The following is a 72,089-nucleotide window of genomic DNA, read 5'->3' as shown; positions in this document are numbered from 1 at the left end:
TCGTACATGAGCAGTCAACTTTTACTTGTTTCTTGTGCGTATTAAACCATGTTTTCCCTTTCCAATAAATGTTTTTCTTTTTCCAAGTATGGGGAGACGAGGTAGAATAAATTCTACCTGTCAACATTAAATTTCTTTGCGTCTCCTGGCATTCTCTTGCCTATAAAAGCAACCACTTCACATCAGCCTTCCCATCAACTCTTTTATCACAAACTCACCTTCATAATCCTTATATCAAAAACACCATGGTCAATTACAACATGTTTTTGAACTACGAAACATTCAACATGGAGCTGAGTTGTGCCGATTGGCAGCAGGAATGGCACGTTACTGCCATTCCTGATGAGATATGGGACTCCGTTCCCCAGGAGGTACTCACCCACCTCCTGTTCTTCTATATGGACTACCATCGCCATCTGGAGCGATTGGAGGAGGAAAGGCTGGAACCTCTCGGCCAGCAAGAGCGAATCATACGACTCGCTATTCTGTTTGTCGAGAGTAGGAAGAAGAAAAGATTTATTTTCTTCTTCCTATTTTTCTTCATCATCAGCCTTGCCCTGCTTCTTGAGCTAGGACAAAGGCTGTTGACGTTAGGTTTAGCAGCTTAGGGAAATCTTGTACAAGTTCTGATGTAATTTTAATTTCATGAATGTACTCTCTTGATATATTAATGAAATTTATTTTTATTTCAAGATCTTGTCTCTGAGATATTTTGTAATGAATTGATAAATCCTGATACATATTCATATTCTGATGACCATATAAATTATGTTTTAACTTAAGTTCTGATTTTATTTTATCAGTACTTGCTCGCCTGATTTATTATGGTCATTTTCACTCAAATTTTTTTTCAGAATATTGATGTTGCAGTGAAAAATAATTAAATAAGTGGGAACAATTTCAATTTTGAATTAAAACTGTTTCACCTTGATTAATGGAATTACTTGGTAAGTGGAACGGTTTTTCCTTGAAAAATTGCAAGTGGGTAAGTAATGATTACTGTTTTCTCGTGCCCATTAACTATTCGTTTTTACTGCATGTCTGACAGGTGTCCAACGGTTACATTTTTTTAAAAAAGTATAAGTAAGATAGAGAGAGGATTTTTTAATCTTTTATTTCCTTTCACACTTTTTCTCTCTATTTGCTTTTACTCTCTTTCTTCTTCTAACGTTGGTTTTTCATATAGACATTCTATCAAACACCTAACAGGCACTTATACATCTCGATTAATTTCATGGCACCTAAGGATTTAATTATTGATGGAGCTAAATTTGTTCCAAACAACTATGCTGCAATTCTTGATAATGCTGAAGCTCCGTCTGAATTGCATTTTGTGCAAGATCTTCTTGCACACAGTGAAATCGGGTATGCATTGACCCAACCTTCAGTATTCTCAAGCCAACAAGTTCTGACCCTTTGGAGGACTGGAAACTTTGATAATGGTGGTCAAAATGGTACTCCTAGTATTGTTTTCGAAGTGGGTGATTCTCCATATGCAGTCACTCCTGGTACAATACGCAAGGCTCTACATCTTCCAGAATGATGTACTTTTTCAATTCCAAAGGAATCGGCTCTTCAGGAGTTAATGGCCAGTTTGGGGTATGAACAGAGTTTGGCAAAGCTTGGGCAATTGAAACGAGCTCATATCAGAAGGGAATGGAGTTTCTTCTTCGACTGCATCACTAAAGCTTTTGGGAACAAGTGTTCGAATTTTGATGACATCCCCATAATGAGTCAGCACATCGGGTATGCCATTATAAACCAAACTCATTTTGATTTTGCAACGGCTATAATAGGTTTTATTGGGGATAGGATGACAGAGGATAGGAATGTTCTCTACTTTGCTAGATTCTGTCAACTTATATATACTTTTTGTACTGATGAACCTCGACTAACCAGTACCTTAACTCCACCTTTCAACGTTGCAAAACGTTACTTTAATGACCTGGTAAATGCTGACACTAAAAAACCAGTGGTTAGACCTTTACAGATTCCTCAGTCTATAAAACAGATCTTAGTAAATGCTGATCCTGATTCCTATAGATTTGTTTATCCTGATGTCCAACCAACCACCACCTCCCAAACACCACAACAACCATCAGAACATACCACTCATACTACTCAACCAACCCTCAGGCAATATATCAAATCCTATCTCTCTACTCCACAGACAGTTCAACTCTCATCCTCAGCACCTATTGTGAAACCTTCATCTTCCAAGCCTAAGAGGACAAAGACTGTTCCTCAAACACCTCAAAAGAGAAGGAGGATTGCTTTGAGAGATGAGTCTGACAGTGAGGAATAGGTTTCTACATCAGAACATGTTGTCAAAGAAGCTGAGAAAGTGACTTCTCAGAAGGATTCTGGAATTGGGGGCTCTAGGCTTCTCAAAAGGCTTAGAAGAATGACTGTTCCTGAAAGTCCCAAGGAATCCATATCTACAAAGAGATACAAGAAACAGAGGGCAAAAAGGCCAGTTTCAGATGATGAAGAAGCAGCAACTAAGGAAGGAGATCAGGAATCTCTGATCTCACAAGAAAAGGAATCTGCTAAAGTCACTACTTCTCCATCAACTTCATCTCAGGAAGCTGTTCCTGAAAAGGCCAACACACCATCTGTGTCTCCTGTTCGAAAATCTGTATCTCCTGTTAATACAGGCACAAGTGCTGATATTGATATTCAGACCTTGGTTGTGCCTGAAGTAATTCTCTTAGAGGCTCCAACAGCAACTAATCCATCAACAACACCTGTCACTGATGCTGCTCAAACTCCAGAATTATCTACTACACCTTCTCTGCATCTTGATGCTGATGATCAGAATATAGGTGAGCATCAGGATATGGCTGTTGATCAGAACTTAGAACCAGATCAGCAATTAGAGGATGTTGAAGCCTCCATTGATACTCACACTATTGTTTTACCAGAAGATATTGATTCTGTAAGTTCTGATGTTGCAAATACTGGAGATACTGGTGATGCTGCTCCAAATGTAGATGTTGATGAAGCAGGTCCTTCAGGATATGCCCCTCAACAAACTGTTCTTAAATCTGAACTTGTTAAGAAGTTTGTTATAAGAGAAGCACCAGTGCCTTGGAGTGAAACTCCTGCAGGACAGGAGTGGACTAAGAAATGGAACTCAGTTACCTGTGTTCCAAATGCAAAGCATCTTGATGAGCACTTGACAAAAGCTGATGAAATGTTACCTCAGTGGAATTGCTTGTCTCTCTTCTACTACCTGCTGATGCCAAAAAGGGGGAGAAAGTAATTAAGTCCAAATGCAAGACTAACAAGACACTGAAAGGGAAGGATAATGAAAAGGATGATCAAGGAAACTCTGGAATGGGTAGAGGTCATAGTCAAGGTAGAGGTTTCTCATCAAGAAAAGCTGAAATCACAAGTCACAGGACAAGTTCTGATACTGGGAAAAGAATTAGTTCTGCTACTGGTAAAAGGATAAGTTCTGATGAACTTTTAGATCTTGATGAAGAAATGTCAAGACATTTATTTCTTCAGGAAAATCCAGGAATGGACTTGGGGAGTTTAATGGAAGAAGAAGCCAGACTTAAATCAGAGAAAGTCACATCTAAATCTGAACCTTCTGGTAAAAAGACACTTCCAAAACTCAAAGGCATTGTGATAAAAGAAAGGACAAATACTGAAGCAACATTGGCTAAATCACAACCGCAGATAGATCCAAGATCCAAGGGTAAAGAAAAGGTTGGTGAACCTATCAAGGTTTATGTGCCTCCTGAGAATGAAGAAATCACTGATGAAAAGGATGATCTTGCTCTGACTTCAAGAAAAGTTCTTAAAACAACCTCTGACATGGCTCAAGTTGTTCAGAGTCAAGAGACAGTAAGTTCTGATATTCCAAAGAAGCAAGTAACCTCTAACATAGCTCAAGTTAACTTGATATCAGAAGATAGATCAAAGACACTCCTACCAGGATTCACTAAAGAAAAACAGACTCAACCTTTGAAGACTGCTGCAAGTGGTTTTGAAGCAAGAGTAGTTACTGGAAAGGAAGCAAGAGATAAAACTGGATTGGGAAGTGCTGATGAAAGAAGAATATAGAACACTACCAATGATCCAACTTCCTTGGGTGAACCAGGTATTGGAGCAACTCTTGAGAGATTGAATCAACTGGAATTTGTACAAATGGTTTACCATACCTACTTGAAAGAACACATCTTATTGTACTTCATGACAGATGGTAAGGTTTATCATATAAGGCAAAGTGCCATTCCATTGAAGTATTTTGAAGAATTGGAGCATGTACTATTCTTACTTCAAGTGGATGACAGATTGACAGGAAGTGCTGCAAACTATTTGAAGGATTGGATTCAGAGATAGAAAAGGCTTTATTCTATTAAGTCTGACAGCACATATGTTCCAAAGTACATAGATCGCAAGGGTGATATAGTTGAAATGAAGCCCAACACTGCTCAAATTATAACTACCTTTCTGGGTTACAGGGCTGTGGAAATCAATCTTGAGTCTGATAAAGCATATTTGATCAGACTGGATCAGGATATAAGAAAAGAAAAGATTAATGATCTCAGGGCTGCAATCTTTCAAATTGGTGAAGATAATGCAGAGCTTAAAGATGCTAAAAGGAGAATGATTGATGAACTTAGATATGCTGAGAGATGTTTGTTGAAGAACTATCTCAGAACAACTCCTGACATCAGAGAGATCAGAAGATGAAGCCAAGTCAAGATCTACAACTGCTTAAATTCTGATATTTGTACAGACTGAAGCTGTTATCAGAAGTTTAATATTGGTAAAGCTTTAAGGACTGTAAGTTGTAGTTATCTAGTCTAATTCTCATGCATTTGTACTTAATGTTTTTGACATCATCAAATATCTATTAAACTTGTATATTATGCTAATTTACAAGTTGGGGGAGATTGTTAGATATATTTGATAATGTCATGGCTAATATGATTTATGTTTAGTTTTCAGATCTTACTTAAACAGGATAAATCAGTACTTACTGGAAGTCAGGACTTAAGGATATCAGTACTTATATTATCAGGAGATAATCATCAGAAGATAGATATCAGAACATAAGTGTTGAAGGATGTTCAGATAAGGACAATAGCTGATTAAAGGAAAGAAGATCGAGATAAATATAAGAAGAGATATGCATGAAGAAGGAGTTCTATGAAGAATAGAATACTTGGAAGAAAAGATATCTGATTGATATATTTTAGGAAGCAGAATTATATTCTATATCAATTAGCGATTATCTTGTAACTGTGTAGTATATAAACACAGACATAGGGTTTATACTATAAGTGTTATCATATTCGAAAAGATTATTCATTGTAACCCTAGCAGCTCTCGTGATAATTATTCATCACTGAGAGGTAACAGTTCCATATTATAACAGAGTTTATTGTTTCAATAAAGTTTGTTTTCTGTTACTTGAGATATTAAAGTTCGACTTGATTGTACTTTACACTGTATTCACCCCCTCTACAGTGTGTGTGACCTAACACCAAACATTCACAAAAAGCAAAAACTAGTCAGATGGCATCTCCCCGGAGAACATCCCTACGAAACCTAGTTCGGACTCCCTCAGCAGCAACATAGGGGAGGTAATGCAAATCCAAACCCCTCAACATAATCAGCTCCCCATTCCAGTGCTTCAATGAGGACTGTTGAATGACAGGCCTGTAAGAGCCACCATAGCCGCACTCCGCAGCCCGAAATCGAATCTCGTGTAATGGCATCTGGCTAGATCGAACTAAGCTGAAGATATGATGGCACAACTTAAAAGTGGGTTGAACCTTAAACTGATTGCAGGATGCAATGAACCAGGTCATCCATTTAATCTCATTCGGAGTTATTTGCATAGGAGACAACTGGTACTCATACTTGCACAGATGCTTTAAGAAAAGATGCTAGTGTGGATTCCATCCGGACCGCAGATGCTCCAGCCACACCAGAATGAACCCATCAGCCGGTCTGTGATATATCCTCTCTCCCAGCTCAGGCCACCTTCATTCAATTCGGGGATCGAGCTGGAAAGCAGCCCGGATTAAAGGATCATGTGCCGCATGGTCCAAGGCGGCATACTCCTCTTTCAACTCATAAGGATCTTTGGCCACAATACTATCTGCAAACTTTCTGTCAAATTCAGCCTTATCGTAGGGCCCCGGACCGGCATTAGGCTACCTTGCATGCCCGAACCTTATACTCCTATAATAGAAGCTATTCTCTATCTAATCACTCTTGGTGATGAAATAGCCCGGAGTGTCAACCCACAAACCCTCCGGAGTGCAAGGCACCTTCCTAGAAGATATCCTAGCAACGGTCAGTTTAGTGATAGCGTTGGAATCTGATGTGGACGCCTTTTTCCCCATCTCAATGCGCTCGAAGTCACTAGTTGAGTCTAAATCAGAGTCCGACGGCCCCGGATAGCAGGAGATGTAAGCGTTTGCACGAGCTTTAGTCTGGACCATAAATGTAATATCTGGGATATACCGTGTAATTATTTTGCTAATAATTAATTATTATGTATGTTTAGTATTTATTCTATGAATTATTTGTTAAGTGTTAAATGTGTTTGGATGTTTAAATAATAATATTAATTGAGTATTTTAATTTTTATATGTCCAAAATAAAATATAAATAATTGTCATATCTTCCTATTTATTTTTATGTTGATTTATGATTTTATAGGAAATATATGGATTTTATAAAATCTTTTTCCGAGTATTTAAAAACTATTTTATACAATCGGGAACCAACCGTCGTCATCCGTTTTTACGTTTTTATAACCCGAAACTCTTCTGAGAACTCCTTTCTAACCTAATTGCAATATTCCGAGCATTTTCCATGTTTCGACTTTTTCGATCCGGAGTACGGTTTGTCCTGTGCGGGTCCCGACGCAACATTTTCGATACATTATTCGTTTCGGTAAATCAATAAAACTCGTATTTTTGATAAACGGGATCTTTTTATTAAACTATCACAAGTATCACCTCGTAATACGTGTAACCAGGTGCTGAGACCAAGACCGCAGTACAAATTGTACAGATTTGGATAATTATCCCGAAAACCGGTACCGTTTGGATGAATTTTTATAAATAAACGTACCATTTTATATCCGGAATGATCCAACGGGATACTAATTTTCCGTAATTATAAATAGCCTTTACCGTATTTTATTTCGTACCGAAAATCATGTGCAAACAGTAATTATATAGTTTTTACAGAGAAAATTCATATATTCATAAACCTCTCTAAAAATCAAACCAACAAATCGAGGTGTTAGTGATCTCTGTTTGGAAAGCTCGAGTAACCAAATCGAAGGTCTTGAGGAGTAATTTCAGAATCTGTGATCCATACACCTGCAAAAATCTAGGTTATTTTTCTATAATTTTTATTATTTTTGAATTATTTTAATTAAAAATATGAATTTTCGTTCAGATGATTGTTTGAATGATTTGATGATTGCATGTTCTAGAGCTTGTTTTCCTGATGATTTTGATATATTATATGACTGATTTTGAGTTCAATAACATGTTCAAAATTGAGTTTGATTTTCGAATTTTGAAATTGGGGTTTATAACCCGTATGAATGTTCTTAATTGAAATTTAGGGCTTTTTGATCTAGGGGTTATTAGCTGTTAATATATAGTGAGTTGTGTTCCTTATGAAATTTGCAATCGATTGGTATATAGCTCGTTAACAGAGGATTCGTGAATCGAAGGGAGTTGTGATTTTAAGTTCACGTCGAGTTCGCCGGAAACCAACAAACTTCTCGGCCAAATTCCGGCCAACTCAGGGATGGGTTGTGTGATTTGATGGCATGGTTAGATTCCTGGTGTGGTGTAGATCATATCTGGAGGTGGTGGTGGCCTGAGCATCCCTGAATCGTCTTCTCCGGCGAGACAGGGCATTTTCCGGCGACCCCCCTATAAAAATTACAGTCTGATACCTAAATTATTGGGGACGACGCAGTTTGGTCCCTAAAGTTTCCAGAGTTTGCACAAATAGGATTCTTGTTTTAAAATATTTAAAAATCATATTTTCTATTTATTTTAATTTTAAAAATTTGTTTTTAATTTCTGAAAATTCCAAAAAAATTTATTTTAATTCCAAAATTTATTTTTAATTCAAAAATAAATCTGAATTAATTAGTTAATTAATTTTAGTTAATAATTAATTGATTAATTGGTCAATTAATTCGAAAATTAATTGATTAATTGATTTAATTAATTATTAATTGATTTTAATTAATTATTTAATTAGATTTAATTATTTAAAAATGATTTAAAAATTTCGAAAAATATTTTCGAGTTTCAAAATATTATTTTAAATTGTTTTCAAGGCTCGATAATTATTATGAAATTGTTTTGGAGCCAGATTTGGCCAACCGAACCTTGTTTATTGCTTTAAAATTTATCCAACGACCCGTTTTAATTCCGAAAAATATTTTAAAAATCATTTTAAATACCCGAAAGCCTGTTTACAACCCGAGACTCCTTTATAATGTTTGACGTGTTACGTATTATATGTGACTTGTTGATTATCGCTCTATATGTTCGGTGTTTACTTGTTTATTCCGTAACTTTGAATCCGTTAATCGGATTTGGGTAAAATGAAGGGTAGATAGAAGTGTGTATCGAATAGAATTATATGAGTTGAATATTGATAGATGCTTATGATATGTGAGCAGAAGAGGCAAGGTGTAGGAAAGGGAAACAGATAGTCGAGGAATAGACGGTTTTAATTGGAAGTTAGTGCAGTATAGCAAGCTAGTACCAGGCAAGTGTTCTGAACTTTCTCGAGATATATTATAGTTGATTGATAGTCCTGTTTTATATTACAAGTGCTTTGAAGCACTGAACCCTAAACCCTGATTCCAGTTATTGATCTTGAGCCGTAAACCTTATTCTTTCTAAACCATTGATTGTTGTATACCCAAATATGAACCATAAATATACGATACTACTCCACAAATACATACAAACTAAATACCAAACACTGAACCGGATTACTTACATATTCAAACCATTGTACCTTATGCTTTGAGAGACCAAATTCTTGAAACCTTGAAACGTTGATTCCTTTGTTATCCAATTCTTTCATTACTTAACAGCCAAGCTTTAAAATTGCCACATTAATCTTTTGTGAAGATTGAAACCATTTTATTATCAAACATCCATTGCTATTTATGATTCTGTTTATTGCTTTACATTGTTTATTTTGTTATCATGTTAGAATTGGATTGTTTTTACAAAATTTTTGATCAGATTCGTGGTCAGACCATATTAATGGTCAAGTTAGGCCAATGTGTGCCTTGGATCCAGTAGTTAGAGCAGTGATGTGTGCTTTGCTCGGGGTTAGTGCGTGACTGATCATCAGCCTAACCTTGGTTTCTTAAAATAAAAATATAATATCCAATTCTAAATCATAATTCATTGTTCACTTGATATCATAACCCTTTCCACTTGATGATCATTATTCTCAGTCTTGTTATTGAGACTTACTGAGCTAGTTAGCTCATTTGTACGATATTGTTTATGTTCTTTTCCAGTTAAGAAGGAACCAGTTGGTAGCGAGGATCCCCAATCTAGTGCGAGAGCTAGGGGTCCAGGTTGATCGAGTTAAGCTAGCAGGCATCTTTTGAGATAATTTAAGTTTGTAAAAGTTTGTAATAATGTTTAATACTCAGTTCTGAGTTTGAATAGTTGGGATTTGGACATTTATAATATAAAGTGTGTGTGTGGCTTGTGTATTTACTTTAACCTGTTGCGGTTCATGGTAGTTGGTAAGTAGGGTCACTGCATATTATTATCTTTATTATTGTTATAAGCAGGTTATAAATAAGGTGTGTGTGTGTGGACCCCAAACTTCTGACCCGGGTTTGGAGGGCGCCACAGGTTTGGTATTAGAGCTACAGGTTATAAGTCACTGACATAAGCCTAGGTTGACGGGAATGGGTAGAGGGTTAGGATTAGAAGTAAGGAATAGAAAAATAGAACGTCGAGAGGTTGAGTGCTATGGCATAATAGGTATTAGTATGATTCACGTCGTGGTTCGAGATTCTTATATTGCGATATGATTTCAGATAGCAGCGATGACCGACTCTTTCATCCTCATATCAGCTGATCACTCAGAGCCCTCAGTTGGAGTACCATCTTCAGATCCATGTCCTGTTGTTCCACCAGCATTGGCTATTTTACCTCCACCTGTGTTGCAGCCCGTACCATTGCAGGCTATTCCACCCCCAGGTATGAGGCCACCTATCAGAAGACCCGCACCTGTTGATTCAGGCTTTACTGGTCATTCAGTTACAGGTGTACCTTTACAGTTCTCTTCCTATCATGTCCCATATCATCAGTTCGAGGCTTGCCTTATGGTGCAGCGATTTTTACAGGGCCAGATTCAGGAGTTGTTACATATCATGCGTATGAGAGAGGTTGGGAGTGGTGAGAGGCGACTCAGAGAGAAGCTCCATGTGTTTTATAGAGCAGCTGCTATGAGGATTACTGAGGCTACTCATGAGGACATCACCCCTGATTTTCTAGTAGAGTGGGCTAAGTGGGTTCTAGAGGAGCTTGAGGAGATTGGAGGTCCAGACGTGCCATGAGTCAGAGATCCAGAGATAGAGATGCTGATCAGAGTTATATGGTGGTGTAGTATGTACAGTAGTGTGTAGTATGTATCAGTAGACTTTTGAGTTGTATTTATAGACTAGATATACTGACTAGTGAGTAGGTATGTTGTACCCTTTTTTGCTTTTACTTCTGAAGCGTCTTTACGCTTGTACTACCTAAAACTTTTGATCTATATATATCAATACCTTTTCCTTTCCAACATTGTCATTTACTTTACTACACCTGTTTTACTTTACCTTATTTATTTATTGCACCAGTTATTCCCCTGTGATACCATGTACCATGTTCCCTTAACTGTTTATATTCTGTAAACAAGCATGCAATTTATTTAGTTCAATTGTTATAATTGTTTTCAAAAAAAAGAGATATTTCTATTTTATGAAACTTTTCTTTTATGCAAAGGATTTGATTTAAAAGCTAAATAAGTTGTTTGATTCTTTACAGAAAAATGCCTCCCAGAAGAAATACTCGCACCAACACCCAGAATGAAGAAACCAACAATAACAACAATAACAACCAAGATGACACAAACCAGAATGTAAACCCAGGACCCATAGACCCAACAATTGCCCAGATTCTTCAAATCTTGGCCCAACAAACAGTTCACCTGGCACAACAACAACAGAGACAGACCAATCCCCAGGTAATTTTCAAAACTTTTCAGGCAGTAAACTCACCAGAATTCAAGGGTTCCTTAGATCCGATTGAAGCAAATGTTTGGTTAAAGGAAATAGAGAAGTTGTTTGCTTTAGTGAAAGTGAAGGAAGAACAGAAGGTTGAATTTGCGAGTTATTATTTGAAGAATGAGGCCACCTATTGGTGGGAGACTGTGAAGACATTGGAAGGTACAGATGTTATTACTTGGGAGAGGTTCAAGGAATTATTTTTAGAAAAATATTTTCCCCAGTTTGTTCAGGACCAGATGGAGCTGAAATTTTTAGAGTTAAAGCAAGGAAATATGTCGGCGGTGGATTATGGGAGTAAGTTTGAAGAGTTGTCAAGGTATGTGCCGTCATATGTGGATACTGACAGGAAGAAGGCTAAAAGATTCCAGCAAGGTCTGAAGCCATGGATCAGAGGGAAGGTAGCCATTTTTGAATTGGATACTTATGCAAAAGTTGTATAGAAGGCTATGATTGCAGAGACAGAGAGTGAGATGTCACAGAAGGAAAAAGAAAGTAAGAAAAGGAAATTTGAAGGGAATGAAGGTCAGTCACAACCAGGGAAGTTTCCAAATTTTAAGAAGGGCAAGCTTCAGCCAAGGAGAAATTTTAATTTCAGGAGGTAAAATGCAGGCGACGGAGCCCAGGGCAACCGTCCAGTCAATATGAATCAGCCGAATCAGTTAAGGTTAACTTTTCCAGATTGTCAGGTATGTGGGATAAAACATGGGGGAGTTTGTAACAAGTTGAATGTAGTTTGTTTCAAGTGTAATCAGATAGGGCACTATTCGAGGGAGTGCCGAAATCAGCCAGCGAGAGAGCCAGCAAATAAGGATCAGCCTATCCGGAATCCAGCAGTTAAAGTTCCAGCTATTGGATTTACATGCTTTAAATGTGAAAAGCCAGGACATATAGCCAGGGATTGGAAGACACCAGCCCCAGTCAGTAATGCGTTAAGAATTATGGGATCTACCCCAGTAGTAAATGAGACTCCAAGGGCTAGAGTTTTCGATATGTCTATGAAGGACGCTATCCAGGATACTGATGTCATGGCAGGTACGCTTAATGTGAATTCTTTATGTGCCAAAGTGTTGATAGATTTGGGAGCAACTCGATCGTTTGTCTCACAAGATTTTGTTAGTAAGTTAAATTGTCCAGTTGAGTATTTAAATGAAATAATGACTGTAGAATTGGCAAATCAAGAACGCGTATCTGTTAATCAAGTTTATGGAAATTATGAGATTGAGATTTCTGGTAGTAAGTTTTGTGTAAATTTGATACCATTTAAGTTAGGGGAATTTGACGTTATCTTAGGAATGGATTGGTTATCTAAGCACGATGCCCAGATAGATTTTCGAAATAAGAAGGTAATGGTGAAGATGCCAGACGAGAGGATAGTAACGTTCAAGGGCCAGAAGCAAGCAAAGAAGTTCTTAACGATGATTCAAGCCAAGAAGTTACTATGACAAGGATGCGAGCATTTCGTTGCATATGTGATTGATAGTGAAAGGAATATGTCCTAAGTCCAATCATGTATTAGGATTTAGGAATAACTTTTATGTAATCTGTTTTGATTTCATTGATATTAATAAAAGACTTGTTTTGTTTTTATTACGGGCTCTATCTATTTAAGTGTTTAAATAAGATATACCATAGTTTAGAGTAAAGCTTTTTATGGATTATGATGAGATCATAATAGTGAGACCTAAAAAGATGAAAACTCTAAACTTAAATAGTTCCTGGTCATAGGATTACTAACTGGTAATTAATAATCCGCAAAGATCGGTACATACTATGCTTGCTTCATTATGAAGGATGTCTGTTCTCATAGACATTTGTGTGGTGACACTATAGCTAGTATGTAGGTGCTTATTTTAGAATAAGTTCACTGAACATGACTCGCACAGCTGAACAACTGATGGAGTTCACTCATGTGTCAGCAGTTGTTCACATAGTGATAGTTGTACAAGTATCCTTAGACTTGAGGTCATCATAGTCATCTTGTGTACACTGAACTATGCTTTGGTTTAGTTCTTAGTCTCCAGGGACAATTATTAGGGCTCTTCTGGGTATAGGAATTTGTACACGAAGATAGTGTATGATCAATAAAGGATCTACCCCTTCCAGTGAAGGAAGCGAATGTTCAAGGCTGATCCACTTATGCTAGTTCAGGAATCTCTGGCCAGAGTGAATGAAATTAGAAAGGAGTTTCTAATTTGCATAGAACTACGCATAGTAAATGGTAAGTAAAGTGATTGAATTAGATAGGCTTGACACGAGATCCATGCCTTGTATTTAATCGAGACATTGTAGGGTATAAGGAGTTTATTGTACGGTAACTATTCACTGACAGGTTCTTGGTATTCTAAGCAGTGAATTCATATTATTCGGATAGTCGCGATATGTTGAGAAGCATCACTCACGATGTAGAATAAATGTGATTAATTAATTAATCATATTTAATAAATTAGAGAATTTATATAAATAATGATAAAATAGTTTTATTATTATTTATTTCTACTACCGGCTTAATATTGAACCTACAGGGTCACACCATAAAAAGAGAATGATTTATTGGTGGAGGAATTAATTAATAATGGTTAATAATTATTTATTTGTGAAATAAATAATTATTTGGAAAATTTAATAATTAATTAAATGAGATTTAATTGATTATAAATTAATTAAGAAAAGTTCTTAATATTATTAATTAAGGATTTAATTTTTGGAAATTAAATCAAGAGAGAGAATTATTTCTAAAGTGTTTAGAAAAAGGATTAATGATTAAAAGGTGTTTTAATTATTAATGAGAATAATAAATGGGATAATAATAATAATATTTATGGGAAAATTTCAGCTGAAAATTTTGCCTATAAATACACTATTATAGACCCTAATTTTATTCCAACCTCGAAACCCGAAAACCCAAAAAGTTTGGAAAACCCAATTCTCTCCACCTCCTTCCTCCTCCTTAACATCGTTTTCTTGGTGGATACCGGTGGAGTGCTTCACACTTGAGGAGCAACTGCTAAGGATCTCTGATCGTTGTCTCCAAATTATTTTTAAAGGTGAGATTCGATCCCTCGAATTTTTATTCACGATTTATATGCTTTTATTTGGATTTTGTATGTGTAAAAGTGTTTTGCCATGACCCCGCTGCATTATAAATCCATCAATGGCATCAGAGCATAGGTTGTATGCATATAGATCTGTGGTAAAAAATTCAGAATTTTATGTGCTTGTATGAATTAATTATGATTTTTACAAGTTATATCATGGATTAATTTTTTCTGATGAGAAATCGTTTCTCAGAATAATTTTGAATGTTGATCTGGGTTCTACAAGTGTTGTAGATCGTCTGGATATTTTTTTCATAATTTTATGATGTATAGATTTTTTATTATGAATTTTTGAAGTTCTTATAATTAAATTCGTAATTAAATAATTCATATATTCATATATATATAAATTGTAAGTATATATATGTTTGAATTGCTTGTCTGCATATATCTGTACTGCATCTGCTGTCTGTAATGCTGCTGCATCGAAGAAGACAGAGTCTGACACGCACGTTTTTCGAGAAGAGAGAAGACGGCTGCTGCAAAAAAAAATAGGGGTGTAACGCATTCTGGGAATGCGTTACACACTTGTGACGCATTCTCGGAATGCGTTACACCTTTTAAATGGCTTAAAAGGCTGTAACGCATCACCGGAATGCGTTACAGGGCTTGTAACGCGTTCCTGTAATGCGTTACAGCCCTTCTGTTGATTTTAAAATTGATTTTCTGAGAGTTTCGTAACTCCGTTTTAGGCGTGCAATATACCGTTGGATTCGTTTTTTCGAGACGGATCTAATGGAGTGATCAATTTTAGTTTATATAAAAGTTTTGAACTGTTTATATTACCATGAAGTGTTTTAAAGCTATTTTTTAACTGTTTTAGTTGCTTTTAAATGCTTTACGTGATACATAGAGATGTATAATGCTTAGACCAATATGCTAGATGATGTAAAATGCCTACCTTGATGTTTATTCATGTTTATATATGTGATATATGCTTAGTTTATCATGCGATGATAGATTTAGGTGAACTTAAATGAACATAAGGCGTTTGTTAGACAACCTAGTATAGTGAAATTGCTTCATAACCTTAAGAACAATATTATGAATACAATCATGAGATTCTTGTGTTTGTGAAACACGTAATTGAATATGAATTTTCGATATGAGAGAAAGGATGATTCTGTCAACAACAGATTTCTATCTGTAAGAAAGGGTTATTAAGTGACGCCTCTTGACAATGCTCCACCCGATCTGGGAATCATCTGATTATTGATTATTGATTTGAAATATTAAATTTAAAAGGAAGAATCTCTTTATAATATGATTATGATTGTAACGTAATATAATCCCTCTAAAATTAAATAATATCAAGTAGTAATTGGCCAATAACACAACGGGCTTGTGTCGGTCATAGCCTTCCAACATGATAGAAAAGTAGTTCTTATTTTTGAATCATTGTCGGTTCGTGCTACAGCCGAGGGCTTTGATTTCGAAATAAGAAATACTTGTCTATTACATAGAGATGTGTACATTGAATAAGAATCTAAAGGTCGGTACGTGCTATAGCCGTGGGCCTTTGGGGACTGATTCAACTGTACGGAATGTTGGGTTAGACTTGACTTAGAATATTGAGTTTGTCGTGCTACAGCCGAGACTCAATTATTCAAGAGGCTAAAGTTTGATTAGGGAATAACATGAGATGTAATTGACAAGAGTTGTCTGCCTATTGAACATTACATGGCGGTTCGTGCTACAGCCGGGGTCGTGTAATGGAATGTAGGATCCCTATTCCCACTAGCATTATGAATGCTTAATTTTTCACGTAGGGGGTTGAATAAATTAGGAAAACTAGTGGGAGCCACTTATGAATAAAGACCCGATTCATATAGTGTTTTAAAATGAAATCGAATATTTGCTAAGTGTTGTTATGTGTTTATCATTTACAGATTTACTTTGTACATTATGTCTTCTGCACTATCACTCAGGAGCATACTAGATGCTCACAAATTGACTGGTCCTAATTATGCTGACTGGCTTCGAAACTTGAGAATTGTTCTCAGGATTGAAAAGCTGGAATACGTGATTGACTCACCTAAGCCTACTAAACCTGCTAGTGATATACATAATGATGAATATGTTGTGTATCGTAAGTGGATAAATGATGCAAATGTTGCTCAATGCATCATGCTAGCTTCCATGAACATTGAGCTACAGAAGCAACATGAGCATATGGATGCTCACACTATCCTCATGCATCTACAAGAGTTGTATGATGTGGCGAGGAGGACAGCTCGATATGAGATGTCGAAGGAGTTGTTCGGTTGTAGGATGTCTGAGGGATCATCTGTGAATGACCATGTACTTAAGATGATCAATTTGATTGAACGTCTTGGACAACTTGGTTTTGCCATGGATGGGGAGCTAAGCCAAGACTTGGTCTTGCAATCGCTTCCGAGTTCGTTCTCGCAGTTTGTTGTGAACTTTCACATGAATAAGTTGGATGTCAGCCTGCCTGAACTCCACAACATGTTGAAGACTGCGGAATCGAATTTTTCCCCTAAGAAGAGTTCTGTTCTTCTAATTGGTGAAGGTTCCAATCCTAAGAAAAGGAAGAGGAACTCTTCCAAGAAGAAGAAAGTAGGTGAGAAAACGCCGGTTCCACCAAAAGTAGAAGACCCCGAGAGCAAAATTGTTTGCTTTCACTGTAACAAGGTGGGGCACTGGAAGAGTAACTGCAAGGTTTACCTTGCAGAATTGAAGAAGAAGAAGGGTAGTGAGACTACCGCTTCTGATTCAGGTATGTTCATGATAGAAGTGAATATGTCATTAAATCAAATTTCTACTTGGGTATTCGATACCGCCTGTGGTTCTCATATCTGCAATTGTTGCAGGGACCAAGGAGAAGTAGGACTCTTGAGGAAGAGGAGGTGGTTCTACTGATGGGAAATGGAGCAAGAGTTGTTGTTGTAGATGTAGAATCATTTCATTTACATAGGCTTACGGGCAAGACTATTGTTTGAAATAATTGTTATTTTGTTCCCTCGATTGTGAGGAATATTATTCCCATGTTAGACTTGGCTGGATTTTCATTTATTATTGAGAATAATGAATGTTCTATTCTTAGAGATAATATTCTTTATGGACGTGGTGCTTTAAATAATGGTCTGTATAAATGTGACATAATTTACTTCAGATTGAACAAACTAATAAAAGAAAAGGGATGATGAAAATCTCACTTTATAGTGGCACTGCAGTCTCCAGTATTCCTATGGGGTTATGCATTGGAAACCTCAGCATATTTACTAAATAAGATGCCTTCCAAATCTGTTCCTCAAACTTCGTATGAGATATGGAAAGTAAGGAAACCGAGTCTTAAACACGTTAAGATTTGGGGATGTCCAGCTTATGTCAAGTAAGTTGACCCAGATAAGCTAGAATATCGATCCGTAAAATGTAGTTTTGTGGGATATCCTAAAGAGACTTTAGGGTATTACTTTTACACCGATCATCGGGTGTTTGTCTCCAGACATGCTACCTTCTTGGAAAAGGAGTTTATCCTTGAAGGAAATAGTGGGAGCAAAATTGAACTTGATGAAGTTCAAGAAGCACAAACTACTACAGATCGAGTGGAAACACCTGTTCTGACTGAACAACCTTTTGTGGAACAGCCCATTCATAGGTCAGGGAGAGTGTCTCGCCAACCTGAGAGGTATTATGGCCTTGTCATTGAGAATGACAATGAGTTGTTGATCATTGATGATGATGACCCTGTGACCTATAATGAGGCTATGAGTAGTGTTGACTCAGAGAAATGGCATAGTGCCATGAAATCCAGAATGGAATCTATGTATACGGTATACAAAAGATAGATTATAGCAGATGGCCAGGTGGAGACCTTTAAGGCCAAGCTTGTGGCAAAAGGATTCAAACAAAGGCAATGGATTGACTTTGATGAAACCTTTTACCTGTAGCCCTGTTAAAATCAGTTCGGATTTTGCTTACGATTGCTGCTTACTACGACTATGAGATCTGGCAATTAGCCAGATGGTTTTCTTTCCAAGAGAAATAAAAACCTAGTGTGTAAGCTACTGCAAACCATATGTGGTTTAAAGCAAGCTTCTCGAAAGATGGAACATTCGTTTTGATGAGACAATCAAAGAGTTTGATTTTATCAAAAACGCAGATGAACCATACGTCTACAAAAGGGTTAGTGGGAGCGCGGTAACATTTCTTGTATTGTATTGAATTAGAGTTGACACACATAACAACATAGCAGACCCACTCACAAAGCTACTTTATGAAAGTCACTTTGATCGTCATGAAGACAAGATGAGTATTATATACCAGAGTGATTGGCTTTAGTACAAGTGGGAGATTGAAAGGAATATGTCCTAAGTCCAATCATGTATTAGGATTTAGGAATAACTTTTATGTAATCTGTTTTGATTTCATTGATATTAATAAAAGACTTGTTTTGTTTTTATTACGGGCTCTATCTATTTAAGTGTTTAAATAAGATATACCATAGTTTAGAGTAAAGCTTTTTATGGATTATGATGAGATCATAATAGTGAGACCTAAAAAGATGAAAACTCTAAACTTAAATAGTTCCTGGTCATAGGATTACTAACTGGTAATTAATAATCCGCAAAGATCGGTACATACTATGCTTGCTTCATTATGAAGGATGTCTGTTCTCATAGACATTTGTGTGGTGACACTATAGCTAGTATGTAGGTGCTTATTATAGAATAAGTTCACTGAACATGACTCGCACAGCTGAACAACTGATGGAGTTCACTCACGTGTCAGTAGTTGTTCACATAGTGATAGTTGTACAAGTATCCTTAGACTTGAGGTCATCATAGTCATCTTGTGTACACTGAACTATGCTTTGGTTTAGTTCTTAGTCTCCAGGGACAATTATTAGGGCTCTTCTGGGTATAGGAATTTGTACACGAAGATAGTGTATGATCAATAAAGGATCTACCCCTTCCAGTGAAGGAAGCGAATGTTCAAGGCTGATCCACTTATGCTAGTTCAGGAATCTCTGGCCAGAGTGAATGAAATTAGAAAGGAGTTTCTAATTTGCATAGAACTACGCATAGTAAATGGTAAGTAAAGTGATTGAATTAGATAGGCTTGACACGAGATCAATGCCTTGTATTTAATCGGGACATTGTAGAGTAGAAGGAGTTTATTGTACAGTAACTATTCACTGACAGGTTCTTGGTATTCTAAGCAGTGAATTCATATTATCCGGATAGTCGCGATATGTTGAGAAGCATCACTCACGATGTAGAATAAATGTGATTAATTAATTAATCATATTTAATAAATTAGAGAATTTATATAAATAATGATAAAATAGTTTTATTATTATTTATTTCTACTACCAGCTTAATATTGAACCTACAGGGTCACACCATAAAAAGAGAATGATTTATTGGTGGAGGAATTAATTAATAATGGCTAATAATTATTTATTTATGAAATAAATAATTATTTGGAAAATTTAATAATTGATTAAATGAGATTTAATTGATTATAAATTAATTAAGAAAAGTTCTTAATATTATTAATTAAGGATTTAATTTTTGGAAATTAAATCAAGAGAGAGAATTATTTCTAAAGTGTTTAGAAAAAGGATTAATGATTAAAAGGTGTTTTAATTATTAATGAGAATAATAAATGGGATAATAATAATAATATTTATGGGAAAATTTCAGCTGAAAATTTTGCCTATAAATACACTATTATAGACCCTAATTTTATTCCAACCTCGAAACCCGAAAACCCAAAAAGTTTGGAAAACCCAATTCTCTCCACCTCCTTCCTCCTCCTTAACATCGTTTTCTTGGTGGATACCGGTGGAGTGCTTCACACTTGAGGAGCAACTGCTAAGGATCTCTGATCGTTGTCTCCAAATTATTTTTAAAGGTGAGATTCGATCCCTCGAATTTTTATTCACGATTTATATGCTTTTATTTGGATTTTGTATGTGTAAAAGTGTTTTGCCATGACCCCGCTGCGTTAAAAATCCATCAGATAGAAGTCAGGAGCCAGCAAAACTTGAAGATATTCCAGTAGTTAATGAATTTCCAGATGTGTTTCCCGATGAGTTACTAGGACTTCCTCCAGATAGAGAAATTGAATTTGCAATCGACTTAGCACCTGGAACGGAACCAGTATCCAAGGCCCCGTACAGAATGGCGCCCGTTGAGATGAAGGAACTAGCAAAGCAATTGCAAAAGTTGCTAGAGAAAGGAGTAATCAGACCCAGTATATCCCCGTGGGGTGCACCGGTATTATTTTTCAAGAAGAAGGATGGAAGCATGAGACTGTGCATCGACTATAGGGAGCTCAACAAGCTTACAATCAAGAACAAGTATCCGTTACCTAGAATTGATGATTTGTTTGACCAATTGAAAGGAGCCAAGTACTTCTCCAAGATTGATTTGAGATCAGGATATCATCAACTAAAGATTAAGTCAGAAGATATACCAAAGACAACTTTCAGAACAAGGTATGGACATTATGAATTTTTAGTGATGTCTTTTGGATTGACCAATGCCCCGACAGTGTTTATGGACCTGATGAACAGAATTTTCAAGGAATACTTGGACAAGTTTGTTATTGTATTTAGAGATGATATTTTGATATATTCAAAGAGGGAAGAGGATCATGCAGAACATTTAAGAACAGCTTTGGAGATTTTAAGGAAAAAGAAATTATATGCTCTAATATCATTTCTGTGGCGCCCCAAAATCCGGGGTCAGGAATCTCGGAGGCCACGCCATCCAAACTACTACAAACCACATACCTCACACTACAATATATAAATACTCACACTTTACGACCCCACACTTATCACACACACACACACTTATAGGTTATTGTCTTGGAAACGAACCATTCATAGCTAGAGTAATTCAACCATAAATTGATAATTATTACAACCCAAAAGTAATTAAGTCTTACCGAGGAGTAACCTTTAAGTAAGGCTAGTCCGTCGGTCAAATATACGTTTCTTATTTATTACCTTACATAAGTCATACTTATAAATAAGCCGAACTAAAAACAACTGAAAACCAATCCAGCTTATTCGCACTACCTGTGGTACAACACCAAACAATCTACGGAACAGCTGACCATTTCCTACCCGTTTCCTGGATGTGGTTATCATGGTAGGCATCTTGATTCACTGTTGTGTTATATCAATTTAAGAAAACAAGTGTGAGCTATAATGCCCAACATAATAATGTACAGTATGAAAATGACTGTATGATAACTTACGTAAAACATCATATATGATAATTATGTTTTATTTGAATTTAGTTTTCCCTTGGTACCACACACCTTCTTATATAAAAATAATTCTTTAGTGGATTTTATTATCCTGCGAATACCTTAATAGTAAAACCAGCACCTAGGCTTGGGTTACGGTATTGCATCACAATTCTAATTGGAAGAATAGGACATTAGTTGGAGCCACCGCAAATGATGATCAGTCGTACTGCGATAAAAGTAACCTTTTCTACATGTAGATAAACGATTCCCTTTTATTATTGGTTATCACCCTGGCCGCATTCGGGCTTTTTCTGTGTTCGTCCCTCTCAGGTACAAACTTCGCGTATGTAATAACCCCAAAATTTTTCAACTTTTTGTAACCCTTGTGAATAGTGTTTTAGCTGAATGAGAAAACTTTTCACGCCACACTATGTAGGGGTTCTGTTATGGATATTCTGGGATTTTATTAGTACTCTATGAAGTATATAAGTGTATGTAAATATCGTCAGAACCCAATTCCGAACACTTTGGTTTTTCCCGGAAATCCATAAGATACGGAGAGAATTGAGTATAAGGTAACAGGATAAAAAGGATTTAAATTAAAGGATTATAATAGAGGATCATAAAAAGGAATATAATGTATTGAGAAAGGTTAAGGGAACCTAAGTAATAAGATCCCGGGTATGATCCTTCAAACGATAAACGAGAACGAAAGTTAAGCGAACCGTATAACAGATCAGCGGTCATTAGGCAAACGATTAGGAAGTTAATCAAAGGGATTAATGGGAGTGATGTCATCCAACCAATAGAAAGAAGACAAGGAAGGAAGGATGACATCATGAGGATGAGGTAAGCATGACATGGGAAGAAGGGAGGTGTGGTTGATTAAGGACCACACAAATTCAAGGGCAAGGTAGTAATTTGCTAAATCAAAAACAAAACCAAGCCAACCAAGCTAGCAAATCATTTCATCAAAAATCAAAAAAAATCAACCAAGGCATTTGTTCATCACCTAGCTCTCGGCTTTTTACACTTTTTCAAGGCTAAAATTTTCAAAATCAAGATCCAAGCATCCTTAATTGGTAAGAAAATTCCCTAACCATCTTTATGCTTAGTTATGGCTATATCATGAGTTTGAGCCATTAATTCTTTCTCTAGCTTCTTCATTTAATCAATGAAGAAGACAATGAATAGTGTTTTCAAGTTTTTAACTTGAACTTTTTCTTGTTTTTCTTGAAGATCCAAGCTTTCCTAAGGCTTCTCCAAGCTTCTTAAGGCTTCCTAGCTCCACCCACCAATCCAAGGAAGGTATACCATTTTCAAACCCTAGGTTCATATATATTATAAGGTGATTTTGATGAGTAGGATGTTATTGTAGTTGTTGTTATGATTAGAGTCTGAGATTTGGAATGGTAGTGAAATGAAATGGTAATTTTGTGGTTTTGATTTAAAGAAACTTAAGTATGATTAAAGTTAGGTTTAAGCATATGTATGAATGATTAAAATTGAATTGGTTGGGATTGTTATGATGTGATAAGGATGGGTGTTTGTTGTGTGTTGGATTTGAGGATGGTTTGTGTTGATTGTGGATAGTTTAAAAAATGGGAAATCGCGTAAACATAGCCGTCGTAACGTCCGATTTTCTTTGGACTGTTTTTGTGCATAGCATTAGGACCCGAGAACCCCCTGCTAAATTGTGACCACTGCCATGTTTAGATAGCTCATGTTACGAGCTTCGTTTTGATATGTAGTTCGTTCGATTCCGATTTACGGTTTAGGAGAAACGACCGTTTCAAGTAACGGCGTTTCGCGAACGAAACTTTTTCCCTCGCCTTACTTTGAAACATAGGTTAAAGACCAAAAAGGGTTAATTAATGTGTGAAACATTTATGGTAAGTGTGTTAGGCAGTTGGTAAGTCATTCGCGAAGGAATCGCTTTAAAACTCGTAAAGATTAAATTATTAAAAATGATGGAGCCGAGGGTACCCGAGTGACTTAAGCAAATCGGTGAGCGCAAAACAAGCGTTAGAGTCTAAGTTAGTTAAAGTATAGATTTACAAGTGATTTTGGTTTAATTCCAACTTACTTGTTGTTTATAGGTTACCAGACTCGTCCCGAGCCTTTCTCACCCCCAAGTCGCTCAGGCAAGTATTCTATCCGATACACTGTTGTTGTGATGTAAATGTATGTATATGCATTATCTTGTGATATTGCATGATTGTTATTTAGCAAATGTTGCGATATATTGTAGCATGTGATATGGTATATATGCATGCCTGTTTTATATTCTTGAGAAATATATCTGTTGGTTTATTTGATAATACCTATGCTAGAGGATAGTTGTATCTTGCATATACCCTTAGTATAGGGACTCAAAGGTGAAAATGTTTTCAAAAACCGGGAGTCGAGGATCCCGAGTAGATTTTATATATATGGCTATGGATATTTATTTATATATATATTTATATATATATGGTTATAGTTTTCCAAACTATTAATCGAATAAGATTTATTCGATAACTTTAAACTCCATTTTATATTTGAATATTATTTCGAATATTCATTCGAGGACTTATGATTCCTTTATATTATATTGAATATTATTTGAATATTCATTTGAGGATCTATGACTCCGATTATTTGCTGAAATATATTCTTTATTTTATTAAAGAATAAGATGTCAATAATCAAACTTATTTTCGATTATTCAAATAAAGATAATACTTTCATATAAGTATAGCTTTGGTTAATTAATACTCGTTTCAAGTATAAATTTTAATACTTCTACTTCAATTATTTTTATAAAGACTATTCTTTATGGGAATATTATTTAATTAATAATATTCAGTCATTTTCTAAATATTCTGGGGACTGATTTACTTCATTAAATCAGCCTTACTCCAAACACTCTTTAAAGTGTTTTCGAGTCTTCAAATTGATTTTTAAAAGTCAGAGCGGATCCCAAAACTCATTTTTATATTTAAGATCTTCCTTTTTAAGGGGATTTAAATACTCGCTCAAAACCTGGGGAATCCGGCTCTGTGGTGTATTTTATATTCGCAACGAGGTTGCAGATTTGGTAAATGAATTGATTACTTGCCCAACGTTCGGGAAGTAAGCCCATCTCATTGAGTCGGCATAAGCGACAGGCCGGGGTACGGTCTATTATTGTGTAAGTGGCTGGGTGGCAGTCCATCAACGCGTGAGGGGCCGGGGTACGGTCTAGCGCGAGGTCCTAATGCGGCCAGGGTGATGACCGGTGAGGAATTCATCCATCTACCAGTAGAAAAGGTTACTTATTGGTATCTTTGCCTGATCAGCGAGATATCGGGTTTATGCCAAAATTCTTTTCCTTTCCAAAATTCATTGGATGTTTCGAACTCTGTTCATACTTCACATAACAGAGGTTCCAGGAAATGTTTTCGGGATATATATATATGTGGATATATATATATATATATATATATATATATCGGGACTAAATAAAGTATCTCATAACTTTTTCATTCAATAATATTTCAAAGATTGAATCTATTCAAGTCTTAACTTGTGGTCTCATCTATGGGATGTTTTTCTTAAAACTTATAATACTTTGAACGGTGGCAGTTCAAGTAACTTTATATGATATAAGTGTGGTGAAGTATTGGTAACTTCATTCCTTGTTTTTACTTATATCTAGCAAGTAATTATCTTGCATATGATAGAGATGCTATTAAGTATCCATTTAGATACTTATATTATTGTTATCACTATATATATTATCTTGCGAGCTGTAAGGCTCACTCTTGCTTTATTTCTTCATCACACAACAACAGTTAGGAGAGATGGCCAGACTCCAGCAGACCCAGCGCAAGCGCGTGGGAAGCGTCCCGCGTCTTCCCGCTGATGTTGTAGCTGCTATAGCTGCAGAGGTAGATCCATTGTAGTTTAGACCATCTACTTTTGAGAATCAAATTATGTATAATTATAACTTGTGGCAGATAATGGCAATTAACTGTAAATTATCAAGTAATCATTTTGGGTTGTAATAATTTTAAATTGTGGATTCAAAGACTTGTACTTATTTCAATTTCATCTCTGAGACTATAACGGGTTGTGGTGTGTGTTAGTGTGGGGTCACAGTATGAGGTTATTTATTATTAATTAAGTGAAGTGATATTGTGGAAAGAAAGACCGTGACAACCCGGATCCCCGACCCCTGATCTGGGGGTGTTACAGAAATGGTATCAGAGCTAAGCGTTATAAACCTCAGAGATGATGCGACGATAAAATAATAAACTCACAAAGATAATAAGAACTCTTGCCAAGTTCATGGTCGGACTACTTAAAGTAGTACTGACAGCTAAAACCCTTACGGGAACCCTTATAAGTATCATGATAGTAACTTAGCTCGTTTAATGTGTAGGCGCCTGAGATGGAGGACCCTGAGATGTACGAGCGTGAGCATGATGAGGCACTGCTAGATGTTGAGGATCAGGAGGAGCCTGAGATGGAGGAGGATGAGGAGGACCCCTCAGAGGAGTCAGAGACAGAGGTTATTGCTATTCCAGATGAGGAGGACCCGGATGAGGTCCCAGTAGCTGAGGAGCGTGTTGGACCTATGGTAGTGTATGCTGGTATCCCTTTACCCACACTTCCGGTGGTCAGAGCCCCTACCCCTCCACCACTATCTTGGATTCCTGATGATGACAGCTCAGAGACCCATACTTCCGAGCCTAGGCAGACCGAGGAGGCACCCTCAGCGGCTCCGGATTCACCACCTCTTGACCCTGCCCAGAGGCAGTCTTCGTTAGCTCATGGATATGTTCAGGATGTTTTGAGGACCCGAGTGGCTGTTGCCGAGGCCCGACTGGATGAGGCCAGGAGGGAGTTGGATGCAGAGAGGGCGGGTAGGCGTACCCGAGCTTATGAGACCAGGGCTTCTATACCCCGATCCTTGAGGAGGGAGCTTACGGGGATAGAGCTCACGTCCCGAGCGAGACTCAGATCTCTCCAGGGGGACAGGCATGGTAGGATCTCCAGGCGGCAGGCCGACTATATCTTCCGTCGTGCGATGGAAAGGGTTTGGGAGCTGACCCGTTCCGGTGTGTGATTCAGGATTGATGATGGAATAGTCTAGTTGTCTAGTTAGCCGAGGCCTTAGTAAGAGCCAATTTTCCGGGATAGTTGACTTGTATATAGCATCTCTTTTTCTGACTAGACAGATAGACTCTTGTGTATCACTTTTGGGACAGATGAATGTAGCACTGTTGTACTTTTGACCAGATCAAACTATGTATTCTCGCATTATGTATATATTTGTTTCCTTTCAGTTCAGTTCCATAGTGACGGGATCACTGTTTTATTATTATTATTACTGCACTTCGTATTAGAACTTTCTTAAAATAATAGAATTACGATATACGTTCTCCCCATTATAAGAGCTGTGCAAGGCACAATGTTGTATATGATTGTGACCTAACGTTGAATTTTTCCCAATAATTGTTTTTATTATTATCAGAATCATGCCGCCAAGAAAGATTAGAACTAGGGCGAACCCTGGGTCTGAGGACCAGGGAAGCCATAATCAGGACAATAGAAACCAAGAACACAGTGAAGAGGAAGATGAGGATTATGTGGAACAGGATGACTCCCTGTATGAAGAGGAAGAGGAAACATATGATGTTGAGGGATTTGAGATAGAGGCTGAAGAAGGAGAAACCGAGGTTGAGCAACCAGTACCAAACCCAGGCATGGATCCCATGAGCCAGTTCATGCAACTCCTAAGACAGAATTTGGAACGTCAACCCAACCCACCCCCTCAAGGAAGTAACAATGCAGTGGCAAACTCTTTCAGGGCTTTTAAGTCCCTTAAGCCCCCTGAGTTCCACGGATCAGCCGACCCAGTTGAGGCAAGGGCATGGTTAAAGGAAATGGAGAAATCTTTTGAGATTTTGAGTATCGATGAGGCACAGAAAACTGTATTTGCTACCTACCTTCTGAAAGGAGAAGCTAACTACTGGTGGGAGGCCAAGAAAAACATGGAGACAGATGCTATTATAACCTGGGAGAGATTTAGTCAGTTGTTTCTGGGAAAGTATTTCCCGAGGTTTATGGAAAACCAGATGGAGCTCAAGTTCTTGGAGCTAAAGCAGAATGATTTGTCTGTAGCAGAGTACGAAGCGAAATTTACTGAATTATCAAGGTTTGTGCCGGAGTTTGTGAGCACTGAGGAAAAGAAAGCTAGGAGGTTTCAGCAGGGACTGAAACCATGGATTCAGAATAGGGTGGCAATCCTTGAGCTTACGGACTATGCCACTCTGATGCAAAAAGCAACGATCGTAGAAGTTGGAAGTGAGCAGATGCAGAAGGAAAGAGAGAAGAAAGGAATAAAGAGGAAAAGTATGAGCATGGGTGGAGGTTCCGCAGGAAGGAGCTTCCCAACTAGGTTTAATCGAGGAGCAGTGTCCCTGCCAGGAAGGAACACTGGGTTTAAGCGACCAATGAGTGTGAGTGTGAGCCAGGGCGGCCAGAAGTCAAGAATGTCCTATTCCAACCAGTCTCGACCCCCATTGCCAGCCTGTAACATATGTGGAAGAAATCACACTGGGGAGTGTAAAGGAAGGCCAGTAACCTGTTTTAAGTGCGGTCGGGAGGGCCACTATTCAAATAAGTGCCCATCATTAACCCCTGCTGTCGTTCCAACCACCAATTGTCATCAGTGTGGACGCTCGGGTCATTGGAAGAAGGAATGCCCAATGAACAAACCAGCAGCTTCGGGAGCAAGCAGGGCTGCTTCCAATAAGCCACCTACTGCGAGGACTTTCAACATGACAGTCCAGGATGCTATGAAAGATTCAGATGTGATAGCAGGTACCCTTTCTCTAAATTCAGTCAGTGCAAATGTTTTATTTGATTCGGGAGCAACTAAATCTTTTATATCAAAGGACTTTGCGCGTAGGTTAAGACTTAAGGCTAAACCTTTGATAGAACCCTTACAAGTAGAAATAGCCAATCATGAAATTATTCCTGTTAACCAGATTCACCCCGCCTGCGAGATAGGCATAGGGGAGCAATCTTTCAGTGTTGATCTGATTCCTTTTAAATTAGGGGAGTTTGATGTGATTTTGGGGATGGACTGGCTATCTAGCAACGATGCTCAGATAGACTGTAAAGGGAAGAAAGTTAAGTTAAATATCCCCGGGAAGAAAGAAGTTATATTTAGAGGAAAAAGGCAGACGCAGAAATTTTTGACTATGGCCCAGGCCAAAAGGATGCTACGAAAAGGAAGTAAGGCCTACCTAGCCTATGTGGTGGACACACAGAAGGAGGTGCCCAACTTACAAGATATTCCAGTAGTCAACGAATTTGAAGATGTATTCCCCCAAGACCTTCCGGGATTACCACCCGATAGAGTGATTGAATTTGCTATTGAGTTGGCCCCAGGGACGGCGCCAGTTTCAAAAGCACCTTACCGGTTAGCCCCGTTAGAAATGAAGGAATTAGCTATCCAATTGCAGGAACTCTTGGATAAGGGTATGATAAGACCCAGTGTGTCTCCGTGGGGAGCACCAGTTTTATTTGTTAAGAAGAAAGATGGGAGCATGAGGTTGTGCATAGACTATCGAGAGTTGAACAAGCTAACCATAAAGAACAGGTACCCATTACCTAGAATAGACGATCTGTTCGACCAGCTAAAGGATGCTGTTTATTTTTCCAAGATTGACCTGAGAACTGGATATCACCAACTAAAGATTAAACCCGAAGATATTTCCAAGACAGCGTTCCGTACCAGGTATGGGCATTATGAGTTCTTGGTAATGTCCTTTGGATTAACCAACGCCCCAGCAGCTTTCATGGATTTAATGAATAGAGTATTTAAGAAGTACTTGGACAAGTGTGTGATAGTTTTTATCGATGATATTTTGATCTACTCAAGGACTGAGGCAGAACATGCAGAGCATTTGAGGATAGCTCTAGGAATACTCAGAGGGGAGCAGTTATATGCCAAATTCTCGAAGTGTGAATTCTGGCGGAATGAAGTACAGTTTTTAGGACATGTGATCAATAAAGAAGGAGTATTGGTCGACCCCTCCAAGATAGAGGCGGTCTCAAATTGGGAAAGGCCAACCACACCCACAGAGGTAAGGAGTTTCATAGGATTGGCCGGCTACTATCGTAGATTTGTGCAGGACTTTGCGAAGATCGCAGCCCCTATGACACGACTTACTCGTAAGACAGAGAAGTTTGAATGGACGGAGAAATGCGAGAACAGTTTTCAGGAATTAAAGAAAAGGTTGATAACGGCTCCGGTATTGGCATTGCCGGATGGAAAAGGAGATTTTGTGATATATAGTGACGCATCGCACAAAGGATTAGGATGTGTGCTTATGCAGCACGGTAAAGTCATTGCGTATGCGTCGAGACAACTGAAGGAATACGAGGTTAGATATCCTACTCATGACCTTGAGCTCGCGGCAATAGTATTTGCTTTAAAAATTTGGAGGCACTACTTGTATGGAGAGAAGTGCGAGATTTTCACAGACCATAAGAGCCTCAAGTACATATTTACGCAGAAAGAGCTCAACATGCGCCAGAGGAGATGGTTAGAACTAATCAAGGACTATGATTGTGAGATTCTCTATCATCCAGGGAAAGCCAATGTGGTGGCTGATGCCCTTAGTAGAAAGGAAAGACTCAGAATGATAACGACCTCGGAAGAGTTGATAAGGGATTTTGAGAAAATGGAAATAGAGGTAAAGGTAACCGGAACCGGAACTGAAAAGCTTTTTGAGATCTCAATGCAGCCAGAATTATTGGAAAAGATCAGATTGTGCCAAGAGAAAATAATGAATGAAGACAGAAAGTCAATGACTGGAGAGGAGATCCATACTGAGAAAGATGATAAAGGGATAATGAGGTATTCCTACCGAATTTGGGTTCCGAATGTTCAAGAACTTAAAGATGAGATTTTGGATGAAAGCCATAGTTCAAGGTATTCCATTCACCCGGGAAGTACCAAGATGTATAGGGATTTGAAGGAATATTACTGGTGGCCCAACATGAAGAGGGACGTAGCAGAATGGGTGAACAAGTGTTTGACTTGCCAAAGAGTAAAGGCAGAGCACCAGAGACCCAGTGGACTTTTGCGACCCCTGGAGATTCCCGAATGGAATGGGAACAGATAGCGATGGATTTTGTTGTAGGCTTGCCAAGGACGAAAGCCAATCACGACGCCATTTGGGTAATTATAGACCGACTGACAAAGTCAGCTCATTTCATTCCTATCAACGAGAGATACACAGTCAATAGACTGGTGGACATTTACCTTAAGGAAATAGTGACGCGACATGGAGTCCCAGCGTCCATTGTCTCAGACCGAGACCCAAGGTTCAACTCCAGATTTTGGAGGAGCTTTCAGGAATGTGCGGGGACCAAGTTAAATATGAGTACCGCGTACCATCCCCAGACGGATGGACAGAGTGAAAGGACCATCCAGACACTAGAGGATATGTTGAGAGTCTGTGCAATAGACCTTAAAGGAAGTTGGGATGATCACCTGCCGTTGATCGAGTTTTCTTATAACAATAGCTTTCATGCTAGCATCGGAATGCCGCCTTATGAGGCCTTGTACGGAAGAAGGTGTCGATCTCCCTTATACTGGGATGAAGTAGGAGAGCGGAAGATGCTCGGACCCGAAGTGGTCCAAAGGACCAAAGATATAGTGGATCTTATCAGAGGGCGACTTGTAGCAGCCCAAGACAGACAGAAGAAATATGCAGACCTAGCCCGAAAGGACAAGGAATATGAAGTAGGGGACTTAGTACTGTTGAAAGTATCCCCTTGGAAGGGATTAATGAGGTTCGGAAAGAAAGGAAAACTAAGCCCAAGATACATTGGACCTTTTGAGATATTAAGACGGATTGGAAAGTTAGCTTACGAGCTAGCCCTACCCCCTAATTTGCAACAAGTTCATAATGTGTTCCATGTGTCAATGCTAAGGAGGTATCATCGGGATGCCAGGCACATAGTGGAGTACGAGCAGGTGGATATGCAGCCAGATCTAACTTACGTGGAGAAGCCAGTAAGGATTATGGATACGAAGGAGCAGGTGCTTCGGAACAAAGTGATCAAGCTAGTCAGAGTACTATGGCAGAATCATAATGTGGAAGAATCGACTTGGGAACTAGAGAGCGCAATGCTAGAAAAGTACCCCCAATTGTTTTCTGTTTGATTCCGGGACGGAATCCTTTTAAGGAGGGGAGACTGTAATAACCCCAAAATTTTTCAACTTTTTGTAACCCTTGTGAATAGTGTTTTAGCTGAATGAGAAAACTTTTCACGCCACACTATGTAGGGGTTCTGTTATGGATATTCTGGGATTTTATTAGTACTCTATGAAGTATATAAGTGTATGTAAATATCGTCAGAACCCAATTCCGAACACTTTGGTTTTTCCCGGAAATCCATAAGATACGGAGAGAATTGAGTATAAGGTAACAGGATAAAAAGGATTTAAATTAAAGGATTATAATAGAGGATCATAAAAAGGAATATAATGTATTGAGAAAGGTTAAGGGAACCTAAGTAATAAGATCCCGGGTATGATCCTTCAAACGATAAACGAGAACGAAAGTTAAGCGAACCGTATAACAGATCAGCGGTCATTAGGCAAACGATTAGGAAGTTAATCAAAGGGATTAATGGGAGTGATGTCATCCAACCAATAGAAAGAAGACAAGGAAGGAAGGATGACATCATGAGGATGAGGTAAGCATGACATGGGAAGAAGGGAGGTGTGGTTGATTAAGGACCACACAAATTCAAGGGCAAGGTAGTAATTTGCTAAATCAAAAACAAAACCAAGCCAACCAAGCTAGCAAATCATTTCATCAAAAATCAAAAAAAATCAACCAAGGCATTTGTTCATCACCTAGCTCTCGGCTTTTTACACTTTTTCAAGGCTAAAATTTTCAAAATCAAGATCCAAGCATCCTTAATTGGTAAGAAAATTCCCTAACCATCTTTATGCTTAGTTATGGCTATATCATGAGTTTGAGCCATTAATTCTTTCTCTAGCTTCTTCATTTAATCAATGAAGAAGACAATGAATAGTGTTTTCAAGTTTTTAACTTGAACTTTTTCTTGTTTTTCTTGAAGATCCAAGCTTTCCTAAGGCTTCTCCAAGCTTCTTAAGGCTTCCTAGCTCCACCCACCAATCCAAGGAAGGTATACCATTTTCAAACCCTAGGTTCATATATATTATAAGGTGATTTTGATGAGTAGGATGTTATTGTAGTTGTTGTTATGATTAGAGTCTGAGATTTGGAATGGTAGTGAAATGAAATGGTAATTTTGTGGTTTTGATTTAAAGAAACTTAAGTATGATTAAAGTTAGGTTTAAGCATATGTATGAATGATTAAAATTGAATTGGTTGGGATTGTTATGATGTGATAAGGATGGGTGTTTGTTGTGTGTTGGATTTGAGGATGGTTTGTGTTGATTGTGGATAGTTTAAAAAATGGGAAATCGCGTAAACATAGCCGTCGTAACGTCCGATTTTCTTTGGACTGTTTTTGTGCATAGCATTAGGACCCGAGAACCCCCTGCTAAATTGTGACCACTGCCATGTTTAGATAGCTCATGTTACGAGCTTCGTTTTGATATGTAGTTCGTTCGATTCCGATTTACGGTTTAGGAGAAACGACCGTTTCAAGTAACGGCGTTTCGCGAACGAAACTTTTTCCCTCGCCTTACTTTGAAACATAGGTTAAAGACCAAAAAGGGTTAATTAATGTGTGAAACATTTATGGTAAGTGTGTTAGGCAGTTGGTAAGTCATTCGCGAAGGAATCGCTTTAAAACTCATAAAGATTAAATTATTAAAAATGATGGAGCCGAGGGTACCCGAGTGACTTAAGCAAATCGGTGAGCGCAAAACAAGCGTTAGAGTCTAAGTTAGTTAAAGTATAGATTTATAAGTGATTTTGGTTTAATTCCAACTTACTTGTTGTTTATAGGTTACCAGACTCGTCCCGAGCCTTTCTCACCCCCAAGTCGCTCAGGCAAGTATTCTATCCGATACACTGTTGTTGTGATGTAAATGTATGTATATGCATTATCTTGTGATATTGCATGATTGTTATTTAGCAAATGTTGCGATATATTGTAGCATGTGATATGGTATATATGCATGCCTGTTTTATATTCTTGAGATATATATCTGTTGGTTTATTTGATAATACCTATGCTAGAGGATAGTTGTATCTTGCATATACCCTTAGTATAGGGACTCAAAGGTGAAAATGTTTTCAAAAACCGGGAGTCGAGGATCCCGAGTAGATTTTATATATATGGCTATGGATATTTATTTATATATATATTTATATATATATGGTTATAGTTTTCCAAACTATTAATCGAATAAGATTTATTCGATAACTTTAAACTCCATTTTATATTTGAATATTATTTCGAATATTCATTCGAGGACTTATGATTCCTTTATATTATATTGAATATTATTTGAATATTCATTTGAGGATCTATGACTCCGATTATTTGCTGAAATATATTCTTTATTTTATTAAAGAATAAGATGTCAATAATCAAACTTATTTTCGATTATTCAAATAAAGATAATACTTTCATATAAGTATAGCTTTGGTTAATTAATACTCGTTTCAAGTATAAATTTTAATACTTCTACTTCAATTATTTTTATAAAGACTATTCTTTATGGGAATATTATTTAATTAATAATATTCAGTCATTTTCTAAATATTCTGGGGACTGATTTACTTCATTAAATCAGCCTTACTCCAAACACTCTTTAAAGTGTTTTCGAGTCTTCAAAATGATTTTTAAAAGTCAGAGCGGATCCCAAAACTCATTTTTATATTTAAGATCTTCCTTTTTAAGGGGATTTAAATACTCGCTCAAAACCTGGGGAATCCGGCTCTGTGGTGTATTTTATATTCGCAACGAGGTTGCAGATTTGGTAAATGAATTGATTACTTGCCCAACGTTCGGGAAGTAAGCCCATCTCATTGAGTCGGCATAAGCGACAGGCCGGGGTACGGTCTATTATTGTGTAAGTGGCTGGGTGGCAGTCCATCAACGCGTGAGGGGCCGGGGTACGGTCTAGCGCGAGGTCCTAATGCGGCCAGGGTGATGACCGGTGAGGAATTCATCCATCTACCAGTAGAAAAGGTTACTTATTGGTATCTTTGCCTGATCAGCGAGATATCGGGTTTATGCCAAAATTCTTTTCCTTTCCAAAATTCATTGGATGTTTCGAACTCTGTTCATACTTCACATAACAGAGGTTCCAGGAAATGTTTTCGGGATATATATATATGTGGATATATATATATATATATATATATATATATATCGGGACTAAATAAAGTATCTCATAACTTTTTCATTCAATAATATTTCAAAGATTGAATCTATTCAAGTCTTAACTTGTGGTCTCATCTATGGGATGTTTTTCTTAAAACTTATAATACTTTGAACGGTGGCAGTTCAAGTAACTTTATATGATATAAGTGTGGTGAAGTATTGGTAACTTCATTCCTTGTTTTTACTTATATCTAGCAAGTAATTATCTTGCATATGATAGAGATGCTATTAAGTATCCATTTAGATACTTATATTATTGTTATCACTATATATATTATCTTGCGAGCTGTAAGGCTCACTCTTGCTTTATTTCTTCATCACACAACAACAGTTAGGAGAGATGGCCAGACTCCAGCAGACCCAGCGCAAGCGCGTGGGAAGCGTCCCGCGTCTTCCCGCTGATGTTGTAGCTGCTATAGCTGCAGAGGTAGATCCATTGTAGTTTAGACCATCTACTTTTGAGAATCAAATTATGTATAATTATAACTTGTGGCAGATAATGGCAATTAACTGTAAATTATCAAGTAATCATTTTGGGTTGTAATAATTTTAAATTGTGGATTCAAAGACTTGTACTTATTTCAATTTCATCTCTGAGACTATAACGGGTTGTGGTGTGTGTTAGTGTGGGGTCACAGTATGAGGTTATTTATTATTAATTAAGTGAAGTGATATTGTGGAAAGAAAGACCGTGACAACCCGGATCCCCGACCCCGGATCTGGGGGTGTTACAGCGTATATCCCTCTCAAGACACGGTTTTGCGCCCATCCCTCTCAGGTACGCATACTCCACATGTTCATCAGTATATAAAATGCTTTCTCATTGGTAGCAAATTGGTAGTCTCCCCAGTCCACGAAGTACTGGAGTCTACCCCTCCTTGTCCTTGTAAGAATCCCATCATATTTATGAAACTTATATTATTTCCCAAGCATATTGCTTGTTGATAGATACACTTGGATATTTACGTATATATATGTACTTTCGAGAATTTTTAGAGGAAGTACTAAGGATGTGAGTTGACCGTTGTCAACATATTTGTTATATAAGGGGGAGTTTCTTTTGAAACTATATACAAAATATTTAATATAAGTCGAGATAATATTCTCCGACGATCTGAAATTATTCAAATGATTTTTCCGAAAATCAGAAAGTATTTTAAATCAGGATCTATGATTTTTAAATCATAAATAAACCCTTTAATAAATAACAAAATGATAATCGATAAATAATTTACCTCGAATGAGTTTATTCTTTAAAAGAATATTTAATAAACTATTCATCAACTAGTTTATGTCTACGCAATCAATAATCTTTAATGTTTAATCGGGTTTTGAAATAAATAATCGTTGGAGTATACTTCTCCTATAATAAAGGAATAGGTATACAATATTTATTGTTCGAATAATAATATATAGTTGAGGGAATATGATCGTTGGGAAATCTTTTTAATAAAAGTTCGAGGTATTTTAATGTTTCGTAAGTGGACGTTGAGTCCCTTTAAAACGTACTATTATGGACTTGTAATCGTCCTAATATCACCGGAATGATTCCCGGATAAAATCCCGACCCACTCTCGATCTTATAATTATACATCACGCTTAAAGCGGAAATAAATATTTTACGATACATATACTTATCGTACAACATCGTTATATTATGCAAAAGTTCAATAGCTATGTAGCATGGCAAATATGATATGTATGCAATGATAATAAAACAATCATTTCACAACACAACGGTAAGTGGATTTAGGTTCGTAAACTTTCCTGGGTATCTCGACATGGAGGATACTCTAGGTTCCGCTCGGAAATCTATAATCATAACATAATTCACTTCGTTAGGTCCCGTTCTAATTTACGGCTACCCGCACTCATGCGCTAATTATTATGCACCCTCTCAACTTATTTTATCCTTATTATTCCATTAAGTCCTTATTCACATCATGGTCGCTTCATTTTTCAAAGAATCTTAAGTTCATTTTCATTTTCGCCGTCGGCTCCGCTTATGGATTCTACGGTTTCTAATCGCGTGGTCTCGGCTCCGATATTTTTTATAAAACTGAAAAATCATTATTTTCACTTGAAATTTTTATGGAAGTTAGGAAACTCAATATTCTACTCTCTGTAAAAATTTCATGATTTATGAACACTTTTATGTCGATCCTTTATATTTTCAAAGTTCGTGATTCGTAGCAGTTTTTGTCGCGTAAATCACTTTTAGTAAAATGGTCATAACTTTTGATCCGTAAATCGGAATCAAGCAATTTAAGCGCATAAATGATCCTTATAATATTTTATATCATAATCAAGGGTTATTTTTCAAGAAACTACAGTTTACATCTTTGGGAATTTCTGCAGAAACTTAAAGTTATGTTTTGTTCGTTTTAACGAAATTACGTTTATGTTCGGAGTTTCGTTTACGCCTTAAATCTTTATACTACCACCAACAATCACCATATCATCAGAAACACACTAACTCCTCTCAATAACATCATGTTCTTGAGGCAACAACAATCAACCTTAAATCTACTTAACTAAACATCAAGATCTTAACAATATTACCACTAAAACTAGGTCTATAACTACATACTAAAAGGATCTTGGATTTGAATCTTAAATAAAGTTGGGTCAAAGATTTTTACCTTTCTTGAAAGTTTGAGATGTGTTCTTGAGGATGGTGGAGTCTTGGGAGTGCTTGGTATGGTTTTTGGAACCTAAAACCACCATTGAAATCAAGAAACCAAAGAAGGGTTACTATTCATACTATTCACTAGCAACTTTCTTGATTTTATTTCACCCATAAAACCTTGATAAAAAGAGATCAAAGAATTATATTACCTTAGTTTGGTTGTTAGGAAGCTTGAGAATTAATGGGAGGATTTATCCATGGCTAGAACTTGGACATTTGATTTTGAATTCCTTGGTTTTTTGGAAATAGCCGAATGGCTTGATGAAGAAGTGGGGAGAGAGTTTTATGCTTGCTTCCTTGGTTGCTTCTTGGAAAGTATGTTGGTGATATCTTATATTGATTTGATATTCTCTAGTTTAGGATCCTAGGTTTATTTTTGTTGCCAAATCCATGGACAAATCTACTAGCTTGTGGTAGATTACAAGCTAAGCCACTTGCTTAGCTTCCTTAGCTTACTATTCCATTAGCCTTGGTTGATCATCCTATATCTAGCGCACTAATTGGTAAAGTAACGTTGGTTACTTTCTTACTATGGTTAGTTAGTGCGTTACGTTTATTTAATAGTTTACGCATTCGCTCGGTCGCTTAAACGTTTTCGTAATACTTACTCGTAAATGGTTCGCGATGTAATTCCTTTCGCATTTATTCCTTATGTTTTGAATTATCATACTTGGATATAAATCCATAGGGTTTTAATCTTGTAATTATATTGGGATTCCCGTAATCCTCGATCAGTCGTAAATATATTCGTTTTTCAAAGTTCGTTTTCTTTGAAAACTAATAGCGTTTATATACACTCATTTGGTACGTATAATCATAATATCAACTCCGAAACTCATTTTCTCATGTACTACATAGTGTGGGCTCAAAAGTTTTTCCCGTCCGTCAGGGTTACTATTTATTAAACGTTTTACAAGGTCTCAAAAATTCGAGTTATTACATTATACCCCGAATAGCCATCCAGAAGACAATAGTACTCATGCCCAGCCAACCTGTCAAGCATCTGATCAATGAATGGAAGAGGAAAGTGATACTTCCTCGTGGCTTTGTTCAGCTTCCTGTAATCCATGCAAAATCTCCACCCTGTGACTGTTCGAGTAGGAATGAGCTCATTCTTCTCATTAGCAACATCTGTGATGCCTCCTTTCTTCGGCACACACTGAACTGGACTCACCCAAGAACTGTCAGAAATGGGATAAATGATTACTTCATCTAGCCACTTTAAAATTTTCTTCTTCACAACTTCTTTCATTATCAGATTAAGCCTTCTCCGTTGCTCAACCGTTGGCTTGCTATCTTCTTTCAAGCATAATTTTATGCATATAATAAGAAGGGCTGATTCCCTTGATATCTGTTATAGTCCAACCAATTGCCGATTTGAACTCTATCAGAATTCTCAAAAGCTTTTCCTCATCACTACCTGAAAGGTCAGATGCAATAATAACATGAAAAGTAGTTGTATCACCTAAAAATGCATACCTTAAGTGTTCAGGCAAAGGCTAAAACTCGAGTGTAGGAGCTTCCTCAATAGATGGCTTGAGGCGCTTTGGAGATTTGTCCAGCTCCTCAAATCTAAGAGATTCAAAAGGCATATCCAGCCTTCGCTTCCAATGAGAAGCATTCAAAAATTGCAACTGCTCATCACCTTCGTCATCTTCACTATCTGAATTTTCCAATAAGGCTTTCTCTAAGGCGTCAGACCTTAACATTTGATCAAGTTCTGAAGTAACCACATAATCAACCAACTCCACTTTTAAGCACTCCTCATTATCAGTAGGGAATTTCATGGCATTGAACACATTAAAAGTCACATCCTGATCCAGCACTCACATAGTGAGCTCACCCTTTGTACATCAATCAAGGTTTGGCCAGTGGCCAAGAAAGGTCTTTTCAAGATTATGGGAATCTTCTTATCCTCCTCGAAATCAAGAATTACAAAGTCCGCAAGAAAGATGAGTTTGTCCACCTTGACCAAGACATCCTCCACAATGCCTCGTGGATATGTAATAGAGCGATCGGCCAACTACAAGGTCATATAGGTAGGCTTTGGATAAGGTAAGTCCAACTTCTTGAAGACAGAAAAAGGCATCATATTGATGCTAGCTCCCAAATCACATAAACACTTGTCGAACGACAAGTTTCCAATGGTACAAGAAATAGTGAAGCTTCCAGGATCTTTAAGCTTCGGAGGCAACTTCTGTTGCAGCACAACACTGCATTCCTCCGTGAGAGCAGCTGTCTTTATTTCATCGAGCTTCATTTTTCGAGAGAGAATACCTTTCATAAACTTCGCATAACTAGGCATTTGTTCAAGAGCTTCCGCGAAAGGTATGTTGATATGAAGTTTCTTGAACACCTCCAGAAACTTCTCAAACTACTTATCCAGCTTTTTCTTCTGCAGCCTCTTAGGAAAAGGAGGTGGAGGATAGATCTGTTTCTCCCCTGTATTCCCTCACGAGGAGTGTGTTCCACAGTAGTCTTCCTTGATTCCACTTCTGCTTTCTTCTGCACTTCTTCCTCAGCCACAACTTCATTTATTCCGAAATTTTGGTATTTTTCAGGATTTGCAACCTTCCCAGACCTCAATGTAATTGCCTTAACCTGCTCATTTGCTTCCTTCTTGCCTGGCACTTCAGTGTCAGTAGGGAGTGTACCCGGTTTTCAATTCAGCAAGGCATTGGCAACTGCCCAATTTGATTCTCCAAGGTCTTAATAGAAATCGCTTGGCTCTTGCACATGAGCCTCAACTCCTCCAATTCAGATTTTTTATTAGATTGCTGCAGTTGGAGTTGTTGTCTTGGTGCATATTGCGGTTACTGAAAACTAGGGGGGTTGTATTGCTTTGCAACATACTGCTGATAAGGCTATTGAACCGCATTCTGAGTATTGCTCCAGCTGAAGTTAGGATGATTGCGGTTGTTGGGATGATAGGTGGCTGGAACTGGTTGCTGCGACCTCTGAAAGTTGCTCACGAACTGATGTGATTCACTAGAAATAGCACACTGCTCTGTCTCATGGGCACCAGCACAAAGCTCACAAACACTAGTGATCTAATTAACTCTATAATTAACCAAAGAATCCACCTTTATCGTCAAAGCCTTAAGCTGAGCAGCTATAGCAGTAGCTGCATCTACTTTCAGAATTCCTGCTACCTTGCCCTGAGGTAGCCTCTGAGTTGGGTTCTGGTATTCATTAATAGCCATCAGTTCAATCAACTCATAAGCTTCATCATAGCTCTTAGCCCACAAGGCTCCACCTGATGCTGCATCAAACATAGGTCTAGAAGTTGCACCCAACCTGTTGTAGAAACAGTTAATGATCATCCAGTCAGGCATCCCATGGTGAGGACACTTTCGAAGCATCTCCTTATATCGCTCCCAAGCTTCACATAAAGACCCTCTAGACTGCTGCGCAAATTGAGTAAGAGCATTCCTGATTGCAGTTGTCTTCGCCATAGGAAATAACTTAATAAGGAACTTTTGAGAAAGATCTTCCCATTTGGTGATAGAGCCTGGAGGTAGAGAATGCAACCAACACTTAGCTTTATCCCTCAGTGAGAATGGGAAAAGCCTTAGCTTAATAGCATCTTCAGACACATTGTTGAATTTGAAGTGTGTCACAGATCTCGATGAAATCTCGAATATACATGTTGGGATCTTCTATCGGAGAACCCCCAAACTGAACCGAGTTTTGTACCATCTGAATCATGCTAACCTTGATTTCGAAAGTGTTAGCCGCGATGGTTGGTCTGACAATGCTAGAATGAATATCATTGATCTTCGGCTAAGAATAATCCATAAAAACCTTTGTATTCGCATCTGGTTCACCCATTGCAACAAGAGCTTCTTCTTCTTTCTCAACTAAGATTTCTTCTTCAACTTTCTCCTCTGCTTTTTCCAGTGTTCTCTTTCGAAGTTGTGAACGCGTTAGCATACACGCTCTTTAGAGTACCTTAAAAAGCAACAACAAACAAGTAAGTAAAATATCCAAGTCAATGAACTTTAACGACCACTGATGTTAAGCACATAAACTAAAAATTAACATCGAGTCCCCGACAGCGGTGCCAAAAACTTGTTAGGAGGAAAATACGCGCTAATATTCACGCAAGTATACACAATCGCAATTAATATAAAATTAATTCTAGTTCGTTCCCACAGAGATTGGTTTAGGTTAATTTCAATTAATGCACTTATGCAACAATGGTATGGTTATTATTCAATGTTAAGATGATAACAAGTTGAGAGTGTTTATAACTACGACTAACTAAGAGATTATACTAATTTATATTAACTAAGAGAATTACGGTTGATTAACTTATATAACATAAACATGGGATTCTAACTTCATTAAATACTTCATTCAATAGCCTCTTTGTTCTTAACCTTAGCATGCAATGGTGATGACACTAATCTGATAACACGAAAGTAGTAAACGCCAATTTTTATTGTACGAATACCCTACTACCAGACATCCACAAAAGAGATAGAAGCTAAATAGACACCAATAATATTGAGACCCTATATATCTATAGAATTTGACAACATAACGCTTTAATGTGCAGGTTATCTATCGTGATTACATAGGGCAAGTAAGATGGTTAAAATTACCTACGAATCATGCATAACACATACATGAACCTATGCTAGCATGGAAAGTTCTAAACCTCTAAATTCATTGTCATTTCATTAGAGATTAACATACTATCTTATAAGTTCGCGACGCTCATAAAACGAATAAGCACAACCAATACTAAGACATCATACAATCACCACATACTGAGGTATCAAAATATATTAACTATTGAAATCCATAAGTAAATCCGTTAGAACCCCACGATAACGATTAGCCCAAAAACGAACTCATCATCGCTGTGGGTTTCGATAAAAGCATGGTATAATAAACTAGGTCTTTATAAAACGAATAATAAACAATATACGTAATGCAGAGTATAGGTTCAACAAAACAAGAAACGAGCATCCAAGATTACAACTTAGAACAAAAAATCACAAGAATAAACTAGATCGTCTTCGCCTTAATTGAATTTGTGTTATATGTCTTCTTGATGTCTTCTCCTTATGCTCAATTATGAAAAACGTCTTCAAGTTGGCATTATATAGCAGCCCAATTAATCCAAAAGCCCAGAAAAACAGTCTTCTTTTTGAAACAGGAATCTGGAATCCCGACCTGGCGCGGGTGCGCGCTTTTCATCAGCGCGGGCGCGCTGTCATTCTGCTTCTCTGGCGCGGGCGCGCGCTAGCATAGCGCGGGCGCGCTATCCTTCTGGAAAAACTGAAATTGCTTTCTTTATTTGCTGGTTCTTAATGGTCTTTGCACGAGCAATCTTCACGACACCTTCCTAATACAATTTTAGGATCAAAGCAAGGCTAAATCACCTCGATTCTTGTTATATGCCTCAAATGCAAAACAGTACAAAAACACATCAAAAACACAAATAACTTGAGTACAAAATATCAATTCAGGCCTTTATAGAGTATTCTAAGTGGACATAAATGCCACTTAACAATTGTATATATCTTGAGATACGGGGGCTATTGTATATATCTTGAGGTACGGGGCTCAACACGTATTTTAATGCTCATTTGAAGTATAGTTTTGTAATTTTTTAAATAAAAATTTGATGTTTAAATTTTATTAAAAAAGTTAAAAATAAATTGTGAAAATATATTTTATATTCACATTAAAGTGCGTGTCGAGAATTAAAAAAAACTTTATATACAATTGAACGAGAAAGAGGCGGTTTTAGAAGAAAAGAAAGGGGAAAAAAAGAAAAATGGTAGAGGAATAGGCCACGCGGTTTTGAATTTTTAGGGTTTTATCACAAACTTGAGGCCGAGGGACTAGGGAGGGGGCGATATAAGTAGAACAAGACCACCAACCTAAAACATCCTAGAATCGCAGTTTCAACACAAACACAATTATACGATGGACAAGAATATGCTCGGAGATCTTGCTTCTCTTCCTCAAGAAGATCAAGCTAAAATGGCTTCTATGATTGACCAGCTTCAAATTCGTGACAGGTACTGTAACCCCCCCCCCCCTATTTATATCTACAATGCTTTTTCTTTTTTGTATAATAATTACATGTTTTCTTTTATCTTTAAATCTGAATTTTAAGTTTTTAAAGTCATTAGCTTTTTGGTTCTTTTTTGGCTTCTCAAATTGTATTATGAATCGAGTTACATAAGTGATTAATGTTGTGTGACTCTGTAATGGTGAAGCCTATACTAATGTTCTTCTATAAACCATCTGTGATCCTTTTGTTGCATATGGACGTTAAGGGAACCACACGTGGTAATACCGATTTCTCGATTTTGTCGCTTCCTTGTTTGAGTTATTATTACATCAGTGTCTGCTCTAAAATGTGTGTGTTGTGGCAAGTTTTAATATCCGTTCTATGACTATTAGGGGGTATCAATTTTGTCAATGATTAAAATGTCCGTTTCATTATCAAATGTGTATTTCAATTGGTGATTAAAATTGACATATTTACTGTTTGATTATCGGTGATGCTTCGATTTGTCTAATGCTAGCAAAGCTAGAACTATTGCTATATTTTTGGTGTTAAAGTTGAATTTATAGTTTAACGGAATGTGAAAATGACTAAAGCTGTTGTGTTATTTAGTTCAAGTTGCTTTTATATGCGGGGTGACAAAGTGAGGAATCTAGAGCTACAATTGGGGAATAGGTTGGTTGACAACTTTGGTGTTGGGAATTATATAAAATGTTCAGGTTGAGATTAGGGAACAATGGTTGATAGATCAAATTAAGGGGAAGGTAGTCAGTCACTGTACATTGTACTAGTAATTTCTGAAAATTTCCGAGGTGTGTCAAATTGCTCTTGAGTCTTGACAGGGGCAAGTAGAATCTCCTGAATTATAATGTTATATTCTAGCAAACTCTTTTCCATTAATAAGAGGTTGAAGGCATTAATGAGACATGTGTAATGAAGTATACAGCAGTTAAACCTCCTGTTGTGATAACATATAGGCAACGTTGTTCTAAGGGCATAAAGGAAGTCCATATTTTATTGTTAAAAAAGGAATGGTCAGTTACAAGAGAGGATACATACGAGAGAAAAAGTTTGGAGTGGTTTATTCAGGAGATAGTATTTTGTAAGCCTTTCTGGTTATTGGCAGTCTCAAAGCTTTAAATCGTCATTTATATATTTTCTGACTTGTGGTAGTCATCTGTCAGTTACTAGCTCACTGATGTTTTCATTGTAATTAGTGAATCCCTGTTTGGGTTTGGGGTGTCTTTAGTTCACATATCCCATATGCCTTATTGATTATCTATAATCATTAATTAAACATTCATGAAGGCTGTATGTTTAATATCTAAAATGCTGTTTTTGTATAATTAGATGTTTTTTGATCCTTAAAAAACTGTATAAGCTCTAGGGGGTTTTATCAGGTTTTAAGAAATTTTGCATCTTCCGTTGCCAGGTTCAAACCCCTTTTCATTTTACACTCTGTGATGCCTATTCACGCACTCACCATCATATGCCTGCTCCGTGTTTGTGAATATGCCTAGTTTTTTGTAATGTATATTTGTTCTCTTGTGTTTTTATATATAACCCGGATATACTGGGTACCCATTTTTTCCATTTCTTAATTAGATATTGTTACAACTTGTATGCAGTAATTGTTTGTTGCCTCCAATCTGCATGATTTAGCTATTAATGGCGGTGTTCTATTCTTAACATTATCGTAGGTAACTATTAATTTAGTGGACTAATTAAGAGTTAAGACCAAATACCAGAAAGTAACTAATTGAACAGAGAGGACTGAGGAGGAAGGTTGAGATACAATGTATGTCTAATTATGTTGCTATTGATTTGTGAGCTTATGACTAATGGTTTTGCGGGTGTTACTTCAAGTCATGGGGATTGGGAGACGGTCAATTTGCCCTATGCCTTAGTAGCTTAGGCATGTCTTGATATTTTAATTTTTAGCAATATGGCAAAAGGTACATATATTTATGCATATATAAATTAAACAGTGTGAATGACTTATTTTTTGGTGGAGAGTGTCGAATAATATGTTATTGTTATCTAGATAGTAAATTAGTGTCACCGGTCATTCAGGTCTTCCAGTAAAATTTCACAATTCAGCTACGTCCATGAGTATTCTCATTTTAACATTGTATAAATAGATGAGCTTTTCTCGACTTATTACAACGGATGTTTTTCACAAGGTTTATTTGCAGATGTTTTTTAATGTTCAAGTAAACCTTCTATAAAATATACCATTTTTGTCTAATAAATACAGTATATTGTAGCCAACTGCTACTCTTATTTTTAAAACATAAATATGTAAAACTGAAAACTAAATTAGTAGGGAAATTAATATACAGAATGAAAAATTGCATGTGTGCTATTTTTCATAAAATTGTTATTCTACGTCATTCCTTCTTTTGCTTTTGTTTGTTGATTGCTACTATTAATTTTTTATTAAATAGATCACCAAGTGTCAGTATTGATTGTTTATATTAGCATGCTTGGAAGATGGTTTAGTGTAATATGTAATTGCAACCCAAATGGCTTACAGTAACTCTGCATACAGATAGGACATGAATTTAGGTGCCATACAGCCCAGAATGGTTCTAGGATTCAAAGCTCAATATTATTTGTATAAAAGTCATGAGAGGAGGAAATTGGGGGGTTGTTACTGTTATTAAATTTATGTACATTTTCTTTTACAAATAGAGTGGTTTGTTGATTTTATTCAAATAAATTACCTTTACTGCACGAGATTGAGGCTTTTGTATGTTCCGCTATATTAAGATGGATCTTGTTAACCAGTGTTGTAAATATCTTGATTTTAGCAGATATCAGGAGAATCGTATATATTACAAATAATTCTAGCAGACCTACCAAATATTAATATACCATATACTCTATTGAGTATCTATTATCATTAATCAAACAATTATAAAAGTTGTATGTTTGATATCTACAGTGCTGTTTTTGAATAATTAGATGTTTTCTTATCCTTAAATCTAACATTTAAGGTGTTAAAGTCTACAGATTTGTCGAGATTAGCTTCTTTTTTGGCTTCTCAAATTGTAATAAATCGTGTTGCACAAGTATTGATGTTGTGTAACTCTGTAATTGTAAAGCCTATACTAATGTTCTTCTAAAAACCATCTGTGATCTTTTGTTGCATATGGACGTTAAGGGAACCACATCTCATATTGATTTCTCGATTTTGTCACTTTAGCCTTGCTGCGGCATTTTTTAGTTTTTGTTTGTTTTTAGATGTTACGACAATTAGTTTACATCACTGTCTGCTCGAAATGTGTCTGTGCAAGCTTGCACTTTTAATATCCGTGATATTGCCTATTAGAGGTATCATATTTGTAGTAGTTTTTTTATTACAGATTTAGGAGTTAAAAAACAAATATTTGTGAACAACATTTATCGTGTTACACTTTCACCACTGTTTTTACGGTACTATGTCAGTGAAGTTAAAATTATATCTTTAGAATTCTGGTGCAAAATCATCTTTGATTTCAAGGGAAAACGAATCAATATATATGCTGCAATAAGTAAAATAACTCTATGCAGTATGTATGCATAGAGTGAAGAGAAGATAAATTTGTAATTACATGTCTCTGGTGTAGCTTTTCCTCAAAAAATGTTTGCTTAATAAAGAAATAACATTTGTGGAACACTGAAGCCTCCTCATTGTTTTTCTCTTAACGTAATGTGTACCTGTTATCTTCTCACTGTTTGCAATTAGTTATACAAGTAAGCTCTGATTCTATTATTATTGGAAATAGCTTATCTGATGTTTCTTTTTTCGATTCTTTTATCAGTCTTAGGATGTATAATTCCCTGGTCGAGAGATGTTTTACAGATTGTGTGGACTCATTTAGACGCAAAACCTTAGACAAGCAAGAGGATACCTGTGTCAGACGATGTGCAGAGAAGTTTTTAAAGCACTCCATGCGAGTTGGTATGCGATTTGCAGAACTCAATCAAGGAGCTGCCACGCAGGATTAAGAGCTGGCCTTGTATCCGCATATTGGTTTATGTAACTATCAGTACTCAGTAGTTACTAGTGAGACATCACCAACTTGTGCGGATAAATAATAGAGAACAAGTCTTATTTACCATCGGTTGTCTACAGGAACTTCTTTTTCCCAATAGTGAAGTTAGTCCTCAGGCAGGTGTTTTATTTGTCATATCTTGTACTAAGCTCATGACGGAGTATCTTAAAACCATGCAGATATTACTTTCATATACATTTGATAGAACATAGTGCGGTTCAAAGGCTGTTTCTATCAGCTGTTTTACAGGTTGACTACTATTTTACTTTCGTATACATTTGATAGAACGTAATGCGGTTCAAGGGATGTTATTCTTGAAAAATATATTTTCCATCAGCTAATTTACAGGTTGACTACTAGTTTATGGAGTAGAATCTCACCGGTAATGTTTTTACCAGGTTCTTGATAAGCCAGGTGTCGGATCAATGCATGGTAACAGATTGAGAAATGGAAGTGAAATCGCCTGTCACTGCAACCTCAATTTGATTAAAAAAAACAATGGCATTTTCTTCTTTCTTGCAAATTCGTCTTCATGAAATAAGAAATATCTGCATATTACTATCTATGATTATAAAAATTAAAATCATCTTTTTCCCCTGCCAATTACTAAACCATAATTTAGAAATGCCGATCGAGCTTGTATTTGTTTTGCTAGTTAAACAGACCCATCTTGTTTCTGTCAAATTTTCAAATTCTAGGCATCTGTGAAAGGAAAATGGATGGAAGGAGATAATGCTACACCAGGACGGAGGAGGAGCAATTTTAAATCAAATTAAATAAATCCGATTACACCCAATTTTATTCTTTTGCTAAATAACCGATAACCAATTTTTAACTTTGTGAACTAAACTTCAACCAAATCTATACTAAATTATCAAAACAGTAATGGGATACAATTTGGTCATTTTCTTTATTCGGTTTGATTATTCTTAATCATTAATGTCAGATCTTCTCCGATTAATGTCAGATCTTCTCAGGAGCCTTAGATCCGAATACTAAAAAATCCATCATTCAAGTTTCGGAGTTCATTGTTTTTTATAGCCCATGTTTAAATTTCACCAAATACAACTATTTATATTATATCTAATACTAAACAATAATCTATACTAAATTATATTAATCAAAATTAGTTATAATTTAATTGAACAGTTATTTCATTATTTTGATTATTAAAAATAAAAATAATATAATATAATATAACTACTAAATTATTAAATTCATAGTCTCCTTACCCTTATCATGTTGAACTACAAGCTGAACCCATACGTGGTTCTAATTATTTTATTATTTCTATAACAATTATTATATATTTAAATAAATATGTTAAAGTTATTTTATGATTAGATAATTAAAATATTTAATATAAATTAATGGGAACGGGGTTTAAATTAGTACGAGTAAAAACTCAGGGGGCGTTTGATAGAAGGTATTCAATAAAGGGAAAGGGAAAAAAATTGGGTTATTCCTTTTGTTGATGTTTGTTTAGTGAAAACAATCATTCATTTTCCCCTTTTTTAGTTGTAGGTTTACCCTTTATTCCTCAAACTCCATTTCCCACCTCCCACTACGTATTTGAACACCCTTTCTCACTTTTATTTTCTTATTTCAATTATAATTTAAATCTTGGACCAAAAATATACATCAGTATGCAAAATTAATTTTAAAAATTAAAAATATTTATAATTTAGTTTTTATAAATTAAAAATAATTTTGATATAAATTTATATGTTAATTTATTAAAAAAGTTAATGATGCTATTAAATAATTAAATTTGTTTATTTATTATAATGTTAATATATTATACTGTTATAATATAAATATATTTGATTATATTGAGATTGTTTAATATTAAAAAATAAAAAATAAATGTAATCATGTAAATTTTCATTCCGTTTCCGGATCTGAACCAAACACGTAAAACAATTATGGGTCTTTACTTTCTTTTCTCTTCCTTTACCTTTCTCGATTTCATTCCGTTTTCCCGAGATAACCAAACGCCCCCCTCAGATTTTTTTAAAAAAATTGAACCAATTTGGCCCAACATTTATAAAACAAAATTCATACTAATTTATTTCGCAAATTCAGATTCAGGTTCCTACCACAAAATAAGTTGAGGCTCTGCACAGAACCATCACAGTACTCAGCATCTTCCGTCTTCTTACAATAAAGAGTTCTCAATTCTACTTAGCTTCTCTATAATCTTGATCAATTTTCTTGTTCTTAGAAACCCATAAAACATGTCTCAAGCCATGTCTCTAATTCCAAGAATGGTGAAACTCCCACCCCTCAAAGCTCTCTCACTCTTCAATTCTTCAACTCACCACTCTCCTCAATCTATCTCTACTCTCCTCCACCTCCTCCTCTCCTCTAACTTACTCTCCCATGCTCAATCTCTCCTTCTTCACCTCATTTCGGCTCGGGTCCAACAACCTATTTCTTCAATTCTTGATCAATTTTCTCCCTCTTATTCATACTCTACTGTTCTTTACGAAGTTCTAATCAATGCCCATGTCAAATCTCAGGTACCTGAGCATACCCTTTTCTTTTTTTATGAAATGCTTGACAAAGGCCTTGTGCCCACTTCAAATACTTATAATAATGTGTTGATTTATCTTGTTAAAGGTAGGATTTTTAGTGAAAGTTGGGATTTTTTTAATGAAACTAAGAGTAGGGTTGTGTTGGATTTGTATAGTTTTGGAATTATGGTGAAGGGTTGTTGCGATAATAATGAAATGAGCAAGGCTTTCAAGGTTTTAGGGATGGTGGAAAAAATGGGCTTTCGTGCAAATGTTGTTATTTATAGTTCTTTGATTGATGGGTGTTGTAAGAATGGGGAGATTGCGCGAGCGAGGGAGTTGTTTGGTAAGATGAGGGAGTTGGGGTTGGTTGCTAATCAGTATACTTATACGATTTTGATTAATGGGTATTTTAAGAATGATCTTAAACGGGACGGATTTGAGTTGTTTGAAAAGATGAAGAGTGATGGGATTTTGCCGGACTTGTATACTTATAATTCGGTGATGAATGTATATTGTAAAGATTGTAATGTACGAATGGCTTATAGACTGTTTGCTGATATGCGCGAGAGAGGTGTGGCGTGTAATGTTGTTACCTATAATGTTTTACTTGGAGGGTTATTTAAAGAAGGCAAGGTGGTGGAGGTGGAGAGGTTACTTGATCAGATGAGGAAGGACGGATTGAATCCTACTGTGATAACTTTTAACATTTTGATAGATGGATTTTGTGACATTGGTAGATTTGACAGAGCTTTATGGTTTTTTAATCAAATGAAATCTGCTGGTTTATTACCGTCTCTTGTTACTTACAATGTTTTAATTGCTGGTTTTTCTAAAGATGGAAATCCAGCAAAGGTTGCAGAGTTAGTACGAGAGATGGAGGAGAGAGGCATTCCTCCAACAAAAGTGACATATACAATTCTAATTGATTCATTTATTAGATCAAATAACATGGAAAGAGCATTGGAAGTGCATTCCTGCATGGAAAAGGCTGGTTTGATTGCTGACATTTGTACATATGGAGTCTTGGTACATGGTTGGTGCAGTCAAGGCAATATGAAAGAAGCTTCGAGGGTGTTTAGATCAATGCCCACTATTGGTTTGCAGCCAAATGATGTTATATACAATACTATGATTTACGGTTACTGCAAAGAGAATAACTCCTACAGAGCCTTGAGTCTGATCAAGGAAATGGGTGAAAATGGAATGGTTCCAAATATGGCTAGTTACATTTTGACTATCGAAGTTCTTAGCAAGGATGGAAAGTTAGAAGAAGCCCAAAAACTCCTTAATGAAATGATTAAATCCGGTTTAGAACCATCAGTTTCTACTGTAAATATGGTTTCTAATCCTAAATGTGTTGATCAGTAGGAGATCTTCAAGAAAAAAATTGCAGCGAGGAAGAGTAAGACAGGGATGGAAGCAATATATTATGACCCTAATGTCTGTACCCTCAATCTGTTGTATCTTGAGCTTAGATATGAAAACTCACTGGAAGATGTAAAATATCGGCATTTGATTGAGTAAGCTTCATTCTCGTCTTTATTACCTGTCTAATTTATAAAAAATAAATATATAAATTCAGTTCTCTAATACAAGTAACATAGCCAAATTGTGGGAAATATATCTGTCATGTGGTGTATTATTTTAAGATTGCTTTTTCAACATTTCCTCGAAATGATATAAAAATAATGAAGATTTACCTTTTTTCAAGGGTACACTCCTTTCATATGCATGCAATCACATACAAGATGCTATTCCTAGTTGCGATTAGGTAAAGGTAGAGTCTACTACCTCTTTTCTGGCAATTTCATGTTGATAAACTATTCCAAGATCTCAATGTTCAACTTGTAAACGAACATCGTATTGATTTTCACTTATTAAAGGTGACATCCTCAGTCAGTTTCTGACTATTGCAGTAGCATCTTATTAGGTGTAAATAGAAATTGGAGAAAAAACTTTACTCAGCTGGTAGAAGCCTAATATTTCCAACACCATTTTCATTAGGTTTTTGTGTTTATTTTCCTACAATTTTGTCCTTTATTTTGTTAATGGTTTAGCATGTTTAGAAGTCGTACATCTGTATTATTGTAAAGATAGTCACACTTTTAGCCTCTGGATGATAGGGCGCACAAAGACCTCTCTCAGTAGATGCACACTTCACTTCATAGGTCATGGTTTATATGTTATTTGAGTTTAGTAATTTGCTCCAGTTATTAATTCATTGAACTAGTTCATCAATGTTCATTTATGCTACTATTTTTTTTTTAGTAAACCCTTTATATTCGTCTTTACCTCCTCTCATAACTAACCTGATTTTTACGTTTTTATTAATTTACCCCCTTATAAATAAACTCACACTTACTGTATATACATCGTAGAAAGGTTTTAACTAACGGCACAGTTAGGAGTTTATGATCATCCAGATAGGTTTTTATGCTAATATGATAATTTACAAGATATGAACTTTCCTTTTCTCAGATTACTGAATGAATTGGTTTTATCCTAGTCTTGTGTTTTATAGTCTTCTACTCTTTGAGCCTGATTTGTATTTTCCCCCTCTCAATTACTTGTCCTATATTGAAGTTGCTGCTTTATACCCTTTCGAGTTACATTGTAAAGTCTAACTCTGGAATTTTTCATCTGTTATGAGGTCTAGCCACAGAATCTTATTAATAGTTGGAAATTTTTGCATAGATAACGACATAGACTATATGTAAGCTTAGATACGACAAATTTCATCCTGAACACACAACATGAAATGGTCTTAGCTGAAGCTTTATATTTGATTTCAAGCGACAGCAGAAAACCAGAACCAATTTTTTGCTGTTACATGAAGAGTTTGTATGTAATTGTTAGGTATCTGAATTTACAAGAATTCTACCTATTTTATACACATTTTCATTGTCCATGTAGTTAATTGGTTGGTGATGGGCATTAAGTACTACGCAACTTTGCATCAATGGTTTAGGAGATAAAGGCAAAAGGTTAAAAAAGAATATATGTGAAAAGAAAGGATGAGATACAATTGAATTCTTCCACTTAAATTGTTACTGTTTAATAGTGTAGGACACTAGCTGCAGGGGCATCTTTTTTCATTTGAACAAGGGCTATAATGCTGCCCGTAATTGGCGTAACTGTAGACTAATAAACATCATCCGAAATGATGTATTCATATGTTGATGATATCATGTTGTGGCTGGCATGATTTTACCATTAAGATATTCATGTTTAAGAGCAAATGCAATCATAGAAACAACAAAAAATAATAAATTGTAAAGTGGACTGCCCTAAACGCCTTTGTGATTGTTAACATTACACCGTTGAATTTAGCCGGTTTAGATTCATTGGATCAATTTTCCATCGCACTATGGTAACATTAAGGTTTTTGTATATTTGTAATACTAGCCAGTAGCCACACTACTCATCTCCTCATACATACTCACTCCTTAAAGTTTCACCTGTTACTTATAAGTTTTAGATTTCCATCATGATGAGAACACGATCAACTCAGTGGGGTGGTGATCTGGGGGAGCAATCTGAGAAGCATGATACAGAGAAGGAAATAACGAAGAAGAATGTCCACAGTACTGAAGATCTAAAAGTACGAAGAAGCATGATATATCTGAAATGCAGTTAAGACATGGAGTCAAAAAGTTAAAGAGAGTCTCGAAAAGAGGGCACAACCTCGGCTTCTCAACCTTTCTACGATTACCTTTGTCTTTTTATTGGCTTCCCATATCAATATTATAATTTTGATCCAGGCTTCTTACCTGCTCCAGTCCTTTCTCCATATCCAGGTTATCCTGGAGTTCCCATGTGGAAATTCACAGCCCCTGCTGCTGTTGACACAACACAGAATCATGTACTCCATATCAGTATCATAACTTCCACAATCACCTTTGTCTTTTTTATTGGCTTCCCATATCAATATTATAATTTTGATCCAGGCTTCTTACCTTCTCCAGTCCCTTCTCCATATCCAGGTTATCCTGGAGTTCCCATGTGGAAATTCCCCCCCCCCCCCCCCCCGCTGCACACAGGATCATGTACTCCATTCTCCAGTTGCCTAAGTTTTCAAACCCTCCCGTGAACCTGAAATTACCCAAGAGATGGGATGTATTTCATTTTGCTTTTGGTTAACTATCCTGTTGGCATTTTTTTTCTGTTGTTTCCTATGTTTAGTTTCTTCTTGTTAGACCAGTGAGAGGTACTTATAACTAATTGCTTTATATTGAAATTATGATTAGCGAAAAAACTCTACTTGTTTAGCTCTATTATACTATCCCCTGAATAACTAGTACAATGTATCAGGAAGATATTTCACTGTTTATGACTGCTTGGTTGCCTGCATCGTGATTTGCCTGTTTCTCAAAATTCCCATGCTGCAAAATATATTTTCGTAGGGGTAGAACCTATTACTTGCTATATAGAGAAAATTTATTATATCTCCTTTTCGCTAAATATGACAGGCGAAGTGCATCAATTGCAGAATGTGTTACACATTGGTCTAATAATTTCCTGGCCTATGAACCATTTTGGGCACCGGAAAGGTAGCAACCCCTGCTCAAGCTCAGGAGGTTAGTCCATCCATCTGGATAACAAGGTTTTACATTTTTGTCGATTGGTAGGAAAAAATCATATGTTATGTATCAATTTTGGTTAAAATTGTTGGCTTCTTTTGCACTTGCCGGGACGTTATGCACTCGGAGTAGCATAGTTTGAGTGGCTGTGCTGTTATCACATGGATTCAGTTAAAAAAATCCCACAAGCTGGTTGGTCTTCATAATCATGCATCAGAATGTTTGTATTAATATTCCATTTATTTTTTAATTCCTCGTCTCATTTCTGCTTAGCAGCAATAGTAATTCTGGTTCTGTTACTAATTTACTCTTGGTAAAATATATGCATTTGTAATGTCATTTGTAATACAGGATGTTGAGTCCTGATATAAATATGACAAGTATTTACTGGTGATTTGGTACTTTCATGTACATAAATAAGCTTGGTGCGGTTGTGAAGGCATAATTTGCACACATCATTTTAGGATCTTGACCCAGTCTTGTTGTTTACTTCTTTATTAGAAGAAGATGTGCACTGTGTTAGTAACTTGATACTCTTGTTCGATTAATTTCTTAGTGTTGGATTCACCCTGTCAGTTCTGTTTTAGATAAACCCGCACTTATATCTGTTGGTGTTGGAATCACCCAGCCAGTTCTGTTTTAGATAAAAACAAAACTTATCAATGCTATAGACAACATACATTTCAATTCGGAGTTGATACATGATACTTTGTGGCGTCAATATAATTTTTATCAAATAGTTTAGTCTCTTACCAGGTCCACTATAAATTGAATGTCTTCTTTCTCTTGTGCATGTCTTCTTTCTCACACCTCTTCCTCTTGCATTGAATACATAAAAACATCACATGTACTGGCTGTCACACATATTATAATTGTCGTCAAATGCCAATTCTTAGGCTCTGTGAATGGAGGAGACTGTTAAGAATTGGTAGCTCAACCAGTTATCAACGGCTTCTTAATTGGCGGAGCTTCACTAAAGGTGATGTTCTTACTCAAAAAAATCTGATATAGTAATTCGTGTTTCATACTTCCAGCACTTTAAGGAAGCGGACTCCAGTTCATCTTTTACTTTCCAATCAGCCCGAGTTTCATTGACATCATTTAGTCTGCAACAGTTAAAAGTGTTTAGTGTGACATCAGAATACATTCCTGAGTAGCATTTGATCAGCACATGATCATTATTCTGTGGTTTAATTATCCAAGGGAAATGATTACCTTCCGAAAAATTAGATAATATAGTTACACCCAAGACTTTGTGTGCAATATAGTGATACATTTGTGTTCTGCTCTGATATATATAGTATTGAAGTCATGATGTCCTTGACTGCTTATTCTATGGTTTTATTCTTATGTGGTAAGTAGAACATTGTTACACTAGCTTCTGAATTCCGATTCATCAGTTAGTATAGGAGATTGGTGTGATGAAGAGGTGGGTTTTGTAGATAGACAACACTCTATATCTGGGACATCATCTGCCATTGATATGATTGAGATGATATATCTATTATAATCTCCAACTATGGGATAAAATTCTTAGTTCGGTGATTGTGTGTTTCATGTGTGGCAAAGGCAGAAATGTCCCTCGCTAACAAGAAGTTGCATATGTGCTGCTAGCACCATTTGTAGTTGTTTGTACTTTGTTAAACACTACTTAGTGGTAGGGAGCGAAGGAGCACGTGTGCATACAATTAAGTATTGTGATTAAGACTGCAATTAATAATCATTGTTATTTTTGCTGGGACAGAAATGGAATTGTAGACTATAAATAGTGAATGCACTGCCGAATTATTTGACCCCATGTCAGGCGGGGATCATGTGTTTAGGGGAAGGGACAAAATATTCGATGCGACTAGAATCGACCCGATCATATATAATTGATTTACAAGAAGTTATATTGTCGTAATACCCTTTAATGCGAGCTTGGGAGGACGTTGCAGATGTGCGGGACAGACACAACTTGTTCTAATGCTAACAACACAAAGTTAACCCCACAATTCACGAATTTAAAACTGTCATCATTGCTTCATCACTTGAATTTAACGGATTTCGAATATTCTGATTCAAAAACACAAAATGTTGTTTGCCGAATGCAAGTGGGGTCTGAACAAAATGTTGTAATTAGGTAAATGTTTTGGAATATCTAATAATCTTTTAGACCCAATCCGGTTCAAAAAACCTGCTCAAATGCTCAAAATAACCATCCATATTATAATAATAATAATAATAATCTTCTGTCAAGGAAAAAAAAGTTGGGGAAAATGACCGAGGATGAAAACAAGTAGGGTAAAAAATATATATTAAGAACACAGGGTCAAAGGGGATACCTGGATAAATGGTCAAAATACAATCATGAGGTCTTTTTTAAGCGGAAAACGCATTTATATATATTAGCTTTACCACTTTTGCCATTCACGACTATTTATTAATATTTTTATATTATTTAAAATTATAATAAATTTATTTTTACATCATTATCTTATTAGTATATCTATAAATAATAATATAAATATTTGTTATTCAACCTGAATTTTGGATAATGTATAAATAATAATATAAATATTTATTATTGGTGGGGTTCGAACGTGTGAGTTTAAATAGTGTATAAATAATAATATAAATATTTGTTATTGACGGAGTTCGAACTTGCGAGCTTGAGTAATATATATTCTTTTAGTATTTGATTCTAACGGTTCTGATCACTTGATTAAAAAGATTCGACGGTCATAAATGGAGATAACCAAACCAACCAAAAAAATCAAACCAAATTATACCTCATTTCAGTTATTATAATATAATATAGATATTTACACACTCTATAACTAAATATGTGATTTTCAATTTTTATTTCATCAATGCATAAATTCTTTCGAATTTCGGATAACGTTTGTATTTGTAAAAATGATAATTTTGGTTCAAGTAAATATTACACGTAATAAATATATTAAATAATTTCGTATACTTGGATTCGGTCCAATGACTAAAAAACTATGTATTCAAGTTTTTAAACTAAAACTTAAGGAATGGAATGAAAATTTATGCTCAGCAATGTTCTATAACTTTCTTAAAACACTAATATCACCTCTTCACCGCTAATTTTTAAGTAGTAGTCCAGCCTTTTTAAGGTTTTACTTAACTAATATTTAACAATAAAACTCTCTCTTTGTCTCTTTCATAATATACTCTTGTTGATTAGATGGGCTTTTAATAATAAATATTAAATAACGAATATGTATAACTAATTTTGTCGGAGACAAATTTATTTATCAATGTTTGTAGTTATTAATAGCCACTTTATAATATATTTAAGGATTCTGGACACTGTTGGACTTATTCTTGCAGCGTAAATTAATGAAATTTTTAATAACTTGTCATTCCAAATTAAGATCTTTGAGGGATCGTTTGGTTCAGTGTAAATTTGGGTATCAGGTATGATTTTTGTCCATTTCAAACTCATATCTTGTGTTTGGTTCATAATCTTTATTAGTTGAAACCAGTGTTATAAAAATCGCCGATTTTGACGATTAATCGCCAGTCGGTGGGCTACCGATCATATTCAGTGAAAACGGCCGGAAAAACATTTTCTAGAAATCGGGTCAAAATTCGGTCAAATTCGGACCAAAATCGGTTGAAATCAAAAAAATCGGGTCGGAATTAAGCAGAACATTCATTCTTAATCATCGATCCGCAAAAATCAAACGCCGTATATATGTGTAGGGTGTGTGGTATGTAATTCTTGATTGATTGAATGTAATGATGATGAATTATCACGAGATATATAAATAGAGTGATTGAATGTAATAATGATTCCGGAAGAATAAACAACGATTTGAGTTTTGAATGGTACAAAAATGGTGGTTTAGGATTGTTTACTGGGAAAGATGATAAATGCGGCCAAAGAAAAATGATAGGATAAATACTAGATGAACAGATGAGAAAAGAGAGTTGCGGGTTTATTAATCCGAAAGTATAATTGTAGTAGTGGTTTGGTCGTATTTAGACAAGACGACCAACAATACAGAGAAGCCCAAAGCCCATTTTCTTACATTTAAATATTAAAATTTATAATTTAATGTAAAAAATGTATCCAATTATTGCTCCGATTAATCGTTACGATTAATCTCCGATTTAGCGATTAATCGCTAATCGGTAGCTCTACCGATAAGTTATGATTACCGATTTTTACAACACTGGTTGAAACCCAAACATGAAAGCCACTAACATACATGAAACCCACTAAGAATCAGATTTGATACCTCAGGGGGCAAGTGGGTATGGTAAAGGGGTGTGAGGTATCAGATTCATTTTTATTATTCGTCTTTATTTCTGTAATTAAATACAATACTAATACACATATTTTAAATTTGATATATTATTTAATTTTCAATAAAATGATAATAATTTTTATTTAATGCCAATTAGTAATATTAAATTTATTAAAAATATTAAATTATTATTTATTTGGTTAACTTCAATTTTGCTAATCATATACCTTTTTTTGTAAATTATGTAGAAACTTAATTTCAATGTACAATATGTACTTACATATAATTATAAACTCAAACTTGAAATGTCGATTATATTTAAAATTAGACCCATTTCAGCACTGAACCAAACACATAATATCATGAATCATTCATCATCCCCTTACATCCCCATACCTGCTTAACCCGATTCCTGATTCCAAACTGATACCGACTTCTGAACCAAACGATCCCGAGTCATTTTAAGATTATTTTTTTCAATTAATCGGATTACAAATGAGTCAGGTCTAGGTCAAATTTTGAATTGTATCTTCTAAAGTTTCATGTTAATTTGTTGTAAACTCTATAGAATATGTGTATGTGTAACTATGAGCATAGATAATCTCAACGATATACTCTCTTCATCCCATTTTACCTGTCACATTTCCTTTTATAGTAGTCAAATTGACCAAATTTTGATCAAAGATTATACATTACTTTTATATTATTTCGAAAAATTAAAAGTTATATATTAAAGTAGATTTTATCTATTTTCCGGTGATGTTTTTTTTTTATTTTGGTCAATTATAAAATATTAATAAAATTTGGTCAAATTTTAGTCAATTTGACTTGGTCAAAGTCAAACGTGACAAATAAAATGAGACGGAGGGAGTATGAATTAAAGGAGAAAGGTTGTATAGAGCTTATGAGTCAGAATATATACACGGTTGGATCTAACATAAAAATGGTTATGATAAGTACAAATCACTTTCAAAAACAGTTAGTAAATTCTATTTATCAATGTGATACGATAAGTGCAATACCCCGTCCCCTCATATTATTACAAGAAATCAGACCATTTACGACAGTTTTTTTGAACTGAAATCGTATTACATGAGTTTGCAATTTTATTTGTTTGCAATTTTTACAGTCAAACATGAGTTTGACTAGTACGACTAATTAGTGTATAGTTCTGAATTGATGTTTCGATTATTTTAAAAAAAATCACGATCCAATCGTATGGATATAAATAGATATATATATATATATTATTGATATAACCAAAATTTCATATCAAAATAATTTTATTTGGTTTGCAATTTTTACGGTCAAACATGAGTTTGACTAGTACATCTAACTAGTGTTTAATCCTGAATTGATGTTTCGATTATCTTAAAAATATTTTTCCACGATCCGACCGTATGGATTAGTGATATAACCAAAATTTCATATCAAACTAATTTTATTTGGTTTGCCATTTTAACAGTCAAGCATGAGTTTGATTAGTACAGCTAACTAGTATTTTAATCCTGAATTGGTGTTTCGATTATTTTAAAAATATTTTCCCACGATCCAACCGTATGGATGTAAATATATATATATATATATATATATATATATGTATATATATATATTAGTTATATAATCAAAATTTTATATCAAAATAATTTTATTTGGTTTGCAATTTTTACAGTCAAGCATGAGTTTGACTAGTACATCTAACTAGTGTTTAATCTTGAACTGATGTTTTGATTATTTTAAAAATATTTTTCCACGATCCGACCGTATGGATGTAAATGGATATATATATATATATATATTAGTGATATAACCAAAATTTCATATCAAAATAATTTTATTTGGTTTGCAATTTTTACAGTCAAACATGAGTTTGACTAGTACAGCTAACTAGTGTTTAATCCTGAATTGATGTTTCGATTATTTTGAAAATATTTTTCCACGATCCAACTGTATGGATCTAAATATATATATATATATATATAAGTGATATATATATATATAAGATCGTGACTTAAACAAAAGAAGAAATGCATGAAAAAAGTTAGAAGACTAGAAGACTTGTAGAAGATATCTGATTGATATATTTTAGGAGACAAAATTATATTACATATCAATTAGAAGTTATCTTGTAACTGTGTACTATATAAACACAGACTTTGGGTTTACACTATATGTGTTATCATTATCGAGAAGATTATACATTGTAACCTAGCAGCTCTTAGTGATATTTGTTCATCGCTGATAGAGAACAGTTCCATTATAACAGAATTTATCTTATTGAATATATATGTTTACTGTTACTTGTGTTCGAAATCGATTTGATTATAGTAAAACTGTATTCAACCCCCTTCTACAGTGTTGTGTGACCTAACAAATACCCCACTCTAATCTTTGACATTTTTACAGACTCAAGTAATACAGTATAAAATACAAACTCAAATTATCATACAACTAATCCTTAGGGCTGTCAATTTGACTTAGTCTTGTTATAGTATAGGCATGTCTTGTACAACAATCTCTCCCAATTTGTGAGAAGATTGCTTATCACAAATTCATGCCTGGTAACAAGACTAACCCCAAGTTACAATGGACAATAGATCATTACATAAAAATTGACAGAAGTACAGATTTTATACATTGAATGATTACAAGAGTTAGATAGGTACATTCATTAGACAAATTTCTCATCTCTTGTTTCATCTCTAATGAGGTCCTTTAACTTTACAAGTATTTCCGGTTCCTCTATGATTGGTGTCCCTCTTAGAGCTTCTACAAACTTGAGATTATCATCTAATGGATAATCATTCAATAAACCTACCCTAAATCTTGAGAATATGCCAATCTTGATGTTTCGGAATTGTCCATCCTTGATAATTCTGCTCATCCCTTTTGCCTTGAGTTCTTCGGATCTTTGAATAAACATTTATATCTCCTCAATACACTTTCTTTTGCTCTCCTCTCTTTCGGAATTTTCCCTTGCTCTTCTTTCTTCCCTTACTATCAACCATACAGACAATACAGACCTCCATGCCTTTGTACCAGTATCCTTATCCATCAGTAAGCTTATCACCCTCTTTATCTCTGTGGTTGAAAATATATCCATTAAGTTTCTACCAAGTAAAGTGTAGGATCCATCTTGACAGTAGATTTTTACTTCCCTCAAAGATACAACCCAAAATTTGACCATTTTTTTTTATTTTCTTCCAACAGATTTGTAATGAGTTTTGATTGGTGGCTTAAAAGAAGATAGGTTTGAGGGTTTTTTTAGAGAGGTTTGGCTTTAGGTGATTGGTATTTTCACTAAGGTGTTAGCAGTTTGTTTGTACAGAATTTTGGTCTTAGAGATTTGAGGTGGTATAGTGTTTGAGTTTGTTGGCTTAGAGGATTGAGCTTGATTGATTTTGATTTGTAGGGTTTTCTTTTGTGATTCTGAACTATCTTCCTTCTTCTTCTTTCTCTTCTCTTCACTCTTCTTCTTATCATCTCCCATCTTCCCATCTTCTTTCTTCTTTTTACTACCGGTTGCTATATATGTTTGACTTGGATTTGAGCCAGAAGGTGGTTGATCATCTTGCTTCTGCTCATCATCATCCTTGTCATTCTTTAAGTTGAATTGTGAAGTTGGCAACATGGTCTCTGCATTTTGAAGGTATCTCCCCAGGATTCTTATCATTTTCTCATCTTCAGGTTTCTTGTTTGTCTTAGTCTTGAGGTCATATTCAAGGTTCATTATCAATCTCACATTATTTCTTACAAAATTCTTTGGAACTGTGAAGAATCTGTATTTTCTGGATTGTGAACAGATGTAGGGAATCCCCCTGCTTCGATAAAGATAGGCTTTAGGAAAAGCAACTATCTGAGCATTCTTGAGCTCCTTTAGCAGTTGGGTGTCCTCTGGAATCACTGTATGTAATTTATCAATTATTACATCCAACCCAGATGCTCTCATTTTTGTAAGATTTGAGAGAGACACCCGTAAACATCTGTCCAGGCCACAGTCATTTACATTTGCAACAATCCTTTTTTCTAGAAAAAAAATCAACTTTGACAATCGCTACTCTGATAAAGTTGATGTTGTTCATTAAATTCTTGATCTTGACAAGGTCCTTCTGTAGCTTTTAGAAGTCTGTCTTTCCCAACATCTTTAGATAATTGAGGTTTTGAAGAGTTTTGACCAGTGTGAGTTGATGTCAATTTTCTAGGCTCCTTTGATTTACCAGCATCTTTGTATTGTTAAATCCTAACTTCTATCTCCCCCTTAGTCTTGTTAAGATGCATGAGTATGGGAGTTGGAATTTCTGGCTTCACAACCTCACGAAATGCAGGTAGAGGAACATTCAAAGCACCCATGATAGCTCTCAAATTAACTGAGTTCTGCATCTGAAGGTGTTTGTGGGAGTCTACCAAAGCCTTGATGTCAGTTTGTTGACTCTGCACTAGATAAGTGAGAGCTTGCACCTGAGTTGTGAGTGAATCATTGGAAGACTGCAGAGCTGAAACTTGTTGTTGGAGAGATTGTAGCTCAAGATTTGATGATTTTGCAGATTATGGTTGAGAGCTTGAGGAGACTGATGTGCCAAAAGTAGCTTGCACAACCTCCTTGATTCCTTCCATGAGAAGTGCTGAAGGCTCATATCTACTTTGGTGGAGCTAATTCAACTTGGGTTTTGTATCATTGAAACTTACAATATATTGTTGAACCGCCTCATGCAAAGTTAAGTTTTATGGAACTTACGAGCCATAATATATATGCCCTTGATTTAACATAAAAAACGGTTATGATAAGCACAACTAACTATCAATAAAAATTAATAAAGTCTACTTATCTATATGTGATAAGAGCGATGCAATATATCTAGTTACCATCTACTCCCTCCGACCTTTTCATTTCTTTATGTTTTCCTTTTCAGACCGTCCCCTCCATTTCTTTACATTAACCAAAATAGTAACCTTTTAATATTTTTATATTCATAAAGTTATGTCAGTTCCCAAACCAATTTAATAATATAAATTGTACTCCAGCGGTTGTGAATACTCCAGAAAAGTTGAAGAAACGAGTATTAGATGGGAAGCCACGCTCTCCGTCATCCCCTGTTACAGAGTTGTTGGAAGTAGTTGCCGATACTCCAAAATCGGTTATGGATTTAATAGAGAAAAAGACAAGAAACTTATCGACAAAGAGGCCAATAGTGAGGAAACCAGGAAATTTAAAAGCAAAAAAAATTAAAATTTGATGACCCAACTGGACTTCTCTCAATTTTTCTTCCTAATTTTTTCAATTGAGGGTTGGTATGACATCTTTCCATTTTTTGTTCCCAATTTTTTGTTCATATTGTCTTCGGTTTAAAAGTTTTGTAGATTTCAATTTGATTATTATTTTAAGTTATTTTGCATCATTTTTACATGTCTGATTTCATTACCTTAGTTAATAGAATTATTTTCAGTACTAAAGCATATATACGACATAGATAAAATATTAAGTTATGAGCACAACATATCGGATTCCAGGCAACATGTAAATTTCTGTCCAGTAGAGCATAGTTTACATTTATCAAAAGTTTACATAATTACCTTAGTTACAACAAAAGTTACTACCCTACAACAAGCCTTTATCAAGTACTTTTCATCAGGTTCTTCTTACTTCATTGCATCCCATTTAGAATTCCCTGCATTAAGTCTCGAGAGATAGTAATTTGGGTAGGAAGTTGTCCCAAATTTTGAAGTCTTTTCTTTCCAATATGTGGGAGTTTGTACTTATTATTTTCACCATTTTTCAGTATTTACGTCATACAATTCATCAATGACAGCCATACATAATTTAGTGTTGTAGGTTTAACCTCTTCATAAGTTTTGACCACTGCATTGGCCAATTGACAAACCGTTTTTGGTGTTTTTTCATGTTGCAATCCTTGTATTATTCTAAAAAAACCAAGGTCGTTGATGTTTAAGTCCGGACTATTAGGGGCTGATTTTCTAAAGTAATATGGAACCCATCCGATTGAGCAACTTTGATAAAATCTTCGTCCACCCTTTAATAAAACACATCTTGTTTGTCCACCCTTGTATTTTTTGTCCACAGTTGGAAGTACACCTTCTTTGATTGCTTTAATAACAACTTTCCATATCATTGATATTTTTATTCTACTGACTCCATAATTTGAACCAAATTGTTTGATCAATCCACGTTTGAGTTTGTTGTTGTTGAAATTTAAAGATAAAATATTGCCAGTCTGTTTTTTTTTCTGAATTTTTCAATCTATTTTACCTTATAGTTTCATCATGGAAAGCTGGAGTAATATTTAAATCCAGAAGTGGGTAAATTGTTGCCATCTTTTGTTGTCTGTTTGAGCACCTTCACTGAAACCTTTGTAAAATCTTATCTAAGGTAGCATATTTTTGTATAAAGTGGTTAGCGAAGTCTGCAAGTATTATATAGAGTACCGTAAAATGTAAAATTTGTTCTACTTAAAGCCACTAAAAGTGGAGCCAAATGTTTGTAATTAAAATTGTAATCTGGGCGGGTGTTTATATAAGGTTTCTCACTCTTCTAATCTCCGTCCTTTCTTTATTTTATATTGCAACATGTTCAGTTTTATATGCTTGTTTGTTGTTGTCTTGGTCACCGTGTCCCATCCTTTTTTTTATAACAAATCAAAAGGATAGAGGGTTATCAAAAAGATAGATGGAGTAGTATTGATCAAATACAAATTACAAATTAGCAATCATTAGTTAGTGATTGGTATAGATTTAAATTGATAATTATTAATTAACTCACTTATATATATTTATGACGCAACAAATATTTAGTGATCAATATTATGAAATTTAGTGATTCTCAGTAGTTTAGTGATTATTTATATGTAATTTTGTGATAGTCACTAAATTATTAATATAAAATTTATTTTTATATTTAATAGTGTTTAGTATATAAATAATATAATTTATAAAAAAAGTTTATAAATTATATTTTAAATTTATTTTGTATTAGAATAAGATTCTTATCTACCCCTGCACCGAATCACCGAAACAGTTAATAGTAGTTTAAATAGAAACTAATAGTATATGGTATATAATATTGCTTGGACTCAACCGAATCACGATATATGATTTGAGAAGACTTTGGTATCATAAAATATATAATTTCGCGAAACCGCCAAAGTCTTGACGTCGGTTGTCTTCGTACCAACATTATCCATTTAGTAATGTTAGTCGAGAACCAAACAAAAATGACTAACAATGCTACTAGAAGTTTAGTGGTGTAAAAGTCATACTTGTTTTCTTAACAATTTATCAGACTTCTGGAATTCTAGTTGTATATGAAGTATATATAATGTGTAAACACAGGTCATCCAAATTAAATTTCTAGTTGATAGCGTTGTATCTGCATCATCAATTGGTAACGTAGTCCAAACTTTTTGTACTCTTCTTCTCAGTTCGCATGTGCATGGCGAATAATTATTATTTTTTAAAACCCTTATTACCCTCAAAAGCAGTGTTCTAAATTTTTTCGATTTAATCGATTAATTTTCAATTTATTTCCTGTAAAATATCTAATTGATCCAATTTTTGAATAAGTTTTTTATCAGAATATATATAATTATTTATTACAATTAAAATACTATATTCATTTAAATATGAATATTTATTGGTCAGCAGGAAGTGTTCTCAGTTTTAACTGATCCGCATTGCCCTCAATTATTCTCAATTTTAATAGATCCGCATTGCCCTCAATTAATATGTTATTTACTCATTCCTACTCTTTTTATGCCAATGTTGGTGCTATATTCATTTAAATATAAATATTTATAAATTTTATGATATAATAAATAAATATTACTTAATAAATAACTAATATACTCATAATAATATTATTTAATATTATAATATATCTAATGTTTATTTCGATTAATATCCAATTTTCTATTAATCCTAAATTCGTAACTCTACCAATTTTGTCTGATTCACGATTTTTAGAATACTGCTCAAAAGTGGAAAAGACACCTAGACTAATATTTTTTCCGTCGCCTTCAATTTTATACCCTTTTTTCAATACGTGAAACATATTTTAAAGTGAATATATAAAGTATTTTTATAATTTATTTCTAAATTCTTGTTTTTTCATAATATTATAAAATTTGTATTTTGAAAAACGTTAAATTAAATATTTAATGAAACTGTATTTTAAAAGAATGTTAAAATGCGTTTCCATGTGCTCCCTACTGAGGACAGAGGGAGTAGAATATTAAGCAGCAAACTATATATATTTAAATTAAAGTCAAAGTTTGGTATGGTGAGCAAAAGCTTCTGGAAGTGGGCTAGGATAAAATATGTATAGATTGTGGGTGTCATGCAACCGTACCCTAAAGTACAAAAGTTAGACCAGTGCTCGTGATTCGACAGCTACTGCTCATCCAACTTGTGAATAATTCATTGTTTCGATTGAGTCAATTGACCCGTCCTTTGTGCTCGTCTTTTTTATTAATTATTTATTATACTTCGAAAATAATATAAAAATTCTAACAAAACGCTCATTTATCTGATTACAAGAACTTACGGTCAAGATCCAGTTAGCCTCTGTTAGTTTTGGTTAAATTCTCAACAGAATTCTTTTTCAACTTGAGAACAGTAACTTTTACGGGGATATCTATGTACATATAATTAAAATATTATTCACTTCTCTTATTACATATATTTCTAATTATTTTATTTATTTAGCACATATAGACCTGACTCTACATATGTATAATATACAAATCGCATACATATAGTTATGACAAATGTATACATGATATTATCATCAAAATCAATAAACACACAAACAAATTAAAATCTTTCGCAAATAACTCTTATACCGTTGTTGGGTTTCGAGGCATAAAACGCAGCGAAAATAATGTTTAAAATTGTAAAAATAAGAAAAATCGAAACTCATCGCAGGATTCATGCGAAAAGACAATATTTAATTAGTGGTTAAGATATTTACCTTGAAAAGTTTTACGATTTATGTTGTCTAATGAAGTTCTAAATTTCAACAATCACCACGTATCTCGTCGCGAAACGATCTACGCCTTGAACGTATCGACACGAATGATCAAACGGAGGATGAGCGTGTACTAGCACTCTTAAATCATAAGTCGCCTTCTCTCTCTGTGACGACTGAGAATTATGCGGCGTAATTAAGTCAATAAAGTATGTGAATGTGATGTGATTATAATTATGTGATTAAGTGCTGATTAATTGTCTTTTCTGTATATTACAATATAGGAGCGTGAATATAAACGTTCCAATTTAAAGAGTCAGCTTAGAAGTTAAGTTGTGGTGTCGGGCCGTCAGAAAGAACGGAACCCCTCCTAATAAGGAATTAAAAAGAATATAAAATGTCAATTATGTGTGATTGAATGAAATGAATGAGTAAATAAAATATTTTGTCCTAAGTGACGTGCTGATTGATAATGAGAATGAGAAGCGTAATCGAAACGCTGAGCGTCGGGCCGTCAGGTTGAACGTGACCCGCTACGCGTAAAAGAGGATAAAGATTAAAGAGGGATAAATTCTATGATCAGACCTGAGTCGTTATGTGATTATATATGTGAGATTGTTGTCTGTGTGCATGGTTATGTGATCTGTGACAGTTTTGTGAATTTTAAAGGAATTACGTGATTTAAATAAAGGTTTAATTAACCTTCGTGCATTTTTATAAAATCATTCGAGTAAGATAAAAACATGGGATTTGTTCTGTGATCTTCGTAGTGGTCCTAGAGAATTTTTAAAAATGATAAGTGAATTTGATTGTTGATCTTTGCATTTTTAAATTAATTTTATGTAGAAAATGATATTATTAGGGCATGATTGCGAAATTCATATAAAATCAACCGTTCGCTCAAAATCTTATTATGAGTAATGGTTAAAAAACTAATTTCGAGGCCTACGTATTAAAAATATCATTTTCAATAATTCTCGACTTCCCGAGAGAGATATATTTTATATTTAATCCTTGTTTTATTTTAGTAAAAAGATGGGACAAGTAAGAGTGAAAAAGGAATTAGAAGATTACCAAATTGCCCTTGTTTTTGAGTGATATATAAACTCACTCCCTTTCTTTTTTTTTCTTCTTGCTCCCGTACTTTCACTTTCTCTCTTCTCTCTTTTCTCTCCTTCTCTCACTCGAACACTCTCTCTCTCTCTCTCGGCTTTCTTCAATCTCTCTCGGTATACCACTCTTTTCCTTGATCAAACTCACCAATCATCCCTAAATCTTCTTAATAAACACTTATGTGAATGTAGAAGTGTGTGCATGTGTGTATACCCACTTGCATGTCGATGTATGTGTGTTGTGTGTGCTCGGTGTGTGTGTTCACCCGAGAACCACATGGTTCTTGTTCTTGTTGTTGATGTCATCTTGTTTAAGCTTGATTCTTTGTAAACAAATGATAGAGAAGATGTGCATGTTAGTTATTTTGCGTAATTGATGGAAATCGGGGGTTTCGTGGTTGGACCACCGGTGATGAACTCCGGTGAACCGGTGGTGAGTTATGGTGTGTAAACTGAACTCTAGACAACATACACTCTAATTTTAGTGGTTGCATGTGGTGTTTTCTATAAAGCCGAATGGGTTTTTGTTTTTAAAGAGATCAAGTTGATTTTTGACAATGAAATCGATGGTGGATAGTTGTTAATAGAAAGTATAGAATAATTACAATTGATTTGTGATTTATAAACTTGAGATGATGCATGCATGTTGTGATTTAGGTGAAATTCGAATTCTTGGATTGTGTTAAGAGATTTAGTTGGTTTAATTGATAAAAATGAGTGTTTGATATAATGAAGAAATGAATTTGAAGTTGCATGCGAGAATGTATGTATGTTTTGGTTCGAATGGTTGTTTATAAAGAAAAGGGTGTTAGTTTAAAAGTTGGATTATGCTAAGAATAAGGATGCATGGTGTAATTTTGAGAAATTTGATTGTATATATATGATTATGGTTCGAATTTTTATGATTAAAAGAAAGGAGAATGATTTTTTAATGGTTTTTGAATGAGCTATGTGTTTATGTGAACTAAAGTAAGTATTTGGTTGATTTTGTGTGTTAAGGTCGAATAGACCATAGGGATTAAAAGTCAAAAACTTGGTTTTGATGATCAAAAAGATGATTGAAGGTGTATAAGTGAATATCAATGAATTTGTTTGCTTGATTGTAGTATGTGGTTCGAATTAAGGAACAAAAGAAAAAGAGAACTAAGTTGATTGATTTTAAAAGATATAAGTGATAGTCGTGGACGTAAATGTTTGGTTGTGAATAAATCCTGTACTCGTAAGGGTTATAATAGTGTGGTTTGAGAAATAGCTAAGAATAAGCAAGTGTGCTTCGATTATTAAGTATATAAGGATATAAAAGTTACGAAAAAAGAGATATGCTATGTGCTATGTGCTTATATGTATAAGCTATATTCGTATGCTCGAGTCAAGGATATAATCGAGTTATCGTATAGAGTGATCGTTCCGGGAACGAAAGTTGAGAATCTAATTAAGGTTTTAGTTTTATTGTAGATTCGGAGTGTGAGGGCATTCAGGCTAGAAAAGGAAATGATTTACTAGGTGGCAATAGTTCAACCTTCAGGAAAGCAAATTCAGGCAAGTAACTCTGATTACTTGTGTAAATGGTTATAAAGAGAATGTTGTTCATACCATGTAGAGTATTGAACTGTTTAAGTATGAAACCCTTGTTTTATGAAACCCTGATATTGATTTGAAGTACCCTGGTTCTTGATATTCTGTTATTGAAAAGCTTATTGATTTCACCCTTTGATATTCTGTCCTTTCTGCTCAAGTTATCTCTTAAGCCATGAATCATATTGAACCTTTTGATTATCCTTGTTAACCCTGTTTAATGATACCTTGTTTCTCTTGATCACCCTAATGATCCCTAAACCAATGTTGATCCTTCTAATTTAGTGCTTTGTTATCCCTGATACAGAATTCTTATAAATTGTTCCTTGCGTATCTTTGAATCACTCCCTGAACTTTGTTTCCTTAAAATCTGAATTTAAGAATGAGTTTCGACTTGAAAGAGTCCGAATGATTTCAAATGCTTGGTAATGATAAAATGGATTTTTAAAAACCTACTTGTTTTTCCAACTCAAGGTTTTCCAAATGAATTCCCGATGGATTGGATTGGGACGTAAGAGGCTAGTGGGACTAGTCCAGTCATGGTAAGAGGCTAGCGGGGCTAGTCCAACTTAAGGCTGAAATTCTGCCAATTGGTACCTTAATGACCGGATGGAGGTCGGTACGGGCTGATCACCCGTACATAATGAAATGGAAAGAAAAGTAATCCAATCAAGGGTTCTAATTGATTATTTAAAAGGGAACTGAAACTTTTGTTCAGTAAATTGATTTTTGAAAATGAAAATGAAAATGGTTTATATTGCTTTGGAAAGAGTTGATTATGTTATTGTGGAGCTTAAAGCTCGAGAACCCTGATTCTTGAAATTGTTGATCATATGATTGATTCTATATCTTGAAATACTATTGCTTTCCTCTATTGAAAGATCTATTCTGATCCTTTAATGATTTGTGATGAATGTCGGCTTTCGTCCTGCTTTGAGCCTTGTTCCTTGAAAGCCCCACACTATTCTTCAGAAACCTTTCCTTAACCCAAAAGGTGGAAATCTGCCACCTAGATCAAATAAAGTAGAATGCCCTGAGTTTGGTAAAGCATATTGTGATTTGATATTGTAGAACTGCTATATAGTTATTTGCTGAGTTTTATACTCATTTGTTTTGTTTTAATCTAACCATGGCAGTTAAGCAAAAAGATGGTCAGGCTTAGGCGCACTGCTCGTAAGAGCGTACCTGGTGGTCCCTACAGTGTTGAGGGCTTCCGGTTGCCAGAGTAGGTAGTAGTAATTATGAGTGAGCTCGCGCCTAGAAAGAA

The 72,089-nt window shown here is 35.4% G+C and overlaps 2 protein-coding genes and 1 non-coding gene across 5 annotated transcripts; all 3 read left to right on the top strand.

Moving 5' to 3' along the window:
- Positions 1 to 41,059: 41,059 nt before the first annotated feature.
- On the top strand, positions 41,060 to 41,166 carry LOC141669159 (small nucleolar RNA R71). The gene has a single exon (XR_012553450.1). It is a non-coding gene; the product is annotated as a small nucleolar RNA R71 (small nucleolar RNA).
- Positions 41,167 to 43,522: 2,356 nt separating this feature from the next.
- On the top strand, positions 43,523 to 48,045 carry LOC141668360 (mitochondrial import inner membrane translocase subunit Tim9). Its single transcript, XM_074475215.1, has 2 exons — positions 43,523 to 43,764; positions 47,564 to 48,045. The coding sequence occupies exons 1-2, from the start codon at positions 43,670 to 43,672 to the stop codon at positions 47,748 to 47,750; spliced, it is 282 nt and encodes a 93-aa protein (XP_074331316.1). The 5' UTR covers positions 43,523 to 43,669; the 3' UTR covers positions 47,751 to 48,045.
- A 1,849-nt stretch (positions 48,046 to 49,894) lies between these two features.
- Positions 49,895 to 56,255, top strand: LOC141668274 (uncharacterized). Of its 3 annotated transcripts, XM_074475081.1 has the most exons (3): positions 49,895 to 51,836; positions 54,786 to 54,893; positions 55,793 to 56,255. In XM_074475081.1, exon 1 carries the CDS (start codon positions 50,035 to 50,037, stop codon positions 51,682 to 51,684), a length of 1,650 nt encoding a protein of 549 aa, XP_074331182.1. In that variant the 5' UTR covers positions 49,895 to 50,034; the 3' UTR covers positions 51,685 to 51,836; positions 54,786 to 54,893; positions 55,793 to 56,255. The 3 variants fall into 3 exon arrangements, with proteins under 3 accessions (XP_074331182.1, XP_074331181.1, XP_074331183.1); XM_074475080.1 differs by lacking the exon at positions 55,793 to 56,255 and having other exon boundaries at positions 54,786 to 55,775; XM_074475082.1 differs by lacking the exons at positions 54,786 to 54,893; positions 55,793 to 56,255 and adding an exon at positions 52,028 to 54,284.
- Positions 56,256 to 72,089: the final 15,834 nt, after the last annotated feature.

The sequence above is a fragment of the Apium graveolens genome, chromosome 6 (assembly GCF_009905375.1).
Source record: "Apium graveolens cultivar Ventura chromosome 6, ASM990537v1, whole genome shotgun sequence".
In the NCBI taxonomy this organism is placed as follows: Eukaryota; Viridiplantae; Streptophyta; class Magnoliopsida; order Apiales; family Apiaceae; genus Apium; species Apium graveolens.
The sequence above is the reverse complement of the archived record's forward strand: the minus strand, read 5'-3'. Positions and strand labels throughout refer to the sequence as shown.

Coding starts and splice junctions, on each gene's coding strand:
- LOC141668360 (XM_074475215.1), top strand. CDS start 43,670: ATGGACAAGAATATGCTCGGAGATCTTGCTTCTCTTCCTCAAGAAGAT. Junction 43,765..47,563: donor CAGCTTCAAATTCGTGACAG/GTACTGTAACCC, acceptor TTCTTTTATCAG/TCTTAGGATGTATAATTCCC.
- LOC141668274 (XM_074475081.1), top strand. CDS start 50,035: ATGTCTCAAGCCATGTCTCTAATTCCAAGAATGGTGAAACTCCCACCC.